Here is a 59,828-nt window from a genome sequence, read left to right as displayed (position 1 = left end):
CGAAAAACAAAGAAAACAGGAAAAAATTAATAAGAATAATAACAACAAAAAAAAAGACAGAAAAGAAATCAATAAGATATACCAAATTGGGAATTTAGAAAGAAAAAAAATTCGACAACAAGAAAAAGGCAAGTCAATGTGTTAAAGAAAAGGGTGTGAGAAGTAAATTAGACAAAGCGTAAGAATTTATTTTTAAAAACTTAAGAAACTGAAATGAAAAAAGTGTAGAAGCAAGAAACGTAGAAAGAAATATAAAATGAAACAAAAAACAAACGATTTGTTTTTAACTTTACGACTATCAAGATGTACGATGAAAATGCAAATCTAAATAGAAGTGCACCTTATTTATACATGTTAATACTAACTGATTCCATTTTAATTTTATAAAAAAAAACCTGAGACGCAGTAAGTTCTTTTCGAGCATTGTCTAATAATATCGAAGATTCCGAAGATTGATAGTTTCTGATTCGGTTACTTTTAGCTTATATCAATTATTGTGTTATTCTTACGTAATCTTCCTTAATATTTTATATATTAGTATCTAATATATAAAATATCTAACTGAAAAATGTTTTTACTTTCTCTCTCGTTCTTTTTTAAATCTGTGAAATGTTAAACAGATCGTTCGTTTTCTGTAATTTATGCATTAAGTCATTCCATTATTTCCGTAAGCTTTAGCTAAACGATAGCTTCTAAAATTAAACTCTCACTATACAAATGTCTTGTTAGGCTTAATTAAATGATATGACGTGAAATTAATCTAAGGTCCATTTTTTAAAGGAAATTAACTTTAGATATAACTACATTTTTAATATAACTACAACAATTTGATAAAAAGAAATAAAAACAGGCAAATAAGTTTTTGCTATATTCCAAATAAATGTTTTTTATGTTTTTATGTACAGTTCTGTTGATTTAAATAGTCGATCTAAGCTGAATTTTTTCACGTTAAATGTAATTGTAGAGATGTGAAAATATTTTAATTTAATCTCTCTTTTATAATTTCGTGTTATTAAATTTTTAAATAACAGTTTTATTTTCTTGTATATTTTATCCAAACACATCTGTTGATATTATTATATTTTTATCTATTTTTCAAAAAGGTTTCAGTTTGTTGTATTTTTTCCGATGAATTTCAAATGAATGTATATGGTGTCAATCAGAAAATACATTAAAAAGTGAATAATAGATGGCGCTCCGAAAGGAAACATGATATTTGGAGATTGTAATGAAAGTTCTTACGAATACCGTAAACTAAAGCAATCATCTGTCTTAAAAAAGACAAGAAATATCCGCTAGAAAAGCAAGTGAAAGTTCTTTCTATATCTCCGTCGGAGCAATTTTTTTATATATTTTTATTTCATAATATATAGGCAAAAAAAAAAAAAAAAAAAAAAAAAACCTCATATAAATGTTTTTTAAAAATATTTTTGACGTAATTATACGCAAGTGAAATAAATTTTATATTTTTAAAGATATTTTAAAGTATTTTGTCTATGTTTAAAAGGCAGGTTTTAGTCTAAATTCGCTAATTTTTTTATTGTTTTATTTTAAAACGCATTTATTTGGGTTTCCAAATCTGTGTTTGTATTAATTCTACGATAAATATAAACTGAGATATGTGATATTTTATAAACCACTGTAGCTGAAAACGAAACCGGAAGTACCAACTGGAAGTGGAATGTCTTCGAACATTTTATCAAATACACACTTTTCTGAATTATAATTTATTTTAAATGTTCTATCAGCAAGCAACATGTATTAGAATACATTTATAATAGTATTTTATGCCGAAAGGATTGACAATTACATATGCTTTTGAACATTTCTTATGTTGTGAAGCATTTTTTAGTGCAAGATAAATGAAAGCTTTGAATAAATTTTTTGAAAAACTTAGATTTCGTAAAAAATTTCATATGCAAAACATGATATCTTAAAAACTTATTAATATATTACCTTGAAATTTTGTATACATGTTACCATAAGTGTTCCAATGAACTAGGGATATAACTTTGAACTGTGTCGCTTTCGTTTTAGAACTGGTTCTATACAGAAATACTCGATAAGCTATAACTTTTCTGAAAATGCACATATTTCTTAGATTCTAGTTCCTTCCCTTCATCATAGCTGTAAGTATGTTGTGTACAAAAATAATTGAAATATGTGCAATAGAATGTTTTGCTTTTTGTTTCAATTTTCATTATTTTTTACCCAAATATACACATTTTACAAAATTTATATTGACAAAGAAATTCCTGATTAATATTTTTCATTATTTGTAATCACACTGATCCGGAAAATGAGCTAAAATAGCTCATTAGAAGGATTTTTCAAAAATTTGTCTCCGAAGGTAGACAAAAACCTTTAGGTGTGAGGTAAGAGAAAGCTTTTTAAGCTTGCAGATTTTCTGAGAAGTCCCTGAAAGTGAAATCATTTTGCAATTTCGGGAAATAATTAAAATTCCGAAATATTAATTTTTTGTTTAAATTAAAATAAACAAACAATTTGTTAAATTAAAATAAATAAATAAATTGTAATTCAATAAATAAATAAATAATTTGTAATTCAGTAAAATTCGAAATGTTAAAATGAACTCTTATGGATAACATGAGCAATTTTCCTTTTAGGTATTGATTTAACTACTACGAGATATTATTCTAAAAACAATTCTATAACGTTTTTTTTTATTTGTTGTTTTATTTTTATTTTCTTCTAAAAACAGAATTTTTCTTTAAAATTTGATAAATTTGTTTTTAATTCTAGAAGAATTATGAGTTATTATTTGATTAAAACTGGGGACTTTTATCTTTCCTAGTTTTATTTCTTCATGTGTGTGTATGTTTGGTCTAATAATGCATTCGCTTATTCGTAATCCAAATTTAATTAAAATTAATTCCTTCAATTTAATTGAAAATGTTCTGACCGTATTAAAATAACGCATTTTTATAAGGAAGCACAAAATTATGGAAAAATTTAATTCTAGCACATTAGGATATGAAATATCTATACGAAACGTCATTTTAACAAATAAGGAAACAGGCAAGTTCAAGGAAAATGGATAAAAATAGATTTTTTTTTTTTTTTTTTTTTTTTTACCATTGTTATCTATAATATTTTAAACTAAAGGAGTGGCATGGTTAGAAAGTATCAGGATTGGCTATTTGCCAGGATCTATGCGCTTTGTGAGCCTGACCCGAACTTTTAGAATTTCTTAGGCATATAGGCATCGTTGCTGGTTTTTCCCAGAACAAAAAAGCATGCCCAATCCTAGGCAATAGGTCTCGGCTTACAATTCATGCTAAAGTACAGGATTTGATAAAAAAAAAAAAAAGATTTTTTAAATTAATATTGCATAGTTGGATTTATAAGTTGTATATTACGTTGTATAATTGATTCGCGACACTTTAAATTTCGAATCCACTATACGTCGGGCAGAATAATTCTTGAACTGTACGAAAAAAAATTGTTCCTTTTTCCCCTTCTTTCATATGATTCAGGGTCACATATTACACTTTAAATCAAGTTTTGATTTTTTTTTATTAGTTCTGAAGTGTCTTGTTTCACATTAATATCACAAGTCTTCATTAGCATTTAAAACCTATGTCTAATATAATTTATATTCGTTTTTTAATACATAATTTATTCGGTTAATTTTACTCCTTATATGTCAAATAACTTTTACATTTTTTTTATAAATTAGTAAATAACTCTTTTAGACATTAACAAATTTAGGCTTAATATATTATCTGATAAAGGCTTAAAAAAATCCCCTCGAATTTTTCCCAGCTCATGTTTATTATTATCACAAGATAGTTAAGTACTGCTGATCAAAATCAGGACGTAATTCAAAATAAATTCGATGCGATGAAAAAAAAAAAGAATCATGCTTTTTTTATTATTAAATAAGAATACTAGGAAAGTGTTATTACAAGTCAAAGACAATTGTTCGAATACAAACTAGGAATATATTTGGCAAACGATTCAATGTCTCTTCCAGCACTTGTTGTGTTATAAGTCGCCCTAGAGCAAAACTTGGAAATCGTTTGATTCTGATTATCACTGTCAATGTGTTATGTCAGTCTTGAAAGATAAGAGCTGTGTCAAACTCGCTGGCTGTTCAATACTCGCACGAATTCGCTCGCAACTAATTTTGTTTGTGTGTGTTCTTACAAACATAACAGTATATAAAATAAATTTTAATAAAGATTCCGGAGATTTAATTTCCTATACATTCACAATTACTGTTTATGAATCACAACATCTCCTCAATGACAGATAACTGATCATGCTAATCCTTTGACTGCGAAATTATTTAACTTTCTAATTAGATGACACATCCTATTTGGGATATTTAGTATTATTTTAATGCCTAGTATAATATGGCATTTGAAATATCGAATCGATCATTTTAAATCACTCAATACTTTAACTTCCTTGCAGATTTAAAACTGAAAATCCAGTAATGTGATGCGGTTGTCAGACTTGTCGTTGTATGCGAAGGAGTTCATTGAACCACCATTTCCTCCACTATTGAATATTTTAGATGTCGATTTACATCATTATGCAAATGAAGATATTCGAAAACATGATTTTATATGGTTTGAAGGCACACTTTAGTGACATTGAGAATAACCTGGTTGGTAGGGCTATATAAGTCCAACGACTTATATCCCTTAAGTTGTGAGTTGGAACCCCGCCGACCGAAGACTCCTCGCGTGTGTGGTGACTGGCGCACGTATAAATCTGTCATGGTTACAAAGTCCTTCATGTCGAGAGTAATGCCACTGGGTGTACTGGGTCAGAGGTGATCGTTCTCTGATTCAGGTCTAAATGACGATCTGTGGGTGAGTGAATGAAATGCATGAATGAAGTCCACCCGTAAAAAGGGTTGTGACGTGTGTGTAACTAAGTTGATCTCTTGGTCCTAGTTGACTCTACTGAAAAGACAAGAGATCCTCACTCGGCTTAAATCACTGACAGATAACTGTTAGCTGGCTTGTAAAGTGCCATAATTCACAACAATACAATACACAATTAAAAAATTGGTAAGAGAAATTATCTGTTTGTGTGAAATTAATTATTTTCTCATACGATAGATTGTTAGTTTTCTGTCAGAATCAACGATTCTATCATTTGCTTTCAATCAAAATCCAAAATTGAAACGGGAAATAAGACCCCCTCCCTCAAATAGGTACCACAAAAGTGATCTACTAAATATCAAGAGAAAAAAAATATCAATTTCATCTTTGTCTTTCTTCTTATTTCATCCTGTCTTTCCGAAATAAAACAAATTGAAATTTTATTGTGATTTTATAAAAATTAAAGCACTTTTTTTTATTTCTTGAAATATGAAATACTATAATCGTCAAAATACTTCAATTCGAGATTTAGGCGAATCTTTCAGATACATGTCCTAACATTTTCCAAAAACACATTTTTGGAGTTATGTCTGTTCGTCTATGAATGCGATTATTTCAAATCGTTTTTCGCTAAGTTGATGAAATGTGGTATGTTATGCACCAAATGTATAGATATCTATCAAATTCTGAACGATATCTATTCAGAAGAAATATTCCTGTCCAATTGTGTAAGTACGGGTGAATATGGTAGCAATAAAATGTAAAAATATAAGCAGATAGAATTTGATGCAAAAGTTTGACATCCAAAATGTCGATTTTTATCAAATTTTGAACCATGTCTATCTATCGGTTTACTTTATACCGATAGGTTACCATCTGTCAGTTTATACTTTAATGTAAATGCAATGACTTAAAAAAATCAAATTTTTTATGTGATTTTGATACTAAAATTATAAGTCTATGTCAAATTCTGATTTAAATCCGTCGGAAAAACAGGCGCCTAAATGTAAATTTGATTCTTATTTATTGCATTTCGAAACATGTCTCATAGTGTCTAAACTGAGTACTCGTGGCATTTGCGGCATTACAAGAATCGTCAATTTTATGCGGAAAAAAAAGGAAAGAGGGATATTACAAAAATGTTATTCGGAAATATCATTTAAAAAAATATTCGCTCTTACATTCGAGTTTCACATCTTTACCAAACTTCTTACTGAACAGTCAACTTGTGGCAGTCTTGACTGTTTTCCCGCACATGTGTTCAGCTCCGCCAAAATGTCACTTGTTACTTAATCGCTATAACTGAATATGCATTCATGTTTGGCATTGCAGAGTTTTCCTTTTTGCTCGCTTTTCTGGTATTCTTTTTTAATTTTGAAACAAATCAAATATTTCATATTATAAATGCATATTTACTTGGATATATCCTCCACTTTTTATGAGCAAAATTGAAACTCGAGAAACGTTTTCGTGTCGGTTATCTTTCTCTTTCATATTACAACAACAAAAACGGAGTGGTAACATATTTTTCCTAGTAATATATTTTGCTCACAAAAGTTGGAAAAATGCAAATAAATTATAAAATGTTTCTGAAATTGTTTGCCAACGGATTCTAAAACCTTCCACTATTTTGCGCATTCATTAGAATGGGTTTAATTCGTCAAAATAGGGGTGAGAGGAAAGATGAAAGGAGGAGATGTTCACATTTAACACTAAGATGAACTCAGATTACTCGCGGACTTTTGAGGCATTAAACACTGTAGATAACTCGTTGTACTGTCGGAAAAAGATACTAATTAACAATAAAATATTTCAGAGCAATTTTTATTTACTGTAAAGGGCATAAAAATAAAATTACGATAAATAAATGAAAGACTTCTGTTCTTAAAATGTGATAATTCACCTTTTTACAAAATAATAGTGATTATTTTATGTTAAAATGCTGCTTTTTTTCACATGTTATTGAATTTTTGACAATATTTGGAAATTAACAACAGTGGATAATCAAGAGTTTACGCTATTTAAAACATTTTACTTTCTTTTAAGAAGTTACTGTAAACATGAAGCATCTTAATAATATTATAAATATTATTTTAAAAATATATGGTATTTTTAAATATATAATTTATTATCTTTAAAAATTATTAATTTTCTTATTTTAAAATATAATTATTTTAAATATATTACATGAAATAATGAATAAATTTTAAATAAATAATAGTTCTTGAACAAGCCATATAAGCAATCGATATTCAATTTTGAATCAAAATAAAATAATACGGTTAGAAACGGCTCTCTCTCTCTCACACACATGAAGAAATGGACCAAAAAGTATCTAATAAGGTGGAAATCAAGGTCAAAGAATGACGAATTCCGCATTTCACCCCGTAGTGAGATACCCTCAAGGTACTGAAACAAACAGTAGACATTTCCGCTCTAAAAGATATCCGCATATTTAGATAAAATGCTCAAGAATCTTTAAGACGTGACTTATTTACTGGCCAATAAAAATGTGATTCTTTTTATGATGAATATTTTTTAGAATTTCCTTCTAGATCGTTATTGTTATTAAGAACAACCGTTAAATGTATATCAGTATTCAAATTCAAAACATGAACGTATAGTATATGTATATAAATACAGTGTAAATGTATAAAATAACTTCTAAATATACATTTTTAAAGAGACATTTTTAAGAATTATTTTCCATTCAGATGTAATTAACAAATAAAAAAAAGTCAACACTTCTGAAAAAGAATTTAAAAAAAATGTAAAGATTATATGTCTGTAAATTTTGAAGTAAAACTTATCATTATCCTGTACATATATATTTTAATTCTTATATTTTTCTCAAATCCTTCTTAAAAATCCTCGTATTTTGAGTGTATGGTCTGTTTTCCACAAAGGAACACAAGAAACACACAATAAAATCGATAAAAAATACTAATTTATGCACAATGAGTCCGCAAGAATTCAATCCATTCTCTTTCGTACAAGATTCGAAATCCCCTTCAAATTTCAGGATTAGGGGGTAGTGAAGTTCAACGTGTATAAATGGGGGTGTTCTCTCTCGGTCAGTGAGTTTCACAAGTGAGTGTCTGTATTCACATCTGGAAACCGGGCACGTACACATTTCTCAATATCCCCGGAGGCAATAGACAAGCGGCACTGGAAGTGGGCACCACGCATGCGCCGTAGTAAGTGGCCGAGACGAGCGGTCCGTCGAGAGGATGGGGTGCGGGTCCCAGGCCAGGACCGGGACCTTCCTTGGACACTCCCTGTGACTGTTGTCGGAGGTGTTCCAGTCGTTGGCTGTTCTGGCGCTTCCATTTAGTTCTGGGGAGGAAAGAAAAATGAATATGTCAGAGGAGACTTGTTAAATTCACATCAAATAAAATGTTTGCAGAACAAAAAGATGTTTTTTGGAAATAATATAAAAGCAATTCATTTATGGATTGACAAAATGGATCTTGAACAAATGGAATGCTCCAAAATTTTTAGATATAAACATTTTGGAGCAAAGGAAGCAAACAGATATTAATATGAGAATGGTAAATCTCTATCTCTACTGATAGTATAAATGAATGTGCGTGTCTTGGCACATTATAAGCCAGACTGTTTGACTTGGAACTATCAAATTTGGTATATATATATATATACTTTGGAGGACAAAAATGCAACATCAAAATGATTTTTAAAAATTTTTTGGAATTTTAATTATTTAAAAATATTTAGGGTTTTTCCGCGATAACTTCCTTAAATTTTTCCGGCACAGAAAAAATGTCTAAATACAACTCTTTAAAGTCCAAACAATTATATTTTCAACGATTCGAATTTAGTTGCTGTAAATTTTTTTAGTCTAGAATTAATTTATTTTTAAACATTTTTTAAATATATTTCACAGCAATATTTTCATTGTTGCGAAAGAAAAACAAATTATTTCCATTGCTCCATCGAATATTTAATTGCATGATTTTCTTCTAATGATGTTGTTCCATTGTTGACAACTAAGGAAGGTTTCTACTTAATATCTATGTAATTCATAGGATGAATAAAAAAAGAGAAATTGCAATATACTTAGAAGATAGATGTACTGAACACAATAGGTCGTGGTTTCCATTTGGAAAATTCATATACACATTAAACATAACATACGCAAGTCTGTTAATATAACACGGCTTTAATATCTGACAATTTGACATGAACATGAATTTTTATATAAATGATTTAAATGAAATTATAAAAATTATAAGCATATCCAATATATGCGAAGAACAGCTGGTCATTCAACCTAATATCTCGTTTATAATAAAATCAGTAGTTTGATAATTCAAAGTTTAAAAAAAATTTGCTAAAACATCATTTTGTTATCAGTAATAAACCGCTTTGTTATCGTGAAAAGAAACTTAAAATGCTTCAAAAATCCGCTAAGATTAATTAGAATCACTAAAATTTCCTTGTGATTGATGAAATCTGCGGTTATTTGACTTCCAGAATGTTATTGTCATTTTGATCATGTAAGTTATCCTTTTTACTTTCTAATGTACGAAATGTATGAAGAGAAAGTAGTGTAGTCATCAAAAAATTCTAAGTAGAGATTTTGACGAATGTCCACGGTTCAGACATCCTTCAGTCTTAAAATACGTTTTTAGAATTATATCTGTCCATTCATCTGCCGCTCTATCTATCTCTGAACCTTGATTTAAAAAGTGCTTTGAGATAGACAAATGAAACGTGATACTTGAATCTCTACAACAAATTTGTAAATTTAAAACTAGTTTTGAACGGAATTCATTCTGTTTTCTGAAAGCACATCTGTCTGTCAAAAGATGATCATAACTACAAAACGCAAAAATCTAGATGGGTAAATGATATTAAAAACTAGTAAAATAAAGATGGGTAAAAATCTAGATGGGTAAATGGAATTAAAAACTAGTAAAATAAAGATGGGTAAAAATCTAGATGGGTAAATTTTAGATGGGTAAATGGAATTAAAAACTAGTAAAATAAAGATGGGTAAAAATCTAGATGGGTAAATGGAATTAAAAACTAGTAAAATAAAGATGGGTAAAAATCTAGATGGTTAAATTCTAGATGAGTAAATGGAATTAAAAACTAGTAAAATAAAGATGGGTAAAAATCTAGATGGGTAAATGGAATTAAAAACTAGTAAAATAAAGATGGGTAAAAATCTAGATGGGTAAATTCTAGATGGGTAAATGGAATTAAAAACCAGTAAAATAAAGATGGGTAAAATTCTAGATGGGTAAATGGAATTAAAAACTAGTAAAATAAAGATGGGTAAAAATCTAGATGGGTAAAATTAAGAATCTAAATCGCATATCCGTATCAAATTTCGAAACTAACCCGCCAGAAACTAAACAATCTGTACAATCCATGCACTCTATACAATTACATCTATGCAATCTGTACAATTGCATACATGTAAAAGTGATTACTCAAAAACGTAATGCCTTAATCAAATGAAATTTGATACGTGATCTTGATATAAAATCATATCCTGGTGTAAAATTTTGGTTTTAATCAGTTAAAAAAATGCAAGCAAAATTCTAAAAATTCTATTGAATACAGACAAATTGAAAAAAGAAATAAATATACAAAGACAAATTGAAAAAAAAAAAATTCTATATTTAATAATATCAACTTAGCTGTGATTTTTTTTTTTTTTTTTGCTGTATTTCAGCAATTTTTAAAAAGTATTTCATTGCATAAATTTTAATAATTTTTTTTCATATAATAATTATGACTATTGTAAATTGGATAAGAGTTAATAGATTTGGAACTTAAAAAGATTGATATGCAAACATTGTCAATATATTTGGTTATCTTGGGAAAATAACTGGTTAAAAAAAAAAAAACTGGAAATGGGGAATAACGCTGAGATATAATTATTTGGTTTAATATGCTGAATTTCTTCTGAAATAAAATTGTTGAAAGTATTCCAAATAGAAAAAATATTACTAATTGATCATTATAAGATAATTTATTATTATTAATACGTATAATAGATTTATAAGAAAAACTGCTCTTAAAAGCAAATTTTTATTGCTATACTAAAATGAAATTTTTCGATATCAATCATTTTTCCCCTTTTAATTGTTGGTACTTTTCATTTATACTAATGAATATAAGTTTCTCTGTCAATATGTATTTCTGTCAGCACTTTTTGATGTGTCAATTTTGTAGAATGTCATAGTTCTCGACGTCAATATAATATCTTAATATTTTCATTTCTCGTTTATTACGTTATTTGCTCATATTAATAAAAATTTTAATACATATGAGAAGAACTTTCCGACTAAGAATTAGTGGATGAATTGTTTACAACATTCCTCAAAATTGATTATAATAAAAATGTATTAAAAACTAAAGAAAAAATAAAAATTAACACAATGTTTTTATTTATGTTCTTTAAAGCTATTTTTTAAATCAAAATTCTGACTAAATCGAGCTGTTTTGGACTTGAAAGTAATGCTCTGAGGTAATAAAACCACAACGAAAATTCGAATAGAGAACTTTCTTAAACATTCATTAAAATTTAAAATATAATAAAAATATCTTAAACTTCTAGAATTTTTGTTTTGAAATCCTTAATTTTGATTTTAAAAAATATTTTCTACTTCTGAGCGAAAGTGTTGTGTTTAATATATATATATATATATATATATATATATATATATAATATATTATTATTATTATTATTATTATTATTATTTAAAGTATGAATTGATATCCATTAATTTAAAATTTGTACGAAAGCTACATTGAAAGAATCATATAATAAATTTTTTTACCCTTCTGCGAAATTAATACTAGGAGTTTAAGATTTCAACCAAGCATGAAAGATTTCTTAGTGCTTACTGATTGCAACACTTAAAAATAATAAGCCTTATCTACTTGTAACTTTGTAGCAATAAAATTTGGCACTATTCATTAGTATAGTCACTATTATAGCTTTATTTTCCATTTTTAATGCAGTTTTAGATAAAGAAAATAATTATTAGATCTTAAATTTCATTCAAAATCTCTTGAGAGTGGAAAATGAAAGAAAGAGCTGCTTTATTTTGATTGTCACCTAGATTGCATATTTACCAAATTTTCAGTTCTATGAAATACAGGGTTTTTCTGAACTCTATGTAAAAATTTGGAAAAAAGGCAGAAAAAAAAAGCAAACAATAGAAATTAGAATCACATAGGAAAGAGGTCATAAAGGAATAGATGGCGCTATAAGCGAGCTCCCGAAATCAGCCGTTGGCTGGTAGCAGGCGGTTGAGTGAGGTAATGATTAATCGTTTCACTAATGGCGAGTTTGACGATGTTCTCTAATTCATGTAGCGTAGGTGCATGAATGCCGATGGGTGACACTTCCACTGATGCTTCTAATTCTTCTACTGTTTTTTTGTGTAATAAAGCATAATATTGCACGTAATGATGGTTCTTGCTTTGTCTTTACGACTCTATCCATTGAGGGTGGCATTTGGAACTCTGCTTTCCTATGTGATTCTGCTTCCTATTGATGTTTTCTACCCCTGCCCCTCAAAGATTGTATTTGAAGTTCAGAGGCACCCGGGATTTGATTCATAAAGTAAAGAATTTATGTTGTGTTGATGTAAGTGTGGTTTGTGAAATTAATTTTGCGAAAACGCATCACTGTGCCCAGTTAATAAAAAAGCGTTTTTATTTAAATATCATCTAATAAATATTTTAACAAAAGTCTAATTACTCTTACGCAGTTTGTAAACAAATAGCAAAATATGTTATATGTAGAAGCGAAATTATTATACTAATCTTATTGAAATAATTTATGGATAAGGCTAGGTTTTTTTTCTTTTCTTTTTTGTTTCTATAATTATAAAAGTTGCTTAGATTGGAACATAAATAGTTGCCTCGTTTTGGAATACTTTAATCCAGGGAGCTATTATCCGTTAGAGAACATTTAGTTTAGTTATATCTAACGTCCCATTGTAAAGCAACATAGGGCTATTTTGGGACGGACCTCGTCATTTTGAACCATGGTCAGATGACGAGAACGACACCTGAGCTGGCACCCCCCTCTCCACACCTCACCACACCAGCGGGAGGACGTTTGGCATGACGGATTTAACGTGCAACACCACACCAGCGGGAGGACGTTTGGCATGACGGATTTAACGTGCAACAGACCCCCTTACACGACGGTTCTTCGATGGAATCGGGTCTCGAACCTGAAACCCTACGGCTCAAAAGCGGAGACCTTACCACCAGGCCACCGCGGCCTCCGTTAAAGAACATATGAAAAAGCTTATGAATTTTTTTAAAATTTAGGATTGAATTACTCTATTCTTGATATTTCAATTCCATCAAAACGGTATTTACAGTCAGTGTCATGGACTTTTCAAAGTAGAGGAATTGATCAAAACCTTGTTTTAATGACTAGTACTTATCAAGGATTATGCTAAGGATCGTTATGAAGAGACCTGAATTATGTTAAGGATTGTTATCAAGAGACCTGAAAAAGGATATAAGAAAGAATTTGAAACATGATGCATAGTTTGCAATTGATACAGTGCGTAAAATGTAATACTTCGGTTCATACGCGAATTTGAGAATTAAATGATAATAACAATTCGTAATAAAATTTTGAATATCAGTTTCTTTAATTGGACATATGGCACTTTTTTTTAGCTGCAAAATGCATTTCTTAAAGAGTTAATTGCATTATGATTCTGAATATAAATAAGATACGAAAGAATTCTAATACTTTTAAAAAAATTACTTGTCCATCATTATACATTAAAAAATACTTAAGCGATCCAACTAAAATAAATTTCTCTATACGTGCAAAAATATATACAGAAAATAAATAAAGAATTAAAATTTGTTAAAAGGGAGATTATTTTTCCTCTGCTAAGACATCTATTATTTAGATGAAGATTACAGCTATCCATTTCTGTAAGATGGCAACGTTGCAATGTTTCGGAGTTCCGCGGTGTGACAAAATGATCATAAACATCTCTACATCATAATTTAGAATAGTAAATTTATAGTTTGAGGAAAAAATTAAAATTAATTTGAATAATAATTTAGATGAACCTATCAACATCGGTTTTAAAATTAAAACCTATAACGTCGGGTTTCGTTAAATTTTTGATTAAGTTTATTATTAAAATAATTAAAAAAAAACTATTTATGGGGGAAGGATGTATTTAGTGGGATTACGCTGCTTGTGCCTTTCTATTTCAGAAGTTGCTTCAATGCCGGCGTGCTGGCCTAGGGGTAGCGCGTCTTCCCCGTGATCTATTCGTCCTGGGTTCGAGTCCTGGTTTGGGCATGAATGTTCTCTTCCTAGTGTTCTCTCTGTGAGGTGTGTGAATGAGCCCCCCGTGTAAAAAGGGGTTGTGCAAGCGAGTGTGTGTGTGCTATCTTCATTTGAGTTAGAAGTCAGACTTCTGCCCTCGGGTGCTCAGGGGTCTTTATCCTTAGAAGCTACTGCGCAAAATTTGGCTTAAAATAGTCACACGAATAAAAAAAAATTGGTTTCAATAATTTTTTGGTTAATTTAACGATTTGAAAAATTTCAAGAAATTTTACGCCTATAGCAAATTATAGATAACTAGATTCGGAATAAAAAATAATTTTAATCAAATTTCAATCTTCTAAATTCGAAATGGTATTTTTACAGATGGAAAATCAACCCTTTGCAATCGGAAAAGTCATTCGATGCAAAATTATTCAGCTAACACAAGGATTTGCTTATTGCTATGAAAAAAAAAAATACTATAAATTAAAGTTGAATTTTACCAAAAATTTAATCTGCGTCTTCTTACCATTCTTTAGGTATTTTTTAAAAAAAATCAAAATAAAAAAAAACCCCATCAAAATGATGCCCCTTTTTGAATGGTGAGTGAGAGTCACTATCCGAGGGCAAAGGGTTAATGTTGGTATTATCAATTGCAGCTTTAAATTTTGTTTAGAGCTAGAAGCAGTAGATCATGCGCTAGTTTTTGTTTTAATGCCTTTGTTGTAGTTTCGCCTTGTTGTCGATAGATTAAAGATCAATTAAATAATATTTCAGGAACTATTTGGGGAGTGGAGGTTGTCATTTTCATCCATGGTGAAGTCATTAAAGCAACACCTTAACAGATACACAACGATACAAGAAAGTGTTGCCTATAATGACAATTTTAGCGTGCATCAGACCACATACAAGATTGATCGTTGATGAAATTGGGTGTCGAGTTTAAATTTTATCTTTATACCCCGATGGACTACCACATTTTCTATAACTGGTATTCGACCCGTATATATATAATCCATATTTCCACGGGCCATTTAATCTACCGCTATCAAATTTGTGGCATGCATAACTTGGATAGCGAGAATGTGCACTTTGGAACAATTTATTAAAAATTTTGATTCATTAAAAATTAGGCAGAATTTTGGTTTTTTCCCCAAGATGATTTCCGTAAATATTATTAGACAAAAATAAATTTTAAATCGTTTAAAAAAAATGTTAACAATTTTTTCATTGATATCAATTTAATAAGCGTGCAAATTTTGTCCGCATTTTTGCAATTTTTTAAATTTTTTCTCCTTGACTTCTAACTATAGATAGATTGATCTGATCAGAAATTTCAAGGCTACACCGTTACCCTGAAATTCAAACTGTTTTCATCGTATTATCAAATATTTAATCCCGAGATTTTTTTTTCCGTAGTTGAAAATTACAGAAGCAGGATTCAGTTTATTATTTGTCTTGTTTATAAGACAAATAATGGAATGAAGTTACAATGTCCCGAAATTTAAAAGATAAATAAACCGAACATTTACATTCCTAATAGCGCTATGATGTCATGAGACTAATCTCCATTAGAATGGTTCATGCAGACAATAATAAAAATTTAAATAAGTCAATCAAAATAACATGAATTTAATGTCGGATAATTTGGCGAAATCATGGACATGAAGTTATTTCTAGCTAATTTCTATAAAATAACTAATATTTAACCAGCCAATATTTTGAAATATAATCAGTTTGTCACCTGAGACGATTAGAATGCAATATTTTTATTCTTCGATTTAAAATTTTTTAAACGTACGGCAAAAATATATCATTCGACATCATACACTCTTTCGGCCTGTTCTAAAAAGTCAGAAAATATTTATAACAGAGGTATTTAATACAAAAAAGACGTTTTTAATGCTGTATGTATAACTGGAAACGAGCTTTTATAAAAGACCTTCTCAGCCTATTTATTCTTCTGTCGTATTTGTGTCTGATAACTGAGAGTCTAACTATTGATTTTCTCTCAATTGTATTAAAATTCTGGTTCCTACATTTGCATAAACGGCATTCCAGTAATTGTTTCTAATTCATATCTTATTAAAAAGATCCCGAATTACTGATTCGTACTTAATTTTTAAGTCGAGTGACCACTGACCTCCTGTTCTGGTACCAGGTCTTGACTTGTGTCTCTGTGAGGCTGAGAGCTTCGGCCACACTGCCCCGGTCAGCCACGGACAGGTATTTCTGGCAACGGAATTTCCTCTCCAAGAAGGCCAGCTGGGCCTGCGTGAAAGCGGTGCGCCGGCGCCGGGGCTTCTTCGCCTTGCTGCCCGCCGACCCACCGTCCTTGTGCGGCTGGGAGGGTTGCGGACTGCGACCGTCGCTGTAGCCGCCGGGGCTTCGGGGATCGCCGTAGTATGGATGGGACCCATGATGGGGGCTGGAATGCTGTTCATCTTTAGAGTCGTAACCTTAAAAAAAAAAAAAAAAAAAACAGATTGGAGAGGGAAATGTTTTTATGGTATTGAAGATTGCTTTAAGTATAAATTAATTGTATGTTTAACAAGGAATTGGCAAATTAATCATGATATAATAAATTGTAATGAGCAGTATAATTAGGTATGGATTAATTGAATGCTTAACAAGAAATTAATAAATAATTATGAATAGCATAGAACATTAGACAAAGATTAATTGCATGTTTAAGAAGAAATTGGTCAATTAACTATAATGTAGTAAATCGTAATGAATATTAAAAAAACATTAGATATGGATTAATTGAATCCTTAACAAAAACTGGTAAATTAACCATGATGCAGTAAAGTATAATGGATATTAGAAAACATTAGGTATGGATTAATTATATGCTTAACAAGAAATTGGTAAATGGACCATGATGTGGTAAATTACAATGAATATTTTAGAACATTAGGTATGAATTAATTGCATGCCTAACAAGAAATTGGTAAATGAAGACCGATTTAGAAAAAGAGGAAAATATATGCTAATTAAATACCCCATGTCTTGTCGAATACTTAGGAAGATATCTCAACTAAATAATAAGAGAATGAAAAAAAATTGACAAATACATTAAGAAATATGTTAAACCATTCCATTGATTTAAATTAACATATTGCCTTTTTTCCCTAAGCACGAAATTAAAGAAGAGAAAAACAAAATAATATAATATATTATTAATAATGGTGAAAGTAGCTTCGGTTGAAAAGTTTCCATTTCTTTAGGAATAAATAATAAAGATTTTATTCTTTAAAATACGAAATTAAATAAATTTATTGTAGAATTGACTCTTTAAAAAAATTTAACAGTCTTTTTCTTAGGAACATTTAACCAATGACCATTCTAGTCATTTTACCCTTAAATTAAGATACTTTACTATTATTCTGTATTTAACTATTTTCTTAGTTGCTTTGGAATATTTTAAAATATATAATAGTAATAAGGTCATACAATAACAAAATTTCATTACCCGATTACAATACCGTTTCTATAGTCATGGATGAATGAACACCCACTATTTCACATTTAACTATCAAAATAATTACGGAAAAAAATCATTTCAAAACAAGTTCGACTTTAAAAGGAAAAATTTTGAATCATATTTTTCTGTTTTAGAAAAAAAATGAAACACCTTTCGTTGTGTTTTTATTTAAGAAAACGAACATTTTCATACCTGTAAAAAACATTGTCATATTGGTTAGCAGTTTGATTTTTATATAAGGGAACATTTGTCAAATTTGGATTGTCTAAGCATCTTTTCATGGATAGTATCCGAAGTAATTTTAATATTAAAAAAGTGGTGCAATCTTCGTGTAATTTATTTGTCGTCAATACCATGCAATTCATATTTTTAAAAAATATTCTAAAAAAATAGAAAAAAAATGTAGCATTGGATCATAGGTAGAATTTCTGGTAACGAAGATGTTAAAGTTGATAATCCGTAGTTTCGTAATTAATTCATTTTTCAAGAGCATTTAACTTATTTTCTTTTGTAATAAGGAACCAAAGCAATATACCCACTCAAGATATTACTCTCCCATTTGGCAAATACCTTAGTAAATAAAAATAAATTATTTTTAAGAATAATTCAAGCAAATTTTTAAAAAAATGCATTTATTAATATTGCCACAGTGAAAAGAGGCATTTTATATGGCCGAATGGTCACAGCACTGATCTCATAATCGAGAGATTGTAAGTTCGAATCCCACTAGAGACAATGCGATTCACAGTTTGTGTAAATATTTAATTCCTTGATTTTGTGTTTCCCTTTATTTCATGTTCCAGAAGATTCTGGATCTTTCTTTAGTTTACCAGATAAGTGTTCTGGCCTTTTCTTACTGTCTCCAGACAAGTATTCTGGAACTTTCCCGATCTGTCTGTCTACTTTCTAATTTGTCATGACAGTGAGTGCCTTACATGGTATTGGCGTATGAGAGTTATGAAATATATTTTTTTTTTGTTCGAATTTAGCAATTTACTGAATCTATCGTGTGACATTTGGCGAGTGTTTTGGCGATTAATCCCTTGCATGCGACTAATAGCATCCGAAAATCGATTTGTGTTTTAGACGCGTTTTTCTTTTTTCTCAACCTTTGAAACAAATATTTGACATAAAATTGCACTTGCAGTCACAAAGTATCCTGCCATATTTATATATTTAAGTTATTATGTTTTTTTGAATTATTGCGTTTGCATGTTTCTATATGTACAGACTGACAGACAATCAGCCGCTTGTTGTATTTAGCTCAAAATTTGACAGGTGTGTACACTATAAATGTTAATTCTGTGTACCGAATTTTATCTTACTCTCTTCGTTGGTAATTGTCGTGTTAATTTACATTTGAATAGATTGATAGACGGACTTTCTCTAATCAGTTTTTACACAAAACTTGATTGAAATCGGCAAATTCAGTGTAATGATCCTATACCAAATTTCAAACATCTAGCTCAAAGCATTTTTGAGTGATCTTTGCTACAGACAGATGGAAATTTTCCAAAAATGAATTTTTCGAACATGCGGGGAGACCTAAAACTTGGAAATTCGTCAAAATCTGGAGTTCGAATTTACTTTCTCTACACTACATATACGAGAAAGTAAAAAGCTAAAGTTAATATATCGCAAAATTTGGACGACAGATAACTGCACATTTACGTTTTTAATAGTATTATGATGTTATAAAAACGACCTCCATTAGAAGGCTTATATATACGATGAACAAAACATAGATAATTAAAATTATGCAGCTTTAATATCAGATAATTGAACAGAATCATGGACATGAATTTATATTCAAAAGTTAAACAGAAATTAAATTTAACCATTATCCCTGACAAACAACTGGTGGCCAAACATGACTAGTTTTCCAATAAAATTAAAGTAATTTATATCAGATTAAAATTCCATTTTTATGTCAAACAAAGCTATTTATTTGGAGGTGATATTTTCCAATTTTTAACTACCTTCAGTAAAAGAAAAATGGACGTTTCAGCGAATACACCTCTCTCCAGACTTCCATACCACATGAGTGGGAGAACATTTGATCTTTGTTATTCAATTTTCTATCATTCGAAACTTTTTTAACTAACCGCCTTTGACGACCAGCCGGTTCGCCGATCTTAATGCTCGTTAAAATTTTTCAAATAAATATTTTATGCAACCTGTATTTTAATAGTTTCTTCGTCAAAATATTTTTAAGCTTCAAATTTTGATTGTCATATAATTCATTCATACTATTATAAAGTCTTAAGCCATAATGCACTATGCATCTCTCAGATTTTCTATCAGCTCTCGCAAAATTTCAACTTTAATAATTTAAAGTGGAAATGATTAAATTGCAATTAATATAAAAAACGCTTTTGTACTTAAAAAATGAGTACTGAAAACAGAGTCATTCAGCATTTCATTTTTAAGTGCACTACAGAATATCTTTCATAATTTATGTAATATCTCAAGAATTATTTAACAAAAATTTCACAGATTCATCATGCCATTCAGTTTTTAGTTTACTTTCAAAAGAATTTAAATGGTATAAATAACAATATTTTATTTTGTTTCGATCTATAAACATACTTCAAAAATTATTCATTATAAAGTCTAAATTTTATACAGTCCTTTAGTCATTAAGGAATCAAATTCTGTGAAATATTCTTGATACTTCAACTTTTAAATAAATAAATGAGCATTTTTAACTTCTAATGATTCTTTTTATTTAAAATATTTGCGTCTAAAAAATATTTTGTTAAGTATGATTCACAGAGGACCCAGATAAAAGCTAAACATTCGTAATTTATTAGTGCATTTTTTGAACCTAAGTTACATAAGATGTAATTATTTACCTCATTTAGACCGTTTTAACACATGTACTGTTATTAAACATGTTAAAACAAAAACTAAACACATGTTTCTGTTATTAAAGGTTCACAAATTAGCTGTTGGGTCCTGATTTGAAATAAAATATATTAAACCATGTTTGCTTTAAATAAAGCTGATTTAATGGATTAATAATTTAGATATTTTAAAATATCATATAAAACTTTGTCTAGAATTAATTTTTTAGAAAATATCCCATTTCTTATTTATTTCATTTCATACAATCATGTGCTGAATATTGCATTTTTCTTGATTTAATATCCAATAAAAGTTTTTTTTTTAATTTGAGCTTTTATCAATGTGATAAAAGGCAAAACGTTGATAAAATTAATTTTTCCCATTCACGCAAAACATACTCGTGCAGGTTAATTTTTTTTGTGTGAAATAAATTATTGAAAAAAATAGTTAAAATATTTTTTAAAAATACATTTAAAAAACGGAATCTAATTTATAGGTTAAAATATTAGTATCATTAAAAAAATAAATTTTTGAACTTCAATTTGATGTAAAAATTATTTTTGAGCGATAATATTTTCAGATGTTATAGTGGAAAAACGTTAGAATTTCGCTTAATGTTTAATTAATTGAAATTCTAATTAAAAATTTTAAAAAATATCTCCGAGGTGCCCATTCTCGACCTCCAAGGTATAATACATATGCCAAATTTGATGGCTCTAGATCAAACGGCCTGGCCTATAGAGTGCCAACACACACACTTACTCACTCACCACACACACACACACACACACATACACACAAACACACGAGCGAGAACACACATTGAACTTTATTATAGATTAAATATGTTAATTATAAAAAAAAGGAAAAAGAAAATGCGATATTAGGGTATAATTTCTATGTAAGTCATATAAATCTATCAATGATAAGTAACATATATTCAAAATTTTATCTTGTTAAGATATTTGCTATATAAAATGGAGTCCAGTGTGTAGCAAATACTTTAACACACATACAAAAAAAAGGCCAGGAATCGGCAGTCTGCTGTTCTTTTAATGTGCAACTGTGCATCTTTTTAGTTTTACTTCAATTAAAAATTTAATACATTTACACTTCTGTCGATTTTTGGATTAACGCATTTTTGAGAATAAACACTTTAGAATGCAAATCGTTTTAGAAACCATATGAACAGCCGGCGTCCTTCCATAGGGGTAACGCATCTTCTCCGTGAACTGGGCGTCCTCAGTTTGAATCCCGGGTCGGGCATGGTTGTTCTTCATCTGTGATTTATCTGTGAGGTGCGTGAATGTATCCCCCTGTAAAAAGGGGCTGTGCAAGCGAATGTGTGAGTTTCATCTTCATATGATCTAGAAGTCAAACTTCTGCTCTCGGGTGTTCAGGGGTCTTTACCCTCAGAAGCTATTGTACCCCCTTTCCGTGGTAATGCGGACACGACATCATCATCACGAGATGAACAACGTGGATTTTTCGTCTCGCATGAAAATGAAAGGAATACCTTTATCCTACAGAATTTTCACAAACTTACTCAAGACACTTGAAACAGAAATGTCTTTAAACGTTATATACAATTCTTATATTTTATAGAATATAGACTATATATGGTAATTATATGTAATTATGCTTGTGGTATATGGTAATGGTAATTTTATTGTTCTTATAAGTTAAAGCATCCGCCTACTTTAAAAAACATTTTTGATAGGAATTACAATTTTTAAAATGATTTATCTATTTAATAAAATTCTCTCTTAGTTTTATTCTAAAACCTGCTTTTATTTTACACCTACGAAAATTTGAAATTAAATTAAAGACATTTTAATGGAACTTATCAGCTGAAAATGGAACGGTAAGCAATATACTATAAATAAGCTTTATTCTTTATTTTTATTTAGGTTATTTAATTTCTTTTACTGTTTGTTATATATTATTTTGGAATATTTGTATGAATTTCTTCCTTTTGGATGGAATTATTGCAAATTTAGATAATCCGCAATTGCTAAAGTATTTTAATTTTCCACTAATACTGTAATTTCAGATAATAGATACTTGGAAAGAATTGAAGTCGCATATATAGCAAGTGTTCTCCAAGTTAGTTAATATACATTTTCTAGTGAAAAAAACAGAAAAAAATATTGTAAACTTTCGTTGCCAGCTTAACAGCTGCTCATCATAAATATTCATTCAAGTCAAGAAAACGACAAAGAAAAAAATTATTAAATTAAATATTTAAATTATCTCAAAATTCACTTAAAAAAACCAAAAATGGCCTGCAAATTAAGAAAGTTTTGAAAAAAATCCTTTTTCATCTCACTGGAAATTAAAAATATACACTCGTTTTTCTCAAAACGTGGTTTTTTTTCAAAAATTTTCATTTTTCAAACACGATTCTATTAAAAATATTAATCTCAAGTTGATATTCATTTAGTTTATAATATTGTCTAGAGAATAAATCAAAATGTAAATACCATGATGAACCACAATCAAGTTATGCCCTTTTTAAGTTTTGAGAAAAGGTCAAAACTTCACAAAAATTTTTGTTTGAAATTGTTGTAATTTATAATGTTGAGTTGTTCGTAAATTTTTGTAATAATTGTATATCTATCTATCTATCTATCTATCTATCTATATATATATATATATATATATATATATATATATATATATATATATATATATATATATATATATATATATATATATATATATATATATATATATATATATATATATATATATATATATATATATATATTTGGAGAGAGAGAGTTCGAATGAAGGTCAGTTTTAAGGGACAAAATTCTAACATTTCTCAAATGTTTAAAATAATAATAAAATTATAAAATATTTTTGTATGCTTAAATAAGCTTAGCATAAATGACGTTTGAAAATAGAAAAATATTACTTCAAATATCATTATTTAAAAAAAGGATTCTAAACATAATCAGGAACTTACATAGATAGCAAATTTCTTCATAATGCTTGACAGAAGAAAAATTATAATTTATTATATGAATGCTTAAGGTCGTTCATTTTTTACTATAACAGTTATATATCATTATTTTTCTAACACTAGGTATGAATTATAAAATTGCAATAAAATTTATTACAATATTTTTAAACGAAGCAAAAATAACATTCATTTTAACAACAACAAAACTTTTTATACTCAAATTTCATATAGAATCGTTATATCTGTAATCATGGATTTGCGAATTCGTTCAGCGTTATTTTGTTAGACATAGGTTTAAAATCGGTTCTTTATGAAAAAAATGTTTGTTAATCCATTGTCTAGATAATGATGGTAAGGATGGCACATGAAATTGGCAAAGGCTCTATACACATCAATAACACCTCTTTTCTATAGATGCTTTTGACGCTTTCACTGTATTGTAGAAAATTTATGTTAATATGTTTCTTCATATTAACCATTAGAATTTTGCCGTGTCTCAATACTTGTGCGGCATTGTTTCCTGAGAATATCATTCGTCATTCTCAAACACTTCTCTCGAATATTTTTATTGGAAGTTTGGGTAAACATAACATTCTAAGAAAGGTCCAATTAATTTATAAGCTGATGGTGACGAAATTAAGACATGTATATGAGTAAACTTCCAAGGCGTCACAACAGAGATGCTGAAAAAGTATGGGAGGATCTATCGTATTGCCTTGATATAGTTCGTGTTTTTGGAGGGGCTTACAGTGAGCATTCATAACTGCGTTGAATTTAAATTTTCAACTGTTATTAGTAATTTCCGAAGAAAAAAGTGCTTGTACTTTGTTCTGTTGACTTTTAACATCCCTGTTAAATTGGAATATTCATTTATAAATACCCTGTATATTTAATTATCAAATAGTTTAGATTTTAAATATATTGATACCAACCATAATCTTTTTCCATGGCATTTAAGAAACGAAAGGAAACTGAAAACTTGGTCGTGTTAAAAGCTGATGCAACCGAACAGCAGTTAACACATTTTCGGCAACTAATCCCCATTTAAACCCGATTAAGGGTGGGAGAATTGCGGATTTAACGACACGAGACACGTGCACACTTCTCAACTACTTCGCCTTTCCAATCAATTCCTTTTCCGCCCCTCAACATCCCCCCCCCCTCCAACAAAATCCGCCTTAAATACACGATCACAGAAAGCGAAATCTCTGCATTGACACACCCAATCGAAAATTCGGCAACTGTCGCAACAAATCAAAAGTAACATTTGGATTTAAAAAAAAGAATAATAGAAAGAAAGATATTTTTTTTCATTCCACGCAAATCCAAAATCAAAAGTACCGCAGTCGCATGGGGGGAAAGTTTTGCTTTTACCATGCAATTCCAATCGAATCTTTTTTTTAAATCCTCTACAGTCCTCTCTCCCTTGGGATTATGATTTAGATCACCCTCCTCTCTTATTCTGGTAGCACGTTCAAGGGTCCTCAGCTTCTTTTAAGGGTCACCCATCCGCAGCACCTCACCTGCCTCCCCCCTAATGCGAGACAACCCCCACCCCTTAATTCTTGCCCTAATACTGAATCACGCACATGGGTAGCTCGCCAACCATACTGCACGAGCCAATTTACGCAGTCGATGCTTTTGACTGTATGGGGTTTTTTCAGTTGGTGAGCGTGGCAATACAGCATATTGTGTGCTTTGATATCCTACAAAGAGAGCCAAGGGTTCTTTGGCTTTGTGAAGTGGCGGAAGTTTGGCGTAACCAGTACGTATAATTGCCCTGAACAATCGCCAAGTGCTCTCTCTGATTTTTCATCGCAAGTGGACCTTGTCGTTTGTTAATCAGCTGTTTTTAGAAGGTAGGAGGGCGGGAGGGGAGGTTAAAAAGTTGGTTTAGTAAGCGTGTGTGTGTCCGGGGAGGGGGCTGACCCGTGGGAATTTCAGGGTATGTTGCATTTCATAGTCAGTAGTTAAAACAAACAATGTACTTCATTGTTTGAAAGAGATGAATCTGAAGAGTGACAGGGATGGGCCACCGATTGAGAAGTGGTTGCGATGAATAAGCGAATGCTATATCTGTTCTCATCAATAGAGAATAAGAGACAGTGGTGGTACGCGTTGGTAAAGTGAGTTTCCGAAAGATGGGAACCCAGCTGCAAATGTTTTCGCATGATTAAGTTTTAAAAGTCGATCCACTCGATTATTCTAAACGTTCGAGGGTCAACTACTTTAAATGCGTTTAATGGAGCATTGTAAATTTGAAGTACATACTGTTTAAAAAATGAAAAACAAATAGCAATCGGAAGCTTTAAAAAAATTCTTGGAAGATGAAGACTATGAAATCAATAACAAAAGTGCAAAAGCTTTATACAATGTTAAAAAAAATCCACTAATACTGTAAATTGATATAATTTTGGATAGATTTATAATGAAATGCACGCATCATATTTTAAACCACGGCATCTATAAAGAATTAAAAAAAAAAGAAGAGTCTTTGATTTTGTGTTAGGTGAGGTGAGGAAACATTAACACATTTCTTTTTCCTTTATTAGCGTACTTTAAAATCATAACAATCATTGGTGGTAACCCAAAATTCTGATTTTTTGCAGTTCGCAGCACATTTTTGCTGAAAAATGTTCACTTTTCTAGGCCCATATTTTCACCTTACAAGGCATAATTACAGTTAATTCTATGATATTAATGTAAAAGAATTTTTTGTCAACCTTATAAAATAGATGAAAAAAATCGCAGCTCTATTAAATGTTGAGAAATCTCGCATTAAATAAAAGTTAATTTACTATTGAATGGAATGGAAAACATCTGCCGTTTGCAATCCGAAATTCTGATTTTCTTGATCTGACAGCACAATTTTGTTGAAAAAGTTTTAGCATATTTTTACCTCTCCAGGCATAATTACAGTTAATTCTATGTAGAAGAATTTGATGTCAATCCTATTAAACAGATAGAAAAAATCACAGTTCTGTTTAATGTTGCAAAATCTAGCACTAGCAGAAAGCCAATTAAAGACTGGATGCATCGGAAAATATCTGTTAAACCTACAGACAACTGTTTTTATAATTTGTTTTATAACATTGAACCAACTACAATGAGTTGAGTTATAAGCAACTTGTAGTGCGATTATTTATTTTGGAAAGATAATCTTAGACTTTTTTTCCTGTGCAATTTTACGAAATCAGTTGTATCAAAATATACACTTGTAGAATTGGCTCCTACATGCGTAAATTCGAGCAATCGCAAGAGGTGAATTAAAGATAAACAAAATGTTTCAATGTTTTTTTTTTAAATTTTCGATAAAAAATAATTTTTATATTAAAAAAATGAAATAAATATTAATAAATGTCAAAATGCCTTTAAATGCATTTTCATTTTTTTATAGTTAGGAATATTTTACACCACACATTTTGAATTTTTGTTTTTGAAATAAATCCTTATGCCTTACTTTCAGTTATTATTATTTTATCAGGACGATTATCAAAAAAAATTTTCATGGACGATTATTAAAAAAAAAATTTCATGAAAGAAGAGCAAAATTAAAGCTGAGAATAACGATACAAAAGAAAAAAAATTGGATCAAATGCCAAAAGATTTTCTGCTATATTACAATATTAAGCTTATATAAATTGATTTTGAGTTATTCATTTAACCATATTGAAATAATTAATCTGCTATTTTTTCTCTTTTAAAAATTAAAGTGGTTATTACAGTGAAATATATATAAATCCATTTTTTTCTCAATTTGCTTTGCTTTTGATTACTATCATTCGAATTACAAATAGTATAGGCATTTTATTGTCTTATTAATGACATCAACAAAATAATTCTTTAAAAACGTTGGTTTTAATTTGTAAAGATATTTTTTTTTCCCAATATCCGTTTTGGACAATTAAATGTAGAATTTAGTTGTAAGTAAGATTTTTTCAACCAATAAAATGGAATAAAAAGAGTATATTTACTTAAAATACGATATTCTAGCGCAAGATTATATTCGAATTCTGAAATCATTTCTATGACAAAATAGAGATAAAAATAATGAATATTAATTTCTACTAATAGAAGTGGTCTCCAAAAATCTTTCTCGCATAATTTCTAATAGAGGTAGTATCTCAGAGAACGCTTTACCATTGGCGTTTAATAGTTACGAAATATTAACCTTTGGTATGAATTTAATGTTTTTACTGAATCTATCGTGCGATCCTTGGTGAGTGTTTTGGCAATTAATTACTGTACACGTAATTTTTACTGTACTGTACAATTAATTACTGTAATAGTATACGCGATTAATAATGTTATGTTTCAGACGTGTTTTTTCATAATCGATTGAAACAAAAATTTCACACAGAACTATAATTGCAGTCACAAAATCACATATCATATTTGATACATTTTAATCAATGCATTTTTGAGTTACCGATTTTACATGTTTCTGAAAATGCAGACAATAGATGATCTACTCTTTTTTGAATTCTGTTCAAAATATAGCTCAACATTTTGATAGAAATCTACTAATTTGGTGTAAAGACCGTAAACCAAATTTCATCCTGCCAGCTCAAAGCGGTTTTGTCAAAGACGGGTCGACATAACGTCAAAAATGTGTTTTTCGAGCTGTGGGAAGTCTAATATACGAGATAATAAAGATACTTTTTTAAATGAAGAATCCTCCAAAATTCAGATTAATTCTTTGAATAGTTATAACTGTTTCTAATGACCTTCTTTGTGTTTGAGAAAGTAAGAATGTTCTTTCTTAGCATTCTTTACTTTCATTCTGCCTTCTTCCGTTATGTTTCGTATCATTTAATTCTGAAAAGAATGCCTCTAAGATTTGCAATATTTATAGTCATGCTTTCTATGCAACACTCCTTAAATAGCAACACTTTAATTCTAACGACCCTATACATGCAGAAATCAAATGTTATTTCTATTATTTGTTTTATCGCATAAAATGAATTCTTTCTTATTTAATAAAATTGGCAAGCTCTGAATTTTGTGTTTCGCACTTTTGAAAATATAATATATTTTACAAAAAAAAAAAAAATGCATTTCAACATATTGCGAATCTTTACTCAAATGAAATATATAATGAAACTATATTATAATTGTCAAAATATTCTATTTCTAAATTTCCATGCATATCCAAATTTCAAATATCTTTAAGTTTGCAAACAATATTTTTCTGTGAGAATGGGAATTCATAAACGCAGTGAACTAGACATAATGTTATAGGCTACGTGGTCCCAGAACTGTGAATATGCTTCAAAATGAGGATCCAATCTGTACGTCGTTTTAGTAAAGTGACGTCACTTTCAGGTGGCGTTACTAATTTATCGCTTGGTTTCTGACTTTTAATTAATTAATCTCGAGCCAGAAAGAATAGCGAGAATATCGTTTTGTGTTTTTAAACTTCTTTATTTTTAATCATCGCTCTCTTGTTATACACAATTGATATTTTTAACAACTTTTTGTATACTTTATAACCGCACTTTTACGAATTTAACAGCATTCTTACGAATTGTAAGTATTTCTAAAAGCCTCTATAAATATGTTGTAAATACTAGAATATAGTTTTAAAATCAAGATGCATTTACATTAGATTTTGCCACTCATACAATAAGTTTTAGAATATTCCAGTAATAGCGAATTCGGGATCGAATTACTTGCTATCAATTATTTGTTGCTTAAGCCTTATCGTGGCAAAATTGCTTTTTTTGAAGAAATTTTTATACATTTGTATTTTTATATTTTTATTTGTATTATATTTTATTGTATATATTTATTTGTATTGTATATATTTATCTGTATTGTATATATTTATTTGTATTGTATATATTTATTGTATATATTATTGTATATATTTATTTGTATTGTATATATTTATTGTATATATTATTGTATATATTTATTTGTATTGTATATATTTATTTGTATTGTATATATTTATTGTATATATTATTGTACATATTTATTTGTAAATTTTTATAAAGTTGTATGTATGGTATACTATGCAAAACGAACACAAGGGTTAAAACTACCGCAACGCAGCATAATAGTCATAGACAGACAACGAAAAGAAGCTTAAAGTGTCTACTTGATGCTGTTCATCAAATATCAGGATTGAACTTAAAACGCATCGCTTTATGGCGAGACATTAATATTTTTACTGGTCCAAAACATTATAAATCCCGTTAAAATTTTTAAATCACATCCGGTATAAAAAAAATCATACATCACATTTAGTCAATTATAATACCATGCTGAAAGCACCGGTATAAACAATGGTCGAATCTATCTTATGTTACCTATACTTGCATTTTTTATTATCAGTAAATCAAGCAAACAATCTGATAATTTTAAGGGTTTAACAGACCAGTTTTAAAATGTTATTTTAATTTTTTTAAGATAAATTTTTCAACTTCTTTTTAATTGTTCAATTTCTATTTATTATCAAGTTCTGATATATTAAAAGTATATCAGTACTTGTTTGTAACTATTGGTTAACAATTATCTAATTTTACTATATAGCAAGGCCATTATTAAGTTGACGAATGTCATTCGAAAGAAAGTGTGCCAATCTGTATTATTTACTACAAAATTCTTGGGAAAATTTCTCAAAAATATTAAGATGTTTACGTCTGAGGTGTGAGATTGTTGATTCCAAACAGCGCCCCGCGTCGGGAACTTTAAAGAAGTTAGACCTCCCCCGCTGATTCGAAGGAGGGCCGTGCCCTACATTTCATTGATCGGTTACTATAAGTTTCTTAGCACAACAAATACCTGTTAGAAAAAGTTTCGAACATGATTTTACCTTATAGAATAAAACGAGTTTTATTGTCACCGAGATATATAACTTTTTTTTTTTTTTACTTACTTATTTTTTAGTATATAGACTTTTAAATTCGCGAATATAGGAAATGTTCGACGCGGAAATTCGCTTGCAACATTTTTTTTAAAAGCGAAAAAAATAGTAAAATAATTCATTCAATATGATTAAATAAATAATTCAAAATAAATGTTTCACTTTCGTGGCTCTAGAAATAAATAAAATAATAATAATTTTAAAGTTTTATTACTCAAATTAAATATTACAAATGAAGGATTTAAATGAAGTTACCTGAAGTTTCATTCTTTAAATAATATAATATTTTATCATTTTTATTGGTACTATAATTTTTTGTTATCGTCCAAATCATTATTAAAGGGCAACTATTGAGCCTATTTTGATACAGAAAAGCATTTGACTGGGTAATGTGTTTTGTTGACGTTTGCATTAATTAGAAACTTCTTTATAGAAAATAACTTGAAGAATACCTAAATTTGCATGAAGATATTGTTCGAAAATATCAAGAAATGTCAAAGGATTGAAAAATATTACTTCTACCAGGATGAATCACTATCATATTATCATCGCGATGTGATAACGTTTTTATAGAAATCTGTGAACTGGTAATTAGAACGAAGATATGAGATTCAGTTTCTTCGATATTTCCCGGATCATATTCCGATGGATTTCTTTTTGTATTGATAAGGAAACGCAACATTTATCACTCAGTTTTATTTACAACTAACGTACCGAGAAATACATGAAAGCGATGCTTTAATACAGGCCACGAGAACCCTTCTTGATGAAATTCTGATGAACAGAAAGTAAAAATAGCGATTTTTTTGCAAAATTATGAATTTTCTAATTTAATATTCTTGGTGTTTGGACAGGTTTCTTTATAAAACCCGTTTAAATTTTATTTCTATTTTTTGGGAAATTTTACAATGATTTTTATATTCGCATTAAATGCATTTTAATGTTGTTTTACATCTTTAAATGCTATTTTCTCAAATTATAATTTTTAGTTAAATTTTCTTATGAAAATTCTCGTAAACTGAAATATAATACATATTTTTTATTCGAATTTAGCATAATAATTTCTCATTATGTTCTGGAGGATAGCTCATAAGTCTGGAGGATAAGTAATTGATTCATTTAGATATATTTTATAGTTGTTTAATTCTTCATTATATAAAAAAATGAAAATTTTATTTCAATTATAAGTCGGAAACTCAATTCTTAAAGAATGGATATAAATACAGCTTATTTTTTAGTTCAGGAATTAGACAATATGTTTCTTAAGTTTTATGCAAAATTTACAGCAAATCTTTTAATAAACCTCTAAACTATAGAATTCTTGCTTTATACTTCCTTTTAGGCCTCTCCCCCTCAAAATAAGCCTTTTTTTATTTTATTTTTTCAATTGTAAAAAAAATATTTAACTGGTATTTTTTGGTTTAATATATGGATTTGTTTCAATCTTTTTTATATAAAAATTCTAAAATATCACTATTTTACAGTGTTTTTCAACCAATTCATCTCGAACATAATCACATATCTTAAAACGTTTCTATAATTTCCATGGAAACATCCCGATTAGATAACATCTATGTGATGAATTTTTGGAACGCAAAATCTCAACTCAATACCTTACTAAAATGTTTTAAAGTAAAAAGTAAAATGTTATTCTGAAATATTTCAAGTTTTTAGTAACTTTGTACTGTATGGAAAAGAAAGATTATATCTGTAAAGTATAGCATTTTTTAAAGGATTTTTTTTCCATGCTGCACTCTGAAAACCATGATTCTTTATGAAATTTTCTAATTTGAGTTTTTTTAAGGGGGGGAGGGCATTATTGGTATCACTTTTACACACTTTTATTTAACTTGACTAATTTCATGTTTATAAAGAAAAAATTTTGTAATTGATTTTTTAATCCCCTAATGTACTGAGTAGCAATTAATATTATGTATATTTGTGTGTGAATATGTCAATATGCTATTTTAATATTTTCAAATGTAATGTTTTTAAATTCTTCAGTTTTAATTTTAAAAGTTTTAATTGAGGTTTTAATTTATACCAACTGATGAGTTCTTCATACGAAATTTGTAAACATTCATCACATTTTCTTATAGTTCTTTATAGTTTACCTAACTTTTTTTGTACTCTTTCCATTTACAATCAGAAGTTCAAAATCAGGATGAATAAATGAATTTATTTTTTTATGTATTTCTATATATTTTTATTCTTTTTAGATTATAAGAATATAATTTTTAGTTTTAAGCGAATCAAAACAGTTGTAGGTTATGCTTATTACTATTCATTCTCGGATTCGGGAGACGTCCGTGCTTTTGCTCATGCTCTAAAAAACGTTTATTGCATCAAAAAAGTGACGAGAAGAAACGAGAAGTGACGAGACGTTTGCATTTAGCAGTATTGTAAAAGATTATCCATGGAATTAGGAAAAAATAACAAACTTCATTCAATGCACTACCCTTTAATAAATTAGAATCGGGATAGTTTCGGAAAACGAACAGTAGTTAGTGCTTTATATTGTAAATATTTCCATTTTCTGTCAAAGCTAATTTATGAAATATTAAAGAAATTCGATTCCGAATGTTGGTTTACTTTAAGATAAATATTGAATTAATAACCATACAAGATTCGCTCTGTGAAAGTGTTCTCTGGAGACAATTGAAATTTACAATGAAATACAATTTAATGTTTCCTTTTTTACTTTCTCGTATACGGAGACAAAGTTTAATAATCTTCAAAAAATTCGAACTCGAGATTTTGACGAATCTTCACGTTTTATACCTCCCTGACTTCGAAAAACACATTTTTGGAAAATGTCCGTCAGTCTATCTGTCTGTGACAACGATAACTCAATAACGCTTTGAGTTAGACAGGTAAAATTTGGTATATAGTCTTGACACCAAATTTGTAGAATTCTATTAAATTTTGAATAAAATCTGTTTTAAGGAAGTTCGTCTGTCCAACTGTTCGAATATACATATTAAGTTAACACGATAATTACCAAATGGGCAAAGCTAGATAAATTAAAGTTGGTACACATATTTAGCATCTGTAAAGTAGAAACATATCTTATCTTTGGCCAAATCCAATTAAGGTACGACTGTTTGTCGGTCTGTACTTTCAAAAACATGTATATGCGATAGTTAAAAAACACAATGGATTAAATATATCAAATTTCGTGTGGAATTTTTTGAATTCATGTTCAGTTATGTGTCAAATTTTTATTTCAATCGGTTGAGAAAGACGCGTCTAAAAAAGAAATTCGATTTTTGGATACTATTAACCGCTTTCCAGGGATTAATCATGAAAGAGGACGCCGTAGGTTGAATAAAAATGCTAAATTCAAGCCAAAAGTTAACAATTTCATAATTATTGTACGGCTGTACGGCAATGCCTTGTAAGGGGCTATCTGGCATGACAAGTTTATTAGAGAATATGTGAGAATGTTTTGGGAAGACTTCTCCAGCCAGTTTCTCTCATAAATACAAAATTTTTTAACAAATCAAATTATTCATTGGGTAAACAAGTTTCTACAAATAAATCAATATATTATAGAATAAGATTTAAAAAAAACTGAGGATATTAAATAAAACTAATATATTTAATTTATATAAAGTAAGGAAGGGTTTTTGAAATAATAATAATTACAATTTTTTAAAAAACTGAAAATGCAAAGAAAATACACTTTAAAGTAAATAAAAAAAAAATCTTATTTATTATGCATAAATCTCTGTAAATAACATTTTAATAAACTTTGAAAAGAAAAAAGGAAGAGAGCGTTAGAAGAAAATGATTCTCTAGCACTAAATGGCTTTCAAGCGTTTTAAAACTTCGCTCACAAAATCCATAAACATATTTATTTATACATCATTCCTCTCCCAACCAAACGATATTTCCTTCTAATAACCCAACTTTGGCGTTCCCTTGTTATCGAATAAAACCCCCGCTGATAAAAATTCCAGCCTCGCAAACTGTCACCGGGTTTAAAACAGCATGTGACAAGTACCCCTATTTGCAAATGAATAAACTGTGGCATGTTCTGCTTCTTTTTTTCGCAAATTACCACAATATCCACCTTTACATCATACACCCTGGAGGGAGTTCATTTTTAGATACCCATTATACACGTCTACCATCCGGGGGGAAGGGAGGGAGGTCGAAAAGAATCAAATGCTACTGGCATAAATCATCCGACGCCAAAATTTAATAGCCAACAAGGCGCAAAGTAATAACAAAACCTCTTGTTGCATTATGCGATTCAAAATCAAATTGGTCCTTTCCTGTTATTCTTCAACTTCTTTCAAACGCTGCCGCTTCCTTTTCTCCACCCTCCCTCCCCCATCTGAAAGGTGTCAGAAGTTAAGTTGGGGGGAAGGAGAAGAAAATCCCCCCCCTTTCTCCTCTCACGTGGAGTGAGAAGGTTAATAGAGTGCTGCCGAAGACCCCACTTTTGTATCAAAAGACCGCAATGTACTTTCTAATTTGCAGATCTACTTCGTTTATAAAACGTAATCATGGATTTGGGGGATGGGGAGGGATTGCGGCTTAATAGGGTGAGGGGTTGGCTTAGGGTAGAGATTGTAAGCGGCGGGAGGGTTGGTGGGGATGTTTGTGATGCAAATCGTTTGTGTCCTGACAGGATGTCGGGAATGTGCTATTGTGGACGTTTTATTGGTGTTTGACAAATATATTAAGGTATTCATCTCGTTTAGGAAAGTGTTTTGAAGAATAGCTTCATCGAAATAACTTTAGAGAATAATAAGTAATCATCTATTAGTATTTCAGTTGAAGCGGCAATTATGATATTCTGGAAACTAAAGAATAAATTTTTAAAAATTTAAAGAAATATTTTTAATAAAATTCTTATTTAATTTTAAAGTTTATTATGTTACATTGCATTTTGCAATGGAATACTATTTATCCGAATTGATTTGATTTTCACAATTTTTAGGTTAAAGTTTAATTTAACAAATTATTGCATTGCATTTAAAGTGGTATTTGTGCGTTAATCGCAGTGGAATATAAGACAGGATTTTGAATCGTATATCAAACTTTCTGGATCTCCGCAAGAGGAATATTTTGAGACCCCGTCTTTTAATTAACTAAATTATTTTCATATTTCAGTGAATTTTTGACTTAATCAATAAGTGAAGGATTTTTTAAATATTTTATTTTAATGTTTTTGTAAAAATGTATGGTTTATTTATTTATTTACTATAACTCATGATTGTGTGGTATTCGAATTTATAAAGAATGGTATTTAAATAAATAAACGTTGTTTGAAAATGATGTAACAACAAAATAAACATAATGAAACAGTTAAGAACTTGATCAATTATTCCTGACTAACTATTAATATTATCCTAATATTTCGCAATTCTTAGGATTTGAATCTCTGAATTTTTTAGTAACGGGCTGAAAGCAATCTTTTAGACAACTTTCTCAGCTAGGTGCCCTAGGCCTATTCGAAAACCCATCACTGATTTTTGCAGTTTCGTATATGCAAGTTAAAAATATTTGTACAACTCATTATTTTAATTAAAAGTTAAAAAAGAAAGAAAATTTCAATTTTTTAAAACAGAATCATTTCATTTTTATTGTAATTTGGTTCTATATAAAAATTTAAATCTTGTGACATTATTCGCCAAAATGTTTTACTTATGTATCAAAACCAAAGGGATTGGACTCCCAAAAATTTCTTCTCATACATTCTAATAAAAGTGTTATCCCAACGGTTGCGGAATATTAACATTTGGCAGGAATTTAGCATTTTTGCGAAATCTATCGTGTGATTCTTGGCGAGTTATTCGGCGATTAATCTTTAACATACAGTTAATAGTAGTGGATAATAGAATTTGAATTTTAGATATATTTTTCACAACCGACTGAAACCAAAATTTGCCACCGAACTACAGTTAAAGTTACAAAATCAGATAGGATATTTAATACATTTATGTTATCTTGTTTGCATATCTTTGAAAGAACTTACAGATAGACGGTCAACTCCTTGTTGAATTTGGCTCAAAATTCGAAAGGTGCTAAATCTTTGTATCGAATTTAACTATCTAGCTCTCTTTGTTTTGTAATTATCTTCTTAATTCATATTCGATCAGCCAGATATGCAGACTTCTTCTGAATGGACTTTGCTCAAAATGTAGTCGAAATCTATATAGCTGGTGCAACGACTACATACCAAATTTCATTTGTCAAGCTCAAGGCGTTTTTGGGCTATCTTTATCGCCATATTGCCAAAAATGTATTTTTCGAACACAGGAAGGTCTGAAAGGTGGAAATTCATCAGTTCGAATTTTATCACAATTACAATATTTTCTCTAAACTTTGTATATGAAACAGTTTAAGTTTTTTAAAGGGGGAATATTCTTCCCACTAGGAGGTTACCACTTTTTCGATGTTCGTAATCATCAGACTATAAATTCCCTGATTTGGAAGTTGATAAAATCATTTTTTCTAAAATAAAACAAAAACAGTTTTTTTTTTATATATTCCACCTCAAAATTTAATCAGTATGAATCTAACTTGACTCTAAACAAAGCATAAAGTGCGTTTTCATTTTTATTTTAAATATACTTGAATGTTAAAAAAAAATTTCATCTGATTTCCAGGACTGGGAATTTTATGTTTCCTTAAGATTATCAAACTTTTATTACTCAATTCCTGAAAAATTCGGGTGTTTTAATAAAACATGAAGTGTGTTTTAGATTTTATTTAAAATATATATGAATGTTAAAAATATTTTTAATAGTTTTTTTTCATTTTATGTCTCCTTAAGATTAAATCATTTAATTCCTGAAAAACTCGAAAATACAATATGTTTTAATAGCTTCCTGCAAAGAATAGAACATACATTTTGCTGATTCTCAGCATTTTAAAGACTGAATAAAAAATAATAGAAAAAGTGACAATCATATATTTTTGCCATATTTTGTTATAATTCTTCAAAGTAAAATACTTAGGCATTTATTAGACGAAATGTTTAATATGAGCAAACTGGGACAATGCAACGAATTGATTTTTTTTAGGAACCTAGAATTATTTATATTTAAACACATCTATTTATCTAAATTTTCATATCTTAAACGAAGAAACTGCTTCATTTCTTATGTTCTGTTCGTTGGCACAAAAGAATTTCTTCCATTTCTGTTTCATTTCATTTCTTTCAGTTCGGAGAAATTTTTCCAAAAACAGAAATGAAGAAATATTATAAGCTAAATAATATTTCCATTAATATTTCAATAATAACTAATAAAGAGATACTGCGTTCAGTAGAAAAAAACTTTTATTACGAATTTATTTCGTAAATTTTTAAAAAATAATTTGTGATATGACATTGAATGAATGAAGTGATATCACATCATTTAGACATCTATAAATATTGCGTTGAAAAATTTCTAATTAAAATTATTTATTTTATTATGAGAAATCAATAAAAAATTAAATTAAATTATTTGGTGATTAGGTATTTATTACTCGGTAAGAACCGAATCAAAACATTTATCTTAATTGAAATATATATCAGATGCATGTTAATGACTTTAAAAAAATAATAATATTCTTTTTTCGATCAAAATTTCATACATTAATGCATGTTTTAAAAGTATAATTAAATATTAATTATTAATAATGATAATAATCACAAATATAAAACCAATTTAGAAAGACCTCTTAGTATCAAGCGGCAAAAATAATGTAACTTCTTTAATAATAAGTAGATGATTAAGCTTTTGAATGTTAAATTATGTGTTTAATTAAATTATTATTAATCATTAATTTTTAACACTTAATTCAAAAATGATGAGTAGAAACGAAATTGAATCTGAAGTGAATCTAATGCTGAATGAAAAAATTTGCAACTAAGTTTTAATAGATATGAATTAATAATTGCATACGTCGAATTAATGGAATATCAAATGTCTTAACATTACGTCGTCTTTTGACATTAAGGTGGTATCATTCGAATTTTAATTTATTTTCTGAATTATTTTATTTTATTTTAATTATATACAATTAATAATTATTTATATTATGAAAATTGTTAGTATTTGGATTATTTATTTATTTTATGAAAATAAAAATCATAATCTAAAAAACTTGGGAAAAAAATGCGACATATGTTCCTATCGGCAAAAAACAAAAGAATTCCAATTTGACATGTGGACGATGTAGTGTAACAACCTTAGAATTAGCTTTATCTATTAAAAATCGTTGTATTGAAATGGCAGAAGGAAAACAACTTTGTTGATGGGTTCCAAAATTTAAATGAACAAAAATTTCTTAAATGGGAAAAAATCACTTTTAAATCAAATTCGATATCGCATTTCATATAAAAATTAAAATTTATCTACATTAAACCACAGAAATTGCTTAGTATGCTGAATTTTCTTATGTAAGTTATAATTACATAAGAATAAAATCGGATCAAAAATAAAGAAAATATTACTATGCAATGGAATAAAAAAAAGTATAAGAACAATATAATATGTTGGAGTTAAAGTGATTAATTGGTTATTATTAATAATTAAATAAATACATTAACCGTGACCTATTCGATGAAAATAAAATGTAATGAAAATATCTAAAGGATGTTATACCAAGCACAGGAAAAATTTTTGAAGAATATTTAATTGAAAAACAGTTGAAAAATATTTCACATCAAGGTTTTGAAATAATTACAATATTTCACTATATAGAATATATGAATTAATACCAAATACGATTGATCTGAAAATATTTTATTAAAAAAATTCGATAAATACTCATTCTAAAGATAAAAATTAATATAGAGTTGAAATCAAAAGGGCTAAAAGCAAATCATTCGAATATGAAAAGTTAAAAATCAACTGATAACAAAGAAATAATGAAATCAAATGAAAAGCTGTATGAAAACATGCATTTTTACTGAAATTTTTACATCCAAACAAAAGAAATTACTACTTACTAAAAGAACTACTACTACTACTACGCTTCATCCTAGAGATGTAAGACGGAAATTGTAATTCTTCAGTTTTCAACAATATTATTCAGATTTAAGAAATTTTTAGTTTTAAAAAGTTTTGGTACTATTAATTTTTGAAGAACCTGATTTCTTCATTGAATAATTTTAAAAAATAATCATATTATCAAATTAATCCTTTTTAATGCATATTTAAAAAATAACTTGTTGCCCATCTGTCACAAAGTTCTTGTTTATTAAATTTTCATGTAACATTATATAGATTTTCTTCTATTTTCAAAAGGACGAGTATTGAAGCTAATATTTTATATTTTGTACTTCATTGAAGCTTATATATAAATTTGTATTTTTAGATTAGTAAAAGAATGATGGGAATAAGAAAAATTATTTTCTTTAATGAAAAATTGTCCAACTGAAAAGTGCAAAAAATGAGGTTTGAATATAAATTGGAATTTTTATCACGTTCATGTTATGATTTGAGTTTTTCATCAATGTTTCAAAATTTTCTTTCTTTTAATATTTATTGTGACAAAAGTTCTTCATTGTACTGTTTTTAGTGCTTTAAGTATTTACGATTTTCTGTACATACGACCTTCAAATTTTTTGAGGAAAATTTTATTCTATACATTTTAGTGTGCTGAAATTGCGGGTTTTTTTTTTTTTTTACTTTTATTATTTTCAACTTTTTTTATCTTTAGTATGGTTTGCAATACATTATTTTGAAATCTTGTTATCAATTTTTCTCTGATTAAATATTGTAATCAAATTGTGTCTTCCGTATAAGATCGAAATTACATAAAAAATAAGTTATTACCAATATGGAAGTTCAAAACAATTTAAAATATTGGATTGACACCAGGAAAAAAAAACCTGGTACAAAATTTCAAAAATCTATCACATCAGGAAATAAATGGAAAAATCGATACTAAAATTTTATCCTCACAAAAATGAAACAAGTCAAATTTTAAAAAATGCGTGTTTTAGTTTATGCAATGTACATTGTTGAGTGGTCATTCATAATTTAAAATCTTGGAAAAAAGTGATATTGATGCGCCAGCTTATTGCCTCACGTTGGTAACATTATAGTATTTTTGATATTGTTTCATGTTCATGATTGATAGTACTGTGTATATTGATAAATAGTGAAAGAACTCAAAAAGATGAAAGAGAACTCATATTGATGAAAGTGAAAGAACTCATCGAATGGAGTCGTCAGCCTGCTTACTCAATCTAATTCCTTTAGAACATACATGGGAGGTCTTTAGAAGACAACTGGCAGAACACAGTCTGCTACCGTTTAGTCCAAAATGTCTTGTTGTGGAGCTTAAACAGGATTGGCAAAATTTATCTCAAATTTGCTAAGATTATATCATCGAGAACTTAATGACACTTTGTATATAATACAATAATAAGTGGATGAATACTTTATTAAGTTTACATATCGCAAATAGTAATAATAGGATAATTTCAATTATCACCCTAATAACCATAGATCAGTAAACTTACCCTTTTGTATCTTGTGTTTCCTATATATTTTTATAAATCTGTTACTTTTAGCATTATTTTTTTAGGATCCTTTGTGTTTTATATAATAATATTGCTTACAATAACATAAAATTGCTTCAAATTATTTTTCTTAAATATTGTTCTTTAATTTGCGGACTCCCTCTGTTCGTTATACGAGTATAAAAAATTGGAAAATATTTACAGATATTTAATAATTAATTATTTTAATTGGAATGGATAGTAGAAAAAAAAAAACTACATTTCCTGCGTACTAGATTACGTCTGAATTTACTTTTGAAACTTATATCTGTAGATGTAGATTTAACATCGAAACTTTGACTGCTCGCTCATATAGAAACTTCGTTCAGCGATAATGAGGGATTAAATAATCTAACAACTACAAAATCAATCACCAAAAGTCCTGCAAAGGCATCATAGGAATTCAGAAAAAACGCTTGTTGGCTTTTTACTTTCTTGAAAAAAGTATAAAAGAAAGTATTGAAATTGTCAAAAAATTCTGCCTTAATATTTTAATGAATTTAAGATTTCCCTTAGATCAAAAAACATGTTTTTGGAATTATATCTATTTATCTGTGAAAATGATAACCCGAAAGAAGATGGAGTCACAAATCACGAAATTTGCTTCCTGGACTTCACTCCAAATTTGCATATTACTGCAAATTTTGACTAAATCTATTTATGGACAGATTTCCTGTTTGTTTTTTCATGCCCATGTAAATACGGTAACTTTAATTATAAATATTTAGATGATGGGATTAAATATATAGATTAATCTTTAGATTTGTAGATCCGTATCTAATTTAGGCCTAGTCAGTTAAGCGGTTAAACCGTTTGTTGTTCTGTTTATTTGTGAAACTCAGAAATGGTTTCACAAACAAAATTCGGTATATGGTTTCAATATTATTAAGTATTATTTAAAATTATTAGCACTGTAATGAAAATGTAACACTTTTTATTATAGAAAATAATTTTTTATTCTTATTCCAAATATGCTAATTTTATTATTAATTCAAACATGTTCTTTGAGAAAAAAATTATCAAAGAATATTTCAGAATAGAGATCATTTCATATAACTTTAAATTAAGAATTATTGAAAAATATTCGAACGATCATAGTCTTAGAACGTAGGAGGTGCTTAATAATTTTTTTAAAAATCAAATATCAATATTTATTATTTTGCTACACCATTATTTAGTCATAGCCATTGCCTTGAGGCATTTATTTATGCCATCAGCCAATTTCTCCGTTTATATCCTGGTTAATACTATCTACTCATCTCTGACAATCTCAAAAATAGAAAGTTTTTATAAAGACCAATATTTTTTTGATATTAAAAAAAACAATTTTTGGTGAGATTAAAGTCTGAACCTAGTGTCGGTCATTTCTCCACATTTTTTTTGAAATAATCTTCTTTTCTGTAATAATCTGTTTTGGGCTTTATCTAGTTAAAACATATACTTTCAATCTGTATATAACTTTACGATAGATTTCTACAAGTTATTAAATTGGACTTAAGCAAATACTTCTAGTCACGTTTCACTGTTGATCAACTCAGAATCATCAACAATTTTAGAGGTAAAATATTCATATATTATTGCATTTTCACCTTCAAGTTTTAATGTCTGTTTAATCACCTTACTTAATTGTTGATATACTATTTCACGGTTTTTTATTTTCTCTTATACAAAGCATAGACAATGTATTCTAATCATTAAAAAATTGTTGGAAATCAAGACCCTCTTCAGTTTCCTTGAAGTACGATTCCCTAATAACTATGTCATCTTTTCTGAGAAAAGCACTTATGAACCTGGAGCAAGATCGTGAAGATAAACTTGCACACGAATGTTTACCGCTTCGTAATATTATAAAGATAGCCAAGGATGCATTTTGGAAACTTATTCTTAACTAATTAAATGCAAAATTTGGCATAGAATTATGGCTTTAGTTACCAAGACCATATATCAAATTTTAATAATTTAAATCATTGCATTTTTTTAAAAAACGCAATGATTAAGATTTATAAATGCTATAATTTAATATCATTGTAATAATTTACAAGCGTGCAAATATACTGACTCCAAGACTGTTGATGGATTTACTTCCAAATTTCACATGCATCTACATTTTAAATGCTTAATATGTATACCAAATCTTATTTATTTAGCATTTTGTAGTTATCATGTTCATTTGTAGTTCTATCGACAGGCAGGCTAAATTTCTTTTACTGGATTTCGTTCAAAATTTAAAAGAAAGTAAAAAATTTAGTGTATAAACCAGATGTCAAATTTGATCCATCTAGCTGAAAGCGTTTTTGAATTACTTTGGTAGCAGACAGACGTAAATATGTTTTCAAACTTTGAAGGAAATGAAAAGATTCAACAAAATCTCAAGGTCAATTAATTTTTTTTTTATAATTATAACATTTTCTATTTAAATAATATCGTATGCGTAGAATTAAAAATTAGCATAATTTAATTATCGTATTATTATTTAATTCAGGCTACAAAAGATTCTAAAAGTCTTGTTCGTAAAGACACTTTGTATGAGTTCACATTATATTCCATATAGTTTTTCTTGTAAATTTTTGTTATTTTAATTCATTGGAATCCAACTGAAAATATTAATACTGTCCCTGACACTAAAAATTATATTTGAAAAAATATTTTCAATTCTTTTCCATTTATCAATCCGAATTTCTGAAATTCAAAGAAGTTGTTGAATTAGAGCATTGATCCATTAAAAATTTACAAAAATTATGTTTTGCTCGTGTTCAGTATCAGTAACAATTAATACTTTGAGTTTTAAAGTTAACAAAGACTGAATATGACTATTTCAGTAATATTTCCTGTGAACAATCATGACTAGTTGGTTTGTTGATGAGTTTCATGTAATTATTTGTATTTTTTTGAAACATACTGAATTTTTTAACTAAATTTTTTTTGAAGTAATATATTTATTATATATTATATTGTTCTTATGATAAATGATTATCTATGATAAACATGAAATTAAATTAGTGTAAAACTTTTTTAAAAACCTGTGTGTTTTTCAAAAGAAAGAATAGTAATAAAAAAAGATAGTCACAAAATTAATTTCAAATAAATAAAATTGTTGAGACTTCATGGATGAAGAAAATCCAGAATTCTTATTTTATTTGGACAAATTATTTTCTAGTTATATAATTAAATCAAATTATTTCCTGATTTTGTTCAAAAATTCAAATGATATTTCACAAACTTGCTATCACACAAAGCATAATGAACAGAAAGTTGAAAGACTTCTAAAATAGTATGATTTATATATCTATTAAAATTTGAAGATTGAAAATAGTTTGCTGAAAAAGTCATTAAGAACAAGTGATATAAAATATTTAACTCAAAATTATAAAATAATAATTTCATAAAAAAAATAATTATTTAATTAAAGAGAATAATGTATTTCTTTTAAAACCAATTTAGTATGCTGATTTTGCAGTTAAAAATATATAATGTAGTTTGAATTGTAGATGGCAAAGATTTAAATAAATAAATGGAAACAACTAAATTACGACTTCCGAGGTTCGAGAAAATTTTCGCATGTTGATATAATTTTTAAAAAATAAATGATGGAAATTAGACCATTATTATTTTTTTAAATAGTTGCGTATTTAAAAACAAGTAAATATTATTCCAAAATTATATTTTTAAAACATCGGAATTTCTCGGTTTTGCAAACATTTTTTTCTGACTTAACATTCAAGGTTATCATTTTTTAAAGAAAAGGATAAAGTAAGCTTTAAAATATATTTGTATTATTTTAAATTATATTTGGATTATTTTTCATTTTTTGTTCAAGAAATTAGTTTTTCTATTCGTAATGACAGAGAAAGTTTACAGGAAAAAAATCTGTATCGAAATTTTTTATTTAATTTTTCCGCAATTTAAGATATAAATTCTGCTGTTTACTAATTAGCTTTCATCTTTTAACATTTCCTCAGATGTATTATTTTGACGTAATAGATGCTTAAAGAATATCCATAAGTTTCAAGTTATAAATGCATTAAAGCTGGAATCTACTTATTCTTGTTGTCATTCTGTTTCCTGGACAGTCAAAAATTTATAGTGATATTACTTATGAAAAGAAAGCACAAAATATAAATTTAAAATTTTAATGTATTATGAAGTATCATTGCCAACGACAATAAAAAAAAATGAATTTCAAGCTGATTCTCTATTGTGTGTTATATAGTAACTTATTTGTACGGTAAGCCAGCCTTTAATTTAATCCTCGAGAATATGAAATTGAAAACGGTTTGAACAAGATGTGTTCAATCGAAACCATTTTTCAAAGAATGATGGACATAGCATCATTTTTATAATCAATCAACGAGGATTCTTGTATTATTTCCCAGTTCATACACAACCACAAAATTCTGGACATTAAATCTCAAAGGGAAAGAGAGGACACCTGAGTGCACTATTAAAACAACGCTGTTATTTCATTATAAGTATTAACGGTTTATTATACAATAGAAATATTTATGTGTAAGACCAAAGCTCTAAGTGACTCATCCAAAAAGAATTAAAGTACAATACGCTTTCGATTATCCATGGCCGTATTACCGTCTTAATCCCAAAATTTTCTTTTAAAAAACTTCAATCTTTACTTATAATAAAGATGCATATGTGTGTATTGGCCTTCTATAAGCCAAATTGTTTGACCTAGAAATACTAAATTGGACCCAGATGTGCTTTGATTGGTGAAAATTTATGACATTTTAAATAGAATTTTAATAAAATGATAATTAAAGTAGATTTTGATGTTTTAACGCAACAACTTTCAAAAATATTCTCAGATTAAAAAGGGTTTTTACAACAAGTTTAAAATCCAAAACATTATCTTTTCAATGATGCCAATTTAGTTGCTATAAAATTCTTTAGTTTAGATTTTATTAATTTTTAAACATATTTTAAATATATTTCATAACAATATTTTCACTGTCGTGAATGAAACTGAAATTGATTTATTTAGAGGATAGATGAACTGGATACAATATTGCTATAATCTCATGGAACTGCTCTTTATTAGAAAAATTCATATGCACAATGAGCAGTATATATATAAAACTATTAAAATAACATGGTTTAAATGCCCGACAATTACACAGAAACAAGGACATGAATTTTTACCTAAGCGATTTAACCGAAATTAAATATAACCAATATCTCCGAAGAATCAGCTGGTTACCAAATGCAACTTGTTGAAATAAAAGTAGGGGAAAAAAAAAAAAAAACGCACACAAATAAAAGCAAAAAATAAATAAATAAATAAATAAATTATAAAGTAAATAATGCACCTTACAACAACTCATAATGTTTATCAAGTCATAATTGAATGAACAATCTACCTACTGAAAATAAAAATTGTTTAAAAGCATTTCGTGGTGATTTCATGTCTTTGTCGGTCATTTTGTGGATTATTTCTAGTGTCCGCGTCTTCCAATACAGTGGATAATCAAGAATTTATTGTAATATTAAATATTCAAGAAAACTGTTTCCAGGAAAAATAAATTTAAAGCTTTAATTTATTAATTTTAAGTATAATTTTTTACTAATTATAGTAGTTGAAATGCATTATCGGTCCACATAGGAAAGTCAGTACGTTTGTCAAATGGTTATAGCAAACAGGGAAAGTTTGTCAGTGGGAAAAATTGAGTAATTATATCAATATCTCAACATTTTTGCGTAATTTTAGTAAGACTGTATGATGCTACATGATTAAATCTACATGCTACATGCTCTTATCTTGCGTTATTGTTGAGGGGGGGGGTAGAGAAAGGATTAATGTACTGTATACTAAATGATTGAAAATGTATACCTCCTAAATTTATAATTTGAGTACCTGCAGAAACTAAGCAAAATTTAGACATGAAACCTCAATCAGTTGTGAAGTATTAAATTGTTTAATTATTATATTCTGAAGTGTATATATTTTCAATGTATTCTTTTTCTGATTATGTGTTTACCATCTATTGAAATGAACAAGGTCAGAAAATGTATTATGCATTAATGTATTATTTCAGCATCAATATTATGTAAATGTATTATTTCAGTACTATGTAAATCATATAAATTTACTTTTATATTAATAATTTTTTATTAATTTTTAATTTATTTTTTATAATAATTTTCTATTTATTAATTTGAATGCAAACAAATAACATCTAAAAAGAAGGAATCACTGAATTAAATTCGTTCGATAAATGAAATCTTCATTTAAGAATTTATTAATTTTATAAAACGACTTGTTTTAAAACTCATACTTATTAATTAATATATTCAAAATCTAGACCTCACGTTACAAAATATTTTTAATGCATTTTATTTTGCTAAAGTGTATTTCTTTGCTAATGGAACTTTGATAGATAATAAAACAATTCCGATTATTGTTTGATTGTTCCTTGATTTTCTATTAATTCTTTTCTTTTTCAATTTGCTTGTATGCAAACTTAATATTTATATTCCTTGGCATACAATCATTATAAAACTTTTGGATTAAAATGGAAAAAAAAATTTGATTTTTCTACAATTGTTTTATGTCATTAGTTTTTTTATTTATTTATTTATAATTTCTCACATAGAATCTTTTTCTTTAATTTGAATTTTTGTATTAGAGATATATTTAACATTTTTAAGAGATATCAAAAAGAAAAATGTAGGAAAGAAAGAAAAGAACAAGAATCAGAAATAAATTTCATCTGTTTTGAGCATGAGTTTAAGTTATTTTGCTTTGAAACATTTTTTTTAAATTCTTTTTTCTGTATTTAGAATTTTTTTTCCTGTTTGGTTGTCATTTAAGACGACTGTATTTATCTCTAACTATTTCTCAATATAAAGTATATGTTCTACAATAAAATGAATATTCATAAATTAAAAAAAAAACTTAAAAAAAAACGAAATACTTAATCTAATTTAAAGATTTCCAGTTATTTACATGATGAAAGAAACCGCTTTAATGTTATAATGATTATCATTTCATTTTAATTCATTTTTTAATTAATTTTCATACTTGGAATGAGCAGGTAAAAGGAAATTCAAAATGAAATTTCCTTCCAGTGCGGAAATATAGAAAGAAAAGTGTTAGAGCAAGTAATCCACTTACCGTTTGGGCATCGGGAGGCGTTGACAGCGGACACCTGTTGATGCAGCACCTCGCAGTCTTTGTCGCTGATGTCCCTCTGTTGGTCGTCGGCAGGGCCCAGAATGTCTCTGATAAGGAAAGACCGCATACGAGAGTTCAGCATGGCGCCCACCAAAGCCGCGCTCGAGTTGCCGTCGCTAAACATTCATTTATTTAGTTCGAACACTTCCTAATCGAGAGTCCGTTTCGTTTGTTCTTTTTGGCCACGGAGTGTTAAATTAGTCTATTTACATCATTTTACATGCCATCAATCTTTCAAATTATATCAGTCAATAAGTAAATTCAGTCTATCGGGTTATTTCCTGTCGATTATAAGTAAAAATGAAGTTCTAATCTTTTATTCATTATAGTACACTCGTTTGAAAGACAAAAATCGATTGAATTATCAATTAGTTCATTCGAATTATAGCTTCTGTTCCAAGATAAAATTCGGAAGTAAATATTTATGCAGTTACTTTCATTTTTTAATTTTTTAGTCAGATACTTTTTATGGCAATTTTCATCTAATTTACTACTACGACTCTTCCAATTTTTTTTAATAAATCGTTTGTGATAAAAACAAACGATAATTTTTTTTTTCTTCACAAAAATGATTTTTCAAATTTTATTGTAGAATTTCGTAGAAAAGGATTAATTTCTTTCTAAAAAGAAGTATCAGATAACTTTCAACCAATATAACTTCTTTATTTCTTCTCCTTTTTACCGCAGAATATTTTGAAGTTAAATTAAACTAAAAGACTTTTGCCTACAATCCTAATTGCAACTTTGATTGTGCACGGAATACATTCAGAGAATTTTTGGAGCATCAAACCAATCTCTTTGCTTCTAAATAGCTGCTAATTATTCGATAATTACCTTTTTAATGACGAATTTTTTTCTCCTTTCTAATAGCTGAACAATTTAAACGAGAGATAAAGCGATTTCATCTTTTGCTCTGTTCTAATTTTTTGCACTCTCGGCGAAACGGAGCTCCGTAAAAATTCTTCATTTATAAGAGATGATCTCCTTGCATCAATTGTTTTAATCGAATTAACGACCGGGTGCTCACGATCCCTACCTCTCCGCCAATAAAAATACTCAAAACTAAACGAAGCAGCAGACGATCTCCGTACCGAAGCATTAAACAACTAAACTCTGGCGCCGATTAAACCGTTCTTAAACGGTAGTGAAAATGTGTCTGGTAAAAATGTTTTTACCATGTTTACGAGTCATAAGGCAGGGTCTGGCATTTCTGGGCGCGACTCGCGATTGGTCGGTACGGGGGGTGCTCCTTAATGACGTAACGGATCGAGGGATGGGCTAGCAGGTAAAATTAAACACGCCTTATTAGAATACAGGGTGGGTTGCGCTCGCTCCTTATTGGTCGGGAGAAAGCAATCTGCAATTCAGTTATGGATTCCGTGGCGGTCTTTTGTGCCCGGGTATACAAAAATATATAAATGCATATAGATAGAAAAGGCCCTTGCGAGAGGGTTTTTGCCCCAGCTGGTTTTTGAGACGGGTTGGTTTTTATTTCTGTGCATTTATTTGTGCGCTGATAAATAGCGAAAGTGGTTCACCGAAGAAGGGGACGCGTTACCTTCTGCGTGGAAGTTGGGGTTTTTTTGCTACGAGGGGTCTTTCTTTAGAGCTCATGAACTGGAAAAGCGCTTTCACAGCTGAACTATCGGTAGTATATGAAAAGAGTGACATTGTTATTTACATCTTATACAAATTCTTGTAAAAGATAAAATAAATAGATAAATGGATTTTCAAAGCTTTTAGCTTAAGCAGTTTCTCTAAAATTTCGTAATTTATGTCAAGTATCTCGAAAGATAAATTTCTTGAAATCTTTGGCATTCAACTTTAATTTTTTTTAAAAAATAGCATTTTATTTCACAACGCAGAATAATTTTTTGTGTACTTCAGTAAACTAATTATTCAAAAGTTTTTTTTTTTTTTTTCTCTAATATAATATAAAATTCTATTCAGAACATCTTTCAAAAAATGCTCACCGAACAGAATTTTTAAAAAAATGAAGCATTGTCGAATTTTAGTCTTATCCGGCGTCCTACAGTTATTTAATTATACAACATTAATAAATTTTAAAATATTTTGATTTTCTTAAAAATAAAGACCAGTTTTTAATTAATTAAACAATAATTGGTGATAATTTCACAAATTTCCTTGAGGATCTTTATTAAATAATCATACATATGTAATCAGACGATTATAAATAATTTTATCGATTAATCAGGCGATTATAAATAATTATATCAATTAATCAGGCGATTATAAATAATTATATCACATTTACCTTTTGGTGATTAGGTAATAATTACCACTAAATTTGATAAATGTGATAAATTATTGAATATTTATTAAATTTATCGGTTAGTTCATAAAATCTTCTACTAAATGATTATGGACAATAAACTTGTTATTATGTTTAGTTACCGATGATAATGTATAATTACTGGTGATTATTTAAAAATGTTTTTTTTAAATTGAGATAAAATCTATTAAGAGTAATCATCGGTAATTATAGAGAATTACTAGTTTATTACATTTACCGTGACATATACATATGAAGAGGTCCAATTATCCAATTATAGGAAGTGCAGGGGGTGTTTTGATTTCAAAAAATATTTTATCTTATTTAACATTGTAATTATTTAAACAACATTTTTTAAACAATAAATAAAAAAATGATGGATTTTGACGTGCTTTTAAGATATAAGGCGTTCGTTCAAAATATGAAGTTACTTGAGATTTGGGAATTTTTTTAATCTTTTTATTTTATTCACTTCGGCATATTCATCGTTGCTCCTCGCATAATAACGTCCATAGTTAGATAATACCCATTTATTATTTAATTTATTTATTTATCAAGTAATAAATGTAATAAAGACTAATTTTAATTATTGGATAGAGTACTCTAATCATTATCCTGAAATCTGCATGCTCCTTGTCTTGGCCTATTCTCGCTTTCGATTATTAATTATCCGATGTAAGACTAAGAAATCTTTTATTCGTCTTTTAATTAAAGGAGCTTTGAAAAATTCTTGTCAATGAAAAATGTTTCATAAAATTATAGTTTCCTTTAATAAAGATTTGAACAAATCACATTAATTGTTTTGAGAACGCAGGAATAGTTGTCAAAGTAAAAATTTTATATTTCGAGCCCCATTTAAATTGGGAATTAAAATTTAAAAGAATTTGTTCTAAAATGACACTATAATAGTATTAAAATTCCTGTGAGGAATATTCTAAGCATGGAATTTTTATTTTTATTTATTTACAGCTTACCAATTAGTTCAGTGGAAATATTGGTTAGTTAATTTCAGTTAGATCGTTTAGGTATTTTTTTCATGTTTATAATTCCATCAATTTTTTCAGACATTAAAACCGTGTTATTTCGATTGTCTTACTGCGTACGTCAACCTTTCTAATGGAAACCATTCCTTTTGCATGCTTTCTAGAAAACTACCCGTTTTCTTAAGCTTCAAACTATAGCTTGCAGAGCATCTTAAATTCTTACAACTAAAATAATACTCCAAGCAATTTAGAACTCCATCGGCTTGTTTATTCTTTCAGCATAACAGCGTATCTTACAAACATTGCCAGATTCCAGAAGGTTTACAATGGATCATCAGCTATTATACGAAAAATCAAACGAAATAATATTAACAAAATATGTTTATCAAAGAAAAAATCGCTTGCTTTTACTTTTTAATAATATTTTAACAAAATAAAAATAGTAGCAGTTATAAAATGTCTGAAAAGGAATCGTCTGCTAAATGTCTATTAACAGATTTAGATTATGATATTTACCGAACAATTCCTTTGACATCATATCACTATTAAACACTTAAAAATGCGATTCATCTGTTTTTTAAATTACTTGTAGTTCATTTATTTATTCGTGTTGTAAACTAAATAGATATTGTAAATTATACAAGTACACAGATGACTATACTACTTGTAAACTAAAGAATCTTTCTTCGTTAATTTTAACGATAAACGAATGAAATTTTTTCGGTTCAGATTAGATTACTAATGATGTTTCATGGCTCCAGAATTTCAAACGTCTGATAATACTATAGTAAGAACTTTCAGTGGATGGAAAAAAATTGTCATCAAACTGATATTTATATTTTTTATGCTATATTATTCTATCTATCATGACTAATTTCAATGTAGCAAATTTCAAACATTTTCATAAGTCTTTTATTGTTTAAAAACTCCTTGCGTTTTTTTTAATTCCTTAAATGTAGTTTAAATGTTTTGAAGTACTCAACAATTTAAGAAAATACTTATGGATATTAAAATAATAAAGGTTTCAGGAAAACCGGGTTGGGGGGAGAAACACACATCATTTTATTTAATAAATTAAACCCCAATTTGATGAAATTCTTTAATATTTTGTTTATAAATTAAATTAAATTTTTTATTTATAATGCTGAATAAGAATATATTTACGAATTAAAACAAAGACAAATCTTTTTTCGATACCTTTCAATTTTATTTATTTTGAAATAATTGAAAATAAAATTTAAAAAATTAAAATATTTTTCTTAAAGATTACAAGAATCATCATTGAAAGGCAGAAAACAGCATTACGAATGTTATTTAAAAATTGACTGTAAAAGTAACAGATTGCAAATCCTCATTAAAAATAACACTTTAAAGACTGTATATGCACGACTGAAAAATTCATTAAAAATACAAAGTTTCATGAAGTTGATGACTTAAATGGGTTTTTTTCTACATTGTTATACGGTTTGTTTTCATTTTTAAAAAATTACCGAAACGCCTATCATTTTAACTTCAAAGACAGACAATCATTGAAAATGACCGAACGGATCTCTTGCTGTTATTTTCTCCTACACTTAACTATCTGAAAGGAAAAGAAACTTTTACAGATATTGACTCCTAAACGGCAAGTCATTTTCCGCCTTTATCTTTCTCATTTCTTCTGCAAACTTCCCTTTTTTAATTAGTTGAGTGAATAAGTCTTCAGACATAATTCGAGAATAAATCTCAACTTTTAAGTCTGGAAGTTAACAACATAAGTATTTTAAATCTCCCAGCTGCGCTTAGATTGTTTTAATTAACAGTATAATTCCTATGTTTTTTTATAAATACCAAGTAATTTAAATTGCATCTAATTTGTATTTAATTAGGTTAATTGCCATTTAAAGTAAGTAAGTGCGTAGAAAAAAACGATTTTTGATGAAAATATTGAATGCATTTTATGTTACATTTTAAATTTCTGAACAATTTTCTTAATAAAACCGTCTGAATTTTGTTCCTGTGTATATTCTTTGGGAAGTTACATTTATTTTTGCATAACTTAAAGCTTTACTACTATTTTACACAGTAATAGATTTTCATCTAGGCAGATTAGGTAACTATCTAACGATAGCAGGATTAGTGAAGCTCATAAGTAAATTAACTAAAAAAATTTATTTTCCTATCTGCCAAATAAATAAAAAAGTATCTATAGAATATAAATTTTATGAATGATAAAATACTAGGATAATATTAACACCTCATCAAGCATAATCGGTCAGATTTTGATATATATTTCATTATGTTAGCCTAGCTTTTAATATGTTTATAAAACCGAGTATATACTTGAATAATAATGGAACAAATATGGATTCCGGGTAGTCTGGTCTTATAAATAAAACATACGCATTCATAAAAGTGACATTAAAAATATGCATATTAAACAAGAAATAAATAATTTTGGCATATTAAAAATGTGTTGAAATATGAAACTAGGTTTATCATATTATTGAAAGAGGCCTCATAATGTGCACCGTCTAGAGCCACAAAATACCTAAATGTCACGGATGTTACACCTTTAAGAGAGATGATTTCACTAATATGTCATTATTTTAACGAAAATATCAAATATTTTTGGATTTAAAATTCTTAGTTTATGAGTAACATTCTTCATAAAATCGTCTTATTTTTATCTCTAAGTATATTCTTTGGGAAGTTACATTGATTTTTAAATTTGTGTAATGTACATTTTAATATTATTTTATTATTTTTCGTCTTCAAATGCTATTTTCTCAAATTTTAAAATCTGGTCGAATTTTCTTATGAAGAACCTCATAAATTAAAATCTAATGTGTACTTTTTGTTCAAATTTGATATATTGATTTCTCAATATGTTCTGCATCTCCTGAGTTAATACAGAGAATAAGTAATATCTTTATTTAGAAATATTCTATAGATGCTATAATTGTTTTAATGCTTCGTTAGCGCAAAACAAATGTAAATTTCATGTTATTTATTTGTAATATGCCGTATTTAAGGACAACAGGAATACAATGCATTTTTTGGTTCAAGTATATATATATAGATGTATTTTAAGCTATCTACAATTCCTCTGATAAATTTCTAAACTAGTTGGTATTTGACTCATAATAATTTTTAGCCAAAAAAAAAAATGTTATTTTTATAATATTTTTGATTTTTAACAAATGTATTTTGGTTTCATAGATGTGTTTTTTTTTCAAATATTGATTTTAATTTTAAACATTAATGTTATAATAATATTTTGAAATATTAATGTTAATTTTTTAAATATTATAAGATATTCCCATTTAATTAATTTTTAATGCAAAAATTCAAAAATACAAATATTGTAATAAATTTTTTTAAAAATTCATCTGGAACATATTTTCATACTATAAGACAAATAGTTTTATGACTATCAAATCTATTAATTGAACCTGAGACTGTTTTTTTTTTTTAATTTCTTATTCGTTCCTTGCTCTAGACGATGCAGTAGCTTATGTGTAAAATGGTTTTACAGTGTTTTATTATTCAGTAATCTGTTTTTATCTGTCTGCTCTAAAAGGTTTAAAAAGAATGGAATACTCTTGAAGGAAGATGTTCAACATTCTTCAAATCATATATATCAATTTTTAAATGAAAATTACTATTTAATTGAAATTTACTGTTTCAGAAATGTGTTGAAAAAAATTGAAATGACGTTAAACAGAATCCTTTTATCCCTCTGTCTCATTATATAGAGCCTTATGGACCTCTAGAAAGATTCTGATTATATATTTCTGCCAAAAATTGAAGATTAATTAATTTTAACTATATTTTTTCTAAAGATTTGTATTATATTCTGATGCACAGTTCTTTAGTGAATAGTAGTTTTAAGACTCGAATATGATATCCATTACGAGACTGAAATTTCTTTATCAGCCTACGGCCTTCTTTTTCTTTATGCTACTGGTATTTTTCGAATAGATACCGCGTATTAAGTACTGTTACAAATTTGTAGTATAACTTTATTGCTAAGTTAGAATTCTGGTTGGGAACAGAAATTTACAGTACTTCCTAATGCAGCCGGTGTCCTGGTATAGGGGTAGCGCGTCTTCCTCGTGCTCTGGGCGTCCTGAGTTCGAGTCCCGGTTCGGGCCTGGTTGTTCTTAATCTGTTCTATCTGTAAGATGTATGAATGTGTCCCACTGTAAAAATGGGCTGTGCAAGCCAATGCCATGCGTGAGTAGAAAAATCGTACTCTTGGCCCTAGTTGGCGCTATTAAAAAGCAAGAGACGCTCTCTCCCGGCTTAAAATTACTGAATTCGAAATCAACGAGCTTGTCCATGGCAAGTGCCATCAGAAACAACAACTTCTTAATGGATGCTGAACGACGGCAAGTCAATGACGATCGACCTTGGCGACTTATTTGGCATCGGAATGAAAGTTCTGCAAATATAATAGTAATAATAATAAATTGACTCTATCTATGTTAGGAACTAAGATTTGGGGATTCTTCAAGAGAATTCCATTCTCTCACGAGAACTTATAAAAAACGAAGTGCTATTCTCTTTTTAGAATGCTATCGTATTGCAAGCTGGAGCGCTTTTGTGCTGTTGCTATTTAAGTAATGATTTGCTTGTGTAATGCTAATGTCTACTATGTGTGTACCTTGTATGTGTAATGCTAATGTTCTTTGTGTGTACCTTGGCTATTTTTATTGCTCATACTTCGTGTTTTTCATGCAATAAGGCGACAAATTCTGACGATATATTATAAAGTTTGTTATAAATCCAGGCACTAATGGGTTAATCTCCGTATACCCATTAGACAATTTCATTTTTTAATAATAGCGCGCACATTCAAACGGGCCCAATTCCATATTTTCTATTTTGATATCAGGGTTGTAGAAGTATGTGTAGATAAGTAAATATAAATTTATCAAAATCTTTAGACCAGTATTTTTATGATTACAATACTTTATTTTATCATTTTCTGTCACAAATTTATCAAAGAAATAGTCAAAGAATAGTCCGAAATTTTTGCGCATACTCTTTAATAAAAAAAATATCCTTTATTTCCGCTTCTAACATGAAACTGCGAATCCAAGCAAGATCATGAAAATCGCCAGTACTCAGATTTTTATTTTCCGCTCACATCTCTCCTAAGTCCCGATGAATAGAGTTGCGTTGACAGCTCTCAATACGCAGTAATGAAAAACAAATATATTTTCGCACATTATTTTTTTGATCGACTAAAACCAAAATTTGAAGCAGAACTATAGTTTTAATTAAAAAAAAAATATTAAATTTAATTTATACTACTTGTATAAATTAAATTTAATATTTTTTTTTTTTTTTTTAGTTTTTCAGCTATTGTGTTTGCATAAGAATGTACAGAAGGACAGACGGTCATCTCGTTGATGGATTTGGTTCAGTACTAGATATAGGCACTTTATATGCTAAATTTATATAGCCAATTTTATTTTTCTAGCTTTTTTTTAAACTTTATACGAAATTTTTATTTTTATCTTTATTTTGTATGGAATTTATATTTATTTTATGCGAAATATACATAAAATATTGTAATTGTGAAAAAATTCGAACTGGAGATTTTGACAAATCTCTACGGTTCCGATGACTGTCTGTCTATCCCTCTATCTATCTGTGGCAAAGATAACTTCCAAACGCTTTGATTTAGACAGATGAAATTTGGTATGCGATCCTTACACTATATTGCTAGATTTTTATCAAATTTTGAATGAAATTCAATTAGAGGAAATCTGTCTGTCCAGCTGCTGAGTATAAGTCAATATCATCATTACAAAACAAAGGGATCTAGATGAAAAAAATTAGGTCTATCTAATCACTATAGACTTTTAATCTATAGTGTAGATACCTTTCAAATTTTGAGCCATATTCAACCAGAAGTTTACCATCTGTTGGTCTGTACTTTCAGAAACAAGCAAGAGCGATAGTTCAAAAACGTATTGACTTAAATATATCAAATTCGATATAGGATTTTGTGACTACAATATTAGATTTTTATCAAATTTTGATTTCAATTCAAAACTTGTCTAAAACACAAATTCACCTTTATTAGAAAAGATGCCACAAAGGTTTTGGAAAATCACTCCCGCTGGTATGGTTTGTAGACAGCGTATTCAATTGTACTTGGACAACTAACTAGACAAATTTCCTGTGAATGGATTTCGTTCAAAATTTCTAGAAATCTACAAATTAAATTTTATTATTATATTTCAAGTATCATCCATACATCTCAAAATGTGTTTTTGTGTTTATAGATTGATAGACATAATGCCAAAATATGTTTTTCGGATTCAGCTCTAAAACATGGAAATTCATCAAAATCTCGAGTTCGAATTTTTAGACAATTACATTACTTTTTCTTTGTGTACTTCATATACTATAAAAAGTGTACAGTGCTCGAAATAGATGCAGACAATTTTAATAATTTTCTTTTTCAGTGCATCATTTTTATTGCAGTAGTAATGTGGTACATCAATACTGTTCTCATATTTCTAACTCAGAATGTTACTGCCACCAACAGGCGATCTGCAAGGAGAGAGCTGTACATTTTTACCCCCTCCCTTGGCATTTACTGTTTCCCACTCCCCACAAATGAAGTTACCTTTTCCCAGGGAAGGCCCCCACAAACAAACACACCCAGGGTAAACTCGTTTCTCGCCCCCTTTCGACACAGATTGGGCTAAATTGCCCCAAAGCTATGGGTCCTGCGCAGTAATAAGCAATAACTGGGTCCCGGATTCCCCTAATTGGCGGGCTGGCGCTCAAAGGACGCCCCCTGCCCCCGTCAACCTTTTTCGCCAAGATCACCCCATCTGGCGTTTGGCGTGAGAAAATTGGATTCCCCTCAGCGCTTAAGGATAAATTTAAGAGAAGAAGCTGCCAACACCTCCCGCTTGCTTTGGTCTTTATATACAGCCATCTATCTCTATATGTATTGGAGGTACCCTGCCCCCCACCCCCAGTGGTGTTTATGGTTCGATATAAAAATGTGTGGGCTTCCGGTTTTGTTTTTCAGAGGGAGAGGCTGCGTTGTTTACTACTTACCAGGGGCTGATGTGTTCTCGGGGTGATACAAAAGGGGCTTGAGAAAATTCGAAAGGAGTATATCTCGTTATGTAGCTACGGAGGAAGATGTAGATGAGTAAAAAGTGAGGAGGGAGTTTCTTATTGGTCTATTTCTTGCAGTTCTCTCCCCTCCACCCCTGTAGCGTTGTGAGGATACTAACGAATTAGATTGAAGCATTGAGCAAAAACATCCATTTTTCTCACAACTGTAAAATATTTTTTTATTGGTAGAACTTCTTTCTTCTGTTAGAATAATTTATTTCTGGTCATTTAAGGTTTTTTTTATTTAATTGTCGTGAAATAAATATGAGCAAATAAAATTAATATTTTGTATTAAAACAATATGAGTAATGAGTACAGTAAACATCCAACAATTGACCTAATGTTGTAAAAGAACAAGCCGGATAATGAAAATGCTGGATTGGAGTTATAGCAAGATGTTATTATGAATAACCCCCAATTTTCAGCTTCATTTTTAATTAATTAAAATTGAAAAAAATCTATCTGAGATACATATTCTCACATTGCAGAGTACATATGTACCAAATTTGAGAACTGTAAGGAAGAGGGTGTGGTTTATAGAGCGCCAACTGAGCATACATGCTCACATTCATTTTTATTACATTCACTTTTATTACTGTATCAATCTCTGTCCAAAAGAAAGCATTAAATATATTTTTTCAATCAAACAACGCAGTAGTTTCTGACCTTCAGGTATGAGTCAGTACTTTATAAATGTTTTATGGATTGCATGTTATAAGAATATATTGTAGAAAACGGAAGTTTAACAAATTTTGATCTTTATTTAACTGCATGGAATATAATCGTTTCAACATTTTGGTAGTAAATTTATTCTTCCTTTTATTACTGACTAGTCACCTTTGATGACCAGTTGGTTCGCCAAAGATATTAGCTGTAATTAATTTCAGTTATTCGCTGTGACGTAACCTTATGCCCATGATTTCACCAAATTACAAAATATTAAAGCCATTTAATTTTTAATGGTCTTAAAAATGTTCTGTTCATTTTATATACGAACCTTCTTATAGCGTATTTACCTATGCTATTAAAAACCAAATCAATTTTCTGAATAAAATTCTGATAAGATGCTTAATTACAATTCTTAATTACAGGTTTCGGTATTTCGCACATAAAAAAAGATTTTAAGATTCAAATTTCAAAGCAGTTTTGAACGAAATAATTAAAAAAAAACTTTTGAACTAAATCTATATACTATTTAATGATAGAATCAAATATTTTTTTGATTATATAATGACATATTTTTTTAGAATTTTTAAACAACATAATATATAACTAGAAAAATTAATTAGGAATATTGGAACAATATTCTATTTAAATGATACTTCGTTTCAACTTGTATCAGTTTGAGTGCACTATCGTTGTGAATTAAAAAAAAAACCTAAAATTATT

The 59,828-nt window shown here is 28.5% G+C and overlaps 1 protein-coding gene across 1 annotated transcript; it reads right to left on the bottom strand.

Moving 5' to 3' along the window:
- Nucleotides 1-7,865: 7,865 nt before the first annotated feature.
- Nucleotides 7,866-48,153, bottom strand: LOC129987452 (homeobox protein ceh-30-like). Its single transcript, XM_056095434.1, has 3 exons — nt 47,970-48,153; nt 16,301-16,616; nt 7,866-8,195 (listed from the first exon to the last, which is right to left on the bottom strand). The coding sequence occupies exons 1-3, from the start codon at nt 48,151-48,153 to the stop codon at nt 7,964-7,966; spliced, it is 732 nt and encodes a 243-aa protein (XP_055951409.1). The 3' UTR covers nt 7,866-7,963.
- Nucleotides 48,154-59,828: the final 11,675 nt, after the last annotated feature.

Source organism: Argiope bruennichi, chromosome 10, assembly GCF_947563725.1.
Source record: "Argiope bruennichi chromosome 10, qqArgBrue1.1, whole genome shotgun sequence".
Classification (NCBI taxonomy): Eukaryota; Metazoa; Arthropoda; class Arachnida; order Araneae; family Araneidae; genus Argiope; species Argiope bruennichi.
Note: the sequence above shows the minus strand (reverse complement) of the source record. Positions and strands in the feature narration are given on the sequence as shown.

What these genes read in the sequence shown, in the direction of transcription:
- LOC129987452 (XM_056095434.1), bottom strand. Translation starts at nt 48,153, where the DNA reads ATGTTTAGCGACGGCAACTCGAGCGCGGCTTTGGTGGGCGCCATGCTG. An exon ending in CGCCTCCCGATGCCCAAACG is followed by an intron (nt 16,617 to 47,969) that starts GTAAGTGGATTA and finishes TTTTTTTTTAAG; the next exon opens with GTTACGACTCTAAAGATGAA. An exon ending in ACCTGGTACCAGAACAGGAG is followed by an intron (nt 8,196 to 16,300) that starts GTCAGTGGTCAC and finishes TTTCCTCCCCAG; the next exon opens with AACTAAATGGAAGCGCCAGA.